The sequence below is a fragment of the Heterocephalus glaber genome, unplaced genomic scaffold (assembly GCF_053883595.1).
Source record: "Heterocephalus glaber isolate CG9 unplaced genomic scaffold, H.glaber_assembly_v1.0 deba00001553, whole genome shotgun sequence".
Classification (NCBI taxonomy): domain Eukaryota; kingdom Metazoa; phylum Chordata; class Mammalia; order Rodentia; family Bathyergidae; genus Heterocephalus; species Heterocephalus glaber.
This window is the reverse complement of record NW_028258344.1, coordinates 11,030,730-11,102,694: the sequence shown is the minus strand read 5'-3', so window position 1 is coordinate 11,102,694 and position 71,965 is coordinate 11,030,730. Positions and strand designations below refer to the sequence as shown.

Below are 71,965 nucleotides of genomic sequence, written 5' to 3'. Positions count from 1 at the left end.
TCAAATGAAGTTTCCAGGATTTGCTACTAAATTGAAAATAAGAACTCTTTGGGAATCTCAAAAGCCAACCAGGATTATCTGGATTTAATTTCAAGGCATCCAGATTGGTGAGGTTTTATCTAAGAAAGCCCAAAGCTAATCAATTACACTACATTGTGCTATTTCTAATTAATGAGCCTGAAACACATAACTAAATGGATGGATGTAAGGAAACACACTCAGAGAAAAATTTTCTTAAGATGTAATTTTTATCTGTTTGAGATATTTTTAAAACAATAAAAGTAATATATGGTTGTTAAAACAAATTTAAAAAATTATGGGAAGGTATGCAGAAAAAATGAAACTGAAGTTCCCCAATATAGTCTCACTTCCTGAAAGTGCAAATTGGTAGGTATATTTGTAGATTTTTATGCTTCTTCATAAATATATTTACGTATATGCATGTAGAATTTTTAAAAAACAGAAGTAGAATTATACTACATACACATGTGTGCAAACATTTATAGTTCTCATTCTTTTTTTTTTTTTTTGGTACTGGGGATTGAGCTCGGGCCCTTGCCCTTGCACAGCAGGCAGCAAAACACACTGAGCTAAATCCCCGGCCCTCATTCTTTAAATAGATAAGTAGACCTCTAAATTATAGGAATTTATGTACTCCTTTTTAATGTATCTATATCTTTTTTCTTTTTTTTTTTTTGGTACAGGGGATTGAACTCAGGACCTTGCGCTTGCAAGGCAGGCGCGGTGCCACTGAACTAAATCCCCAGCCCTTATTCCTATTTTTAAGAATCAGAAAATGCTGCAAAGTAAATTCTTGGATATGTGATTTTACACACATTGTCTAATATTTCTGCAGGCTATGTTACTAGCTGTGGGACTACAGGTCATAACATATGCATGTTTAAAATTCTGAGGGATTTTTCCAAATTGCCTTCCAAAAATTCTACCTGACTTAATACTTTCACCAACCGAATATGAGAGGCTTATTCCCCATGGCCTTGGTAATACTTGATATAAATCCATCTTATTTTTTTGCCAATATGATACTGTTTGGCTTTTGTGCTCAGAGTCTGGAATCTTTTTTAAAATTTTATTTTATTTTTTGGTACTGAGGATCGAACTCGAGTCCTTGAGCTTGCACAGCAGGCGGCAAAACTATTGAGCTAAATCCCTGGCCCTGGAATCTTGATTATGTTAGATAGTTTAGGTCCTCCTGGCCCTGATATTTTACAATCCATAGAGGGGGTGAATGATTGAGCCTTCATTTTGGAATAAACTGTAAAATACATATGTAATAGTAAGTATACACCACACCCATAAGAACTAGTGGCAACCCCTGTCTAGGATGAGGTTAAACATAAGGTCAAGTCTGTTCAGGTCTAGAATCCTCTTCTGCTAACTTCTGGAAATTCACTGCTGAGGGTTCCACACTGTGGCACGCAGGGACCAACTTACTGTTACATTTTTACATTTGGAGTCTATACTTAAAGGGCAGTCTGTTGATTTCAGTGGAAGACTTTCTCTTCTACAGATTGTGCAAAATCCACAAAATCCTTGCTATTTGAGAAGTAGTGAGTGATGTATTCTTTGTGTTTCTCTCTCCAACCAGAGATCTAGCTCACAAACGATGATAGAAAAACCCTTCTCTGGGGAAATTACATTTAGGCTGAGACCTAGGCTGTGCTCTAGTTTGTGAGGAGCTTTCTACAGTGAAGATTCTGGTTCCAATAGTCTCAGTTGGGGTGTTGCTTATCCCAGAGCATACTTTGGAGTTAGAGCAGAGTTCGTTTAAAGAAAGTAGAAGTTCTTGATGAAAATGCATTACAATTATGAGGAGCTCAGGTCTTTCCCTAGACTACTTATATCCAATTATAAAAATCAATCAATTAATCAGTCAATCAAATTATCTAGGGTCCAGGCATGGGTATTTAAAAACACTCTGGTAGTTAAAATATGCTAGGGTTGAGAGCCCTGGATGTGGCACAGTGGTTTTCAAATTGCCCCAGGCAGTAGCAGCAGCATCTCTGGGGAACCTTGTAAGACATGCAGATTTTCAGGCCACATCCTGCTGCCAAATCAGAAACTCTGGGGTGGAACCCAGCAATCCATTTGAATGAGTTTTCCAGGGGATTTTGGTCCCCATTGAAGTTTGAGAATCTCCAGTGAATGGAGGAAAGAAGAGAGTTCTTAATGGATCCCTCTACCAAGATTAGAATCTGTGGTTCATTTGTCCTTGGTAGCACATTGGAACCACTCAACATCTTGGTAAAACATCTGCATGCCTGGATATTCTTTCTGATTAAAAAATTCTGGAATTATTTCCACAAGTATGTGGCTTTAAAAGCACCCAGAAAGTGGTGATTTTGTCGCCTACCAGAGAGGTGGAAGATCTCAACTAGAATGGTTGCCTTCTGTCACTTTCTGGCTTGTGCTAGATAGAACTCATCCATTTTCCTTGCACGCATCAAACTGCACCCAGTGCCAGACACCATCCCAGTGGTTGAACACTGTTGAGCACCTGTAATGTGTTTGTAACATTTTAGACACAAGGTCTACAACCCTGCAAGGTGGGTCTACCATAGTTTTATTATAGAAAGTCCCTAACCTGGGTCAATCATGAATCCCAAGTTCTAGACTTCTGAACACCCTCATATACCATTTTTTGCAGACTTGGGGGACACCAGGCTGTGGGCTTCTGAAAGCTTATTTTGTGAAACTGGAGATATTTTTGTAATTTTAGCAGGTATGACATTTTCCTTTCAGTTCCTCTGAGGGAAAGAGAGATGGTTTTGATCTTTAACTTATGCAAAGTAATATTTTCTGAGTGTGAGGCCACTTTTGCTTAGAGGGCAGGTGCTTAGATAAAATATAAAATATAGAATATTGAGTTAAATTTTGCTTTATGAAAGATAGCATATAGGTTTTAAAAAGTTATAAGTATGTTCCAAATATTTCGTGGCTCATATTTACACTAAACATTGTTGTTTACTGAAATTTAAATCTCAGTGGGCATCCTGTATTGATATTTGCTAAATTAGGCAAGCTGATTGGAGTGGCTGCTCTGACCCTGGAGATGAACATGCCCAACTCTCCTTGTGGCCAGTGATGCTCATGTGTAAGAAGGTAGACAGGGCTTGAGGGCAAGCAGAAGAAAACTCACTAATTAGGATCTTAATAATTGAGATAATATAAAGAATTAATAATATTTAAAAAAATAACCACTATGCTATGAGCCTTTTGCTACCTATTTTGATTTTCACAACTCTATGAGTAAGCCAAGTAATGGCGTCACTATTTTGAGGTGGGAAAACTGAGGCCTGGAACAGCTTAGTGATGGGTCTGAGGCATGGTTTCTGAACTGCAGCACCATCAACATTGGGGGCTAATTCTTTGTTGTGGGGGCTGTCCTGAGTATTGGAGGATGTTTAGCAGCCTCCCTGGCCTTTACCTGTTAGCTGCAGGTAGAATTCTGTCAGTTGTAACAAGCAAAATCAGCACCAGATGTTACCAACTGTCCCCTGGGAGGCAAAGTTGTCCCTAGTTGAGAACAACTCATTTAAGATTGTAGGGTTAATGAAGATGTTGAGCTGGGTTGAAAACCTAAGCAGTCTGACCCAAAGCCTGTGCTCTTAAACATTCCAACAATTTCATCTGAGGAAAATTTTCAGAGGAATCTGTCACATGACATCTATTTGGAAAAAGTCTTCTGAAAATGACCTGCAGAGCTTTGGGAAGACCAGTTCTTGTAGTCACTGACTTGTAGTCTGGCTGGCACTGTAGGATGTTGCCAGAGCTCTCAGGGTTAACAGAGGACATGCCTGGGATGTCATAGGTGAGTTAAGGCATAAATGAAAGAACACCAGCTTTGCTAAGGGACTTGGTTCTCTCTGTCTTTTAAGGGTAATGTTTTTTTTCTTTGAAATGAGATCTCGATATATGCCCAAGCTTGTTTGAAACTCCTGGGCTCTAGAGATCCTTTTGTCTTAGCCTCTTGGAGTGCCTAGGACTGACTACAGGACACACCACTGTGCCTGGCTGAAGAGACTGGATTCTAACACAAATCTCAGGCTGTCACGCTGTGGCTTAGGTTAGGAACCCATAATTGTAAAGCGCTGACACAGCTGGACTTCATCTCTCTGTAACTGCTCATTCATTCATTTTTGTTTTTTTGCTTTATATTGTGATAAAATTCACAAAGCATAAAATCACTTTAATGTGTACATTTTAGTGGCATTTAGTACATTCAAAATATTGTACTACAGTCACCAGTATCTAGTTGTAAAGCATTTGTCACCCCAGTGGAAACCCATTAAGTTATCATGACCAATTCCCCTCTTCAACACCTGCTAATCTGTATTCTATAGCTAAGGATTTACTTATGTTGGATATTTCATGTAACTGGAATCATATGATAGTGATTTTTTTGTGTCTGGTTTGTTTTATTAATATAATGTTTTTGAGTTCATCCACATTCTATTCATTCATTTTTGTCAACAGGTATTTATTGAATACATACTGTGCTGAAAGAACTGGGGCTGATAAGATGTACATTCTGCTGAAAGAGACAGATGATAAAAAAACACATAAGTAAAACATGGAGCATATTAGATAGAGATAAAGTTAAAAAGCAGAAAAAGTAAAACAAAGAAAAGAAGATATGAGGGGTTAGGGTGGAGAGCTGAAATTTATAGAGTGGCCAGGGAAGACTCATTAAAAAAGGGATCTTGAGCCAGATTCAGTGCCTATAGTCTCAGTTATTTGGGAGGCTAAGGTAGGAGGATTGCCTGAGCCCATGGATTAGAAACCAGCTCAAGCAATGTAGTGAGACCTGCATAATATACAGACAGATAGACAGACAGACAGACAATCTTGAGTAAAGGTGTAATGGAAAGAGGGAGCCTACAGATATCGGGGGGAACAGCATTTCAAGCAGAGTAACAGCAGATGCAAATATGCTGAGGTAGGAATTTGTCTGCCTGTTTGAAGACTCTTCTGGAGTGCCTGGAATAGAGTGGGGAGAAGGTAAGTAGGAGATGAAGTCCAAGAGGTAGCAGGAAGCTACTTCATGTAGGGCCTTATATAGAAATGTTCCCCCAAAGGCCTATATACTCAAGGCTTGTTCACCAGTCTGTGGCACTTTTGGTAAGTGATGGAACCTTTAGGAGGTGTGACCTAGTGGAAGAAAGTTAGGGCAAAGGGCATGTGCCCTTGAAGAGGATATCAGGACCCTGGACCCTTCCTCTCTCTCTGTTTCCCAATCACCATGCCATTAGAAGTTCCACTCCATGCACTTCCTGACATAATGTACTGTGCTGCAATTGACTCAAAGCAATGTGGCAAGGGACAATGGATCGAAACTCCTGAAACTATGAGCCAAAATAAACTTTTCCTCTGTTGAAGTTGATTTTCTCAGGTATTTTGTTACAGTGACGGAAAGCTGACTAATGTAGTAACTGTATAGCTTATAACCCAAAGTGAGCTACTTTTAAGTAGAGTTCACTAATTAAAATTATGCTAGGACAACATATATGAACTAGGATTTCTCAGGCATGCTAGGTATTAGCAAGGATTTAGCTTTTTCTCTGGATGACATGGGAAGTCAGTGGTAATGGGCTTTGAGCAGAGCTGCTGTATGACCTGACTTGAGACCTTTATTCTGGTTGCTCTGTTAAGAGGGACTAAAGAGAAACTAGGAACAGAAGCAAGGAGAACAGCTGGGAGATATGTTAGCCAGCTTTCCCTTGCTGTGACAAAATACCTGCAAAAATCAACTTGAGGATTTATTTGGCTCACAGTTCCAGAGATTTTAGTCCATGGTTGGTTGGTTCACTGCTGTGGGCCTGAGGTGAGCAGAATGTCATGGTGGAAGAGTATGGTAAAGCAAAACTGCTGAGCTTGTGGCAGCCAGGAAGCAGAGACAGAGAAAAGGGCCAGAGAGGAGGGGCTGAGGACTGGAGATAGTTCTCAGGGTCACACCTCCATGATCTTCTCTCTGTAACAAGGCCTCACTTACTGTTTCCATCATGTCTCAATAATGCCAACAGATTATGATCTCTTATTGGGTTAATCCACTGATGAATCAAAGCCCTCATACCCAATCACCTTTCAAAAGTGCCACTTCTGAAAATTGCTGCACTGGGGATCAAGCCCTCAATACATAAGTCTTTGGAGGGCACTTCATATTTAAACTGTAGCAGGAGGTCCTCATGATACCCCAGGTGAGAGATGAGGATCTTGGATCTGGAAGGCAGTGAGGGATTGAGAGCTGGTTAAATTCTGGACATCACTTGAAAATAGAACTAATGGGATTTCTGACTGAAAGGCTGTGAGTGTGAAAGGAAAAAAGGAATTAAAGATCAAGTTTCCAGGAAACTATCTCTAAGATAAAATTAGTGTGCAGAAAGTTTGCTGGCCAGCCGTCTCACAATCATCTCCTGGGGAAGTGCTGCAAACAGTATCAGAGGAAGAAAGTTGCCGAGTGACCACTTGGTCCCAACAAGGGATGAAACCAACCCCATGGCAGAACTCTGTAGTGGGAGAGGCTCTTCAGAGTTAACTTAATTTGAAGCAAGGTAGTTGGGCCTCCTACTTGACCTAATCTACTGTCCCTGAGTGGAGGTGGCTCTGGAAAGGACTGGGACCTTGGACAAGGTGCTTCTTCCTAGTGGTGGGCAATCTGGGGCTTGGGGCTGGGCTGTGGGCTATTAGTCACCAGCACTCTCGGGAGCATGGGGAAGGAGTGCAGTGGTCCTGGAGAGGCTGGGTACTGACTACAGTATCCACTGTAGAGCAGGAGCTGTTTTAGACCTGTGAAGTTTGAGATGGCTACTAGGTATTCAGAGGAGGTCTTAAGTGACTCTTGTCTTTTTCCTGCTGACTTCAGGGCCAGCACAACCTCCGAGTTCCTTCAAGGCAGCTCCCAACTTACACTGTTTTGTAGCTCATGCAGAACCACTACAGCAGTGTGTTCTATAGAAATACAATGCTAGGGCCGGGGATTTAGCTCAGTGGTTCCGCCGCCTGCCTCGCAAGCACAAGGTCCCAAGTTTGATCCCCGGTTCCCAAAACAAAAACAAAAACAAAAAAAGAAATACCATGCTAGACACGAACCTAACTTAAAATTTATAATAGTCATGCTTAAAAAGTCCAAAGACTTTGGAAAGCTGAGGCAGGAGGATTGCAAGTTCAAGCCTAGTCTGGAAAATTTAGCAAGACCTTGTCTCAAAAAATAAAGAAAAGTTGGGATGCAGCTCAGTTTAAAGATCTTGAGTTCAACCTCCAGTATCCCTCTATGAAAGTTCAAAGAAACAGGTAAAATTAACTTTAATGATATTTTATGTGATTTAATAAATTTACTTTATTATTATGAATCAGTTTGTAGTGGATTTCTGTTACTTGTAGAAACAGGTAGAAGTAAATATACTTCTTTTTATTTTTTGCTAGATATTTTAATTGTTTTTTCCATTAAGTTTATTGGTACATTTCAGGTATACAATACAGTTACATTCATTATTGGGATCTTGTACCTTTACAAGATGTATTTTGGTTCGTATTTTTTCCCCATTCCCCTGCCCCTCCACCCTTCCCTATTTACAGAGACTTTGTTTCCATTTTTTCCTCTTCTCATATTTTTTCTTTTCCCTTCTTTCCTTTCCCCTGCCCCTCCTATACCCTTTATTTACTTGTTTTGAGATGGGGTCTCATGATGTTACTCTGGCTGGTCTCAAGCTTGCCGGCTCAAGTCATCCTCTCACCTCAGCCTCCTGAGTAGCCAGGGCTACAGGTTCACATCACCACACCTGGCTTCTCCCTCATTCGCTTTAATGGACTCCGTATGAACACATCACAATAATGCTTGATAGTTAGGATTATTCCAGTCATCTCCAGTACTACAATAAATATCCATAATATATGTCCTCACACACATGTTCAAAATCTATCAGTAGGATAAATTCTTAGAAGTCAAATTGGAGATCTGGGAATAAAATTTAGAGATATGTTTATTTTTATTTTGATAGACTATGCTGGGAAATACAAAGAATTTGAATTTCCTCCAGAGCAGGAAATTTGGTGATTGGTATTCTCTGTACATTCTTTAAAAAAATAAGTGTATAAATTTTTTCAAAGAAAGGGTTGACAGTAGACAAATATACAGTATGTAGAATTCAAAGCTCCATATATTAAATATAAAATTTTCTAAAATTATGTAAAGTGGGCTGGGGATATAGCTTAGTGGTAGAACACTTGCCTAACATGCTAAAGGCCCTGGGCTTTATTCCCAGCACTGAAAAATTTAAAAATTATGTACAGTACACAATAGGTGGGTTAAATAGTAAGACAGACATAGCCAACTATAAATTAAAAGGCTGGATGCTCAAGGCTGGGACGCAGCTCAGCAGTAGAGTGCTTGCCTAACGTGTGCAAGATCCTGGGTTTACGCTCTAGTTCTGCAAAAGAAAAAAAGGCTAAAAGTTCATGTGGAAGATCATATGTATTTTATTTATAATCAAATATAGCCAAAATATTATCATTTAAAATGCAGTCAATATGAAAAATAATTTTTAAAAGTTTTAATGAAAAGTTCATTTTGGCTTGTGGAATTTTCCTTTTTTAATGCCAAGTCTAGGAGATGTGGTGTGTATTTTTCACTGACAGCATATTTCAATTTGGACTAGTAACATTTCAACAACTCAATAGTTTTGCATGGCTTGTGACTATCATACTGGTGGAGTTCTAAAAGTTCTTCAGCTGGCCCAGTCTCTCCATTGGCTGCTGGACTTTTTCAGTGGTAGCATCACTTCCTAAGATAAGGGCAGACCTCATTATAACTCTCACACTGAATAGTGATTGCTTAACAATTTGTCATCTGCTTGGCAAAATGCTGTGTGCTCTGTTCAGTGTGGGACCCCTTAAGCCCTGCAGTGTTAGGCAGAGTAGGTATTTGGTGCTTTTACCTTAAGTAAATTATAGAATTGACACCATGTTTATATAATTTTGAGGGGTGGTGGAAGGTGGTCTCCTAGGGGCATAGATTTCTCTTTCTTCCTTTTAGGCTTTCAATCACTATCAGTATTAATGAAAGACATACCTAGAACTTCTTCTGGGGAATCCAGCTGAACCTGAAACAAGGTGCCCTGGTGGCATTCACAGGATTGACCTAGCAAAAGACAACTGAACAGGCCCTTGCACAAAACATTGCCACTTCCTTTTTGTGTTTTCCCTTTCCTTTGTTCTTTCATTTTGCATTTTTTAAAAAAATGTAGTCATGATTTACTTAGAGAGCTGTTCACTGAGCGCTTAGAATGTGCTGGCTCTGGGATCCAGAAGGCAAAAGAAATGATTGTCTCTTTCACCCAAGTCTGACGTCAGCCTGAAAAATAAGCAACTGCTTGAGGGTGGGGTGGGGTGGGGGGTGTCCAAGCCCCATCTGATCTGGCCATTTCCAGGAGGAATTGACGTCAGAGGCAATCAGGAGCCCAGACCCTATGGCACCAGAAGGGAGTCATTTTGCATTTTTTTGACAACCCATAAATTAAAACGCCTAGAAGAGCACCTGTGAAAAGGTGGAACAAAGTACAGAAGTGGTGACAGGATAACTTACCCCAGTGGTAAATAAAAAGGGGATGAAAAATTAAGAGTGTCTTTAGGCTTTTTGTGCAGGCTAATCTTCTGGCCTTAGGGCTGGGGCTGGGAATGATAAGTGGGTGCCCCCCAAATTGCAGCAGGCGTTACCTGATCATCTTCCTGTGAAATGCACTCCTGTTTGCTAATGATGGCTTCTTTGCATTGTTAGGTGTTTGAACTGTTATGTAAGCTGTGTTTTTCTTTTTCTTTCTTTCTTTTTTTTTGGGGGGGGTACTGGGGATTGAACTCGGGTCCTTGCACTTGCGCAGCAAGCGGTGAAACCACTGAGCTAAATCCCCGGCCCTCTTTTTCTTTGATAAAAGACAAAATTGGGCAAAAATGCTTATGTCAAACAATGGAAGCTCCCATTTTATAGTTTAAAATATTTTTATTTTCTACTCTTGCTAATGAAGAATTGTGAAGATATGCAAAAGTGGAGAATATGGTATAATGAACACGTATGTACCAACCATTTAACTGTAAGAATGATCAATTCATGACCAATCTTTTTTCATTTATCCATTCACCATTTTAATTTGAAACCAATTCCAGAAATCATTTAGTTTCATCTGCAGATATTTGAGTGTGCATATAAAAAAATTTTTAAACTTAGAATAATTTGGGGCTGCCTTTACTACCAGTGGTTTTTTGGTGAGATCAGAATTGCAAGTCAGGTCTTTAGGCTGTTATGGTAAATTCTTAGGTATTTAAATGGATGGCTTGTTAATGACATGAGCAACCAAAGTTGGTATTAGCTCTTGATTTATGAAGCCACATGTTCAGCTTGTATGACGGATGTCATTACCATCACGTGTGGCAGGCTCATTCATCTGTCTGTGCCCAGCGCTCTTCAGTCATGAATGCACTCAACAGATGGGGAACTTCATGGCCACAAATGGAATTGTTTATCCTCTCATTGTTCTTGTGTCAGCAATCAAACTAAATCCATTACCTCCTAATAAAAAGATCAGCCTGCTGACAGTTCGGCTGTGGAAGGAGCTGAAGCTATGTTGAAGGGATTTAGAGTTTTAGAAGGGATAAAAAAGTAATAAGAAGCCACATAAAAATTTAGATCCTAGAGTTTGAATCTCTTGTTCTGAAGCTGAAGGGCTTAAGGGATTTAAAAGGGAAGGCCTAGTAACTCAATATTTTCTTTAACATAAAATATACTCCAGATACCCGATTATAAATATTTCCAAGCTTTTACTTTGTATTGATGGCTTTATTATTTCATTTCAAAAAAAGTCACAAGCACTTAAATTGGGCTTTGAAGAAAGAAATGTCAGACTCATAATGGAAAAGCTGCTAAGATGTTAATGGTATTACTGATGGTAGGAAGACTTTTGTGTAGATAAATAGTTGTATGTTCTTTATAAAGTTGTTCCTAACTGACTCAGCTCTTGGGTTCGCTACAATGATCTGTAAAAGGAAACTCATAAATTCATGAATCTCCAGGCTGCCCACGTATTTTCAATGGACCATGGACCAGGACAGTAAAAAGTGAATTCTAAAACATTTCTTGCTTTTTTCCAGGTTGTTCTCATATCAGGATATTATAGGCAAGAAATATTGGTTCCTCCATTCATTCATTACAGTTGAGGATCTGGGACACACAGGCTTCACGTTTGAGTTTGGTCAATGAAAAACTGTCTGAGTGAGAAAAATGAGATGGATCGGTTCAGTCTCTCTTTTCCATTCTATTCTTCAAGTATCTATTGATGACTACTTCTATATATGCCAGCTATTATGTGAGATGATAAGGATCCGTGATCAAGACAACCTTTATTAACAGGTTAGAGCGGGGGAGGTACAGAAGAAAATAAATGATTGTGCAGTGTAAGTAGAGACACATGGAAGATGTTATGGGAGTTTAGAAGAGGCCTCAAATTAGAGTTCTTTGATTTTCCTATGGAGAAGGATGGTGGGGTTATGATAGGGCTGAGTGAAGATTGGGCAATAGTTTGTTTGTGGCTTGGAGGGATTCAGGGACAGGGAATAGCCTGTCCAAAGCTATGGAGACCTGAGACAGTTCCTGAGTATGTGTAAATTTGGGGAGATTAAGGTGACTGTGGTGAAGCCCTTATAGCAGACAGGAGGATAGACAGGAAGACAGGGACAAGGTCATGATGGACCTTCCTGTCTGCTATGAGGTGTGTGCCTTCTCTTGAAAGCTGTGAGAAGCCACTGAGAGATTTTAATTAAACGAAAGCTTTGGTTTGCAATTTGTATTTTATCGAAGCCATTATAGATGCAGGGTATTAAGAAATGGAAAGCTAAGCACGGTGGCACATGTAATCCTGACATTCTGGGATACTGAGGCAGGAGAATCACAAATTCAAATCCAGCCTGGGCACTTCAGCAACTTTGTAAGGGCCTATCCCAAAATAAAAAATAAAAAGGGCGGGGGATGTAAGTCAGTGTGAAGGTCCTGGGTTTAATCCCTGGTGCTATAAGAAGAGAGAGAGAGAGGAGAGAGAGGGAGAGAGACAGAGAGAGACAGAGAAAGAAAGAAAAAAGAGAGAAAGAAATGGAGCCAGAAAAAACATTAGGAAGGTGACTACAACAATCCGGGGGCAGGGGGATGTTTAAAAAAAGTGTGTGTGTGCTTGGGTGATGTAAAAAGTGTAATAAGCATACAGTTGTTGAAATGACAACATTGAAAGATATGTAAAGTGCTTAGAATAGAAACTGCATAATCTACACTTAATGTAAACACATATTTTTCTTTTTTTTCTCTTTGGGATTGTTGTATGCAGCTTGGACTGTGATAGCTAACTATCACAGCCTGGTGGATTAACATCCATTTCTTATAGTGGAGGCTGGGAAGTCCAAGATTCTAGCTGATTCAGTTCTCTCCCTTGTTGATAGGCGGCCAACTTACTATTGTGTGTTCATGTGTGAGAAATGGAGAACTCCGATCCCATCCTCTCCTTTTAAGGGCACTAATCCTATCATCAAGATCCTGATCTTTATGACTTCATCTAAGCCTAATAACCTCCCAAAAGATCCCCCTTCAAATACCAAAATATTGAGGATCAGGGCTTCAACGTATGAATTTGGGAGAGACATAAGCATACAATCCACAACAGGGACTAAGCAGTCATAGCAGGATGAAAGGCAGGAGAGAAGTGAAAGGAGAGGAATGGTTAGAGACTAGAGGGAAGAGGACCCAGTGGGGAGGGGAGAGCATCCTTCACAATGTCTCCTGGAGTCTCTGCCCTGCAGGAAGGCTTCCTGAGGATGAGATTCTTTGAAAAAAGGAAGTGAACTTGGTTATGGAGGTCTTGTGAGATGGTGGGAGTTTGGAGAGCAAGGAAGTCATAGGTACTGAGACAGCAATACTTGCTCTGGGCAGCAGCTGAGGCTGAGCCTGACTATTTACTCCATGCAGCTGTGGGGAAGCTGCTCTTCCTTTTGGATGCCAGTTTCTATTATCTTTTCTGTCTTAGTAGCTCATAATATGGCAGATCCCCTTTTTTTCTTTTTTCTTTTTTGGTACCGGGGATGGAACTCGAGTCCTTGCGCTTGCCCAGTGGGCGGCGAAACCACTGAGCTAAATCCCCAGCCAGATCCCTTCTTTACATTCAATAGTTTTCAGTTATTTTTGCCCAGCACAGCTGTACAAACTGTTTAGGATGATTGGAGGCCAGTGGATAATTAGGTTTAAGGAAGTCTTTCTGCTTCTAGAAAGTAGAAAGTATTTTCTACTACAAGGAACTCCCTACTACACAAGGCACAACAAATAGATTTGTCAAGGAAATCAGGATAATGGGTTCCTCCTTCCTCCCTTCTTTGCTTCCACTTAACCATCCAATCAACAACTGTCACTGAAGGCTTCTATATTGGTAAGGCAGCTTACCAATTGGGGCTGCTTCTTCTTCAGGAATCAAATTGTGGTCTGTGAGGATCTATTTCCTCTGATGGATTATGAGCCTTCTAAAGGGAAGGACTGTGTTTTATTCATCTTTGTAGTCCAGAACTCGGCACAGTAGTTGGCACTGGGTGATTGTCAAGACCAAGATCTGTATCTGGGATCAAGACAAGTCACTTGTTACCACTTGCTAGCAGTGTGGCCTTGGGCAAGTTATGTGACTTTTCTAAGGCTTGGTTTTATCACCTATAAAATGGGGATAATAGTAATATCTGCCTCATGATGAAAAAGTGATAAGTTGCTTCTCATCAAATTAGGAACTTTGTTCCCTGTAAGACCCTATAAGAGAGTGAAGAGATAAAGAACAGAGAGTAAATATTTTCAAGCCATGTGTCTGACGAAAGGCTTGTACCTAGAATCTATAAACTATTTTTAAAACTCAACAATAAAATCCATTTAGAAAGGGGGTAAAAGACATAACCAGAAAAGATATTCACAAGCCAGTACAGATATACAAATTGAACCCACAACAAGAGCTCACTATTAACCTGGTAGAGTGACAAAATAAAATGTAGATTTGCTTCCATCTTCCCCCTCATGTTCATTGCATGGTATAAAGCTCACATTGGTCTCCAGTAAATTTTACCAAAGCCACCATGGGCTCTTGTGCACAACTGCCAATCTTCCAGAAGTTTCTGATTAGAGGAGAAACAGACTCTTGGAAGAGGCCTGGGTGGGTCTCATTCACTTCTCTCATAGTGCAGCAATTCTTTCACTCATAGGGCTGGATAGTTTATAGAAAAGAATGGTTTTTTGGGAAAGGAACATGTGCAGTATATGCTGCTTTCTTGTTTTTTTTTTTCCCTTGGCCAGCAAAACTGAGGACCTTGATTGTAATAATACAGGGCTGTAGTCTTAGGGGTCCAGAGAAGGTCCAAAAAAGGGAAAAAAATGTAGAGGGGGGAAAAGTAGACTTAGTAGTTCTACTTAAGAGTCAAAAATATAATACTAAAGTAATTTGCCAAGTTTATTTTAAAATTTTAATCTCTTCATATGAGCTAAAATATATAGTCAGCTATCCACATCTGTGCATTCTGCTTCTGTGGATTTAGCCAACTATGGATTAAAAATATTCAAGGGAAAAATTACACTGAACACAAATACACATATGCTGCCTGTAGTGCCACGTGATGCCCTGTGCCCTCTGAGGACTCTGACAGCAAGAAGGCCATAAGCAGATGCAGTCCTAGCTAGTCCTTGTAACTCCAGATTCCCACTGCAGCCACCTCTAGCCTCAGTCACTCCAGCTTACTGAATGACAGCTAAAGAGCAGTGGGGTGGTAAGAAAGTTTTCTGTACTGTGGCTCATTCCAAGTTGACTGCCTGCAAATTGGCCAGTGGGAGAAGAAACCTTAACATTTCAGGGCTGGTATTATGACACTTCTTGAAGTAAGACATTGTCAGAAGTCCACTGAACTATTTTGCAAACGCCTCCTCCATTATCTAGCATGAGAATTTGTATAGAACTTTAACACTGATCTTCAAGCTTCTAGAGTGTAGCTACCAGTACTTTGCAGTGTTAAATTAAGCCAAATTGGCCTGAGAGGGCCTTTGTGTACACACACACACACACACACACACACACACACACACATTGTATCTGTATTGAATACGTACGGACTTTTTTCTTGTCATTATTCCCTAAACAATACAGTAGAACCACTATTTACATTGTATTAGGTATTATAGGTCATCTAGAGATTTAAAGTATATGACAGGATGTATATAGGATATTTACTATGCCATTTTTTTTTTTTTTTGATACCAGGGATCAAACTTGGGACCTTGTATTTGCGAGGCAGGTGGCGGCACCACTGAGATAAATCCCCAGTTCCTACTATGACATTTTAGATTTTTAAAGTTGAGTATCTTCAGATTTTGGTTTCCAAGGAGTGTCCTAGAACCAATACCCCACAGATGCCAAAGCCTGATTGTGCTAACATAGAGGAAATATTACAGTTGCCCTTTCTGGGTTTGCACACATAGGCTAACCCTGTCCATCATGTAAATGAACTTTGTTTCATTTCTTGTACTTTGTACTGGTACTTATTTTGAAGAGAAATAAGATTGAGGGAGAGGGGAAGTAACACTCAAAACAATGGTGAAATACCATATACAATTTGAAAATATGAATCAGGAGCTATAGAAATTAGAACAGGGAAAAGCCACAAATGCATTATTTATTTACTTATTGTTATGTTATAGATGGGTGTAAAAATTTGGAGGTAATCAATTGCCTATAATTAGAATAAATTATTAAAACACTATTCTATAAATTATTGTGTACTTTTAAAAATACAATAATGAGGGGCAACCCACTTTCCAGTCCCCCTTCTGTCTCTCTTAGGCAGAAGCTTTCTTTCTCTCAATAAATTTTTCCTACTCTTTGTCAGGTAAAAGGGCCAAAGACCAAGACCAGACCAGGCCACAGCAAGCCTTTATTAGGGGAATAGATCTGCCGGGCTGTCTCTGAACAAAGGAGAGACAAAAGCAATATGGCTGGGGCAGGGAGAGTCTTTTATAGAGACTGGGGTGGGGTTTGTAGGGGCTGAGGTGAGGTTGAGTGACTTAGTGACTAGGGAATGGAGGAGCCCATGATGTCACTAGGTGGTAGGAGGTGAGCGAGTATTAGGTTACTCTCTAGGCGGGAACAGGGGCATGCTGGGAAGAAGGGTTTATTCTTTGGTGGGAGCAACCATCTTGGCATGATGTCACACAGGGGAGGGGGCAAGGCATGATAGGAAGAGGGCAGCTACTATACGTAATAGCTGCTGAGGTGGTGGGAGACCTATCACTCTTAATCTCCATGGTTCCTAGAATTCATTCTTCAATTTTAGAGAACACGAACTCAGGTTTCGGATATCTAGTAGGTTTGGGAGTTACATCTCTTTCCCCCTATATCATTTTGGAGGTCTTCCACCGATATTACTGGTCAGAGGTACTTCCCTTTTCTGTGGCTGCTGGATTTCAAGACAAAGCTTCCAGAATGTTTGGAGACCAAAACTAAAAAGGTAACTGGGCTATGAGGACAGTCAATATTTTGGCCCTGGCCCCTCAAGGTCAACAAAGATCCAGGACACAAAGGAACCTTTCCTACAGGATCCTACATCTTTTGACTCAAAGCTATATGGCTTCATCGGGGCCTTTAGATAGACTCTGTAGAGTAACTCTTAACTGCTGATCACAACTACAACCCTCTTCAGCTGGAGGTAGCCAGAACTGTCTTTGCCCTTTCCCCCCTCACAGCAGTTAGGGGCACTTCTTCAGAGGGGGAAATATTATAGACAGGTAACTTAATTAGATATCTTGTAGGCAGGTAGACAGGGCCTTCCTTAAGTCACCAGCCCTCCAAGGAGCCAACACAACAAGGAACCAACATGGAAAACAATTGAGGCACATTCACTGGTTAGCATTATAAAAAGGAAAAGAAGTACTACTTCCCCTAGAGATAGATAGCAGTGATTGATATTCTAAATGGGAAATTCCTTGTATGTGACTTGTCTTCCCATTTGATCCCCATTTAATCAATATTACCTGGGTGACTGTACTTGTAATCTTATTGATTTGTCATGGTTTTGTCCCACCTCATAAATTTCCATTGATTCTTATAGTTTTGTCCCACTTTGTACCCGCCTCACCACATAGCTTTGCTGTATAAAAATCTTTAAAAAGTGGGGTGGGTGGGCAACCCAGTTTCTGGTCCCCCTTCTGTCTCTCTTAGGCAGAAGCTTTCTTTCTCCCAATAAATTTTCCTACTCAAAAAAAAAAAAAATACAATAATGATTATGAAGATTACTTAGCAACATGGAAAATACTTACAATGTCATGCCTTACAAGAAAAGAGCTAAACTAATAAATGTTGTGCTATTTAAAAAATAAAAAATAAATTAGAAAAAAAACCCCTAAGTCAAAATCTGTCAAAGCCAAAAAAAAAAAAAAAAGAAAAAGAAAGAAAATGGAAAAAAAAAAAAAGAGCTGAAGATTACCTGTCACCCAAATAGAAAAAAAAAAAAAAGAAAAAAAAGAAAAGAAAAGAAATATATCAAACGTTAACAGCTGTGTTTGGGTAACTGGAATGATTAGTAGGTTTTTTCTTCCTTTTTTCTCCTGATATTTTAATCGGTTTCCAAAAGCTAATTAAAAGGACCCAAATTAAAAAGTCAGTATTTAAAGACAGAAAGAATAAAATGGGGTTACTTTGAAGTTAGCTGTCATGCATGCACATAGCTTCATAAAGGATTTTACACAGGACAAAAATCTCAAATTATTGCAGTTTGTAGAAAGATTGCATTTCTCTGAGAGTGAGTGGAGTGGTTGGAAAACCAGTGGGATAATAGCAGGAGAAACTAGACCCTCCCATCCCCAGCTGCCAGTAATTCAACATAGGGCTTCAAGAAACAATTTCTGTTCATTCATTGTGGCTTGGCTCCGGAGTCGGTCTCCCCCGGGCTATTGTGATGATGATGGCCCGGTCCCCTAACGGCTCCCAGAGGACTGGGCGCTTAATGGCAGAGCCCTGGCAGCTGTCTGGCTTGGGGTTGCTGGTCATCAGAGACTTAAAGCCTGTGCAATGTTGACCCAGAGGTGAATAGTCCTTTCTCTCACCTACTCCCCAGATGCAACAAGGCCTCATTAGGATACAGTTTCTAATACAAACAACCATTAATCTTTCTCAGGGTTAAAAGGCCAGAAAAGCAATTTTTGTGTTTGCCCTCTCTCTATTTTGATACTGTACTTGTCGGTATTTTACAGACTTACTTCACTGACCACTTGAAAACATCCCACAGCTGTGTCTACAGCCATACAAACAATGCCAAGCCCAACACACAGTCCTTCTTGCACGCGGAGAAAGGACAGGAGCACAAAAACAAGTCAGCTATTGAGTGTGGCACTTGACAATAAATCATGGCCTACTTGGAGCAAATTAGTGTTTTATATTGTGAGATAAATTACAGATGTCTATGTATTTTAAGTGAAAATGCTGCTATAGATGGTAGTTTTATGAAAGTAGTCATATACAGATTTTTGAATGTCTTTCTTTTAATTTTCCTTGTTAGTGGTGCTGTGACTCTTAAGAATTTTTTTTTTAAAGGAAACCAATAGAAAACTAGGATGTGACATTAGAAAAATGTACTTAATTATTGTCTCTGCGGCATGAAAGTGTTTGGTTAATAGAAATGATCTAATTGCCTATCTCACAATTTAAAAATAGTAAGTCAGGAAATATCTTCACCATATTTTCAAAATGCAAGGACCAAAACGATGGTATCAAGATAAAAAACATTATGGCTTCCTAAATCTGTTTCTTCATGCTTGACCTTTAAATTCTTCCTCTATAAAGTCATCATCAATAGGAACACCAAACGCTTCTAGTGAGTCACATTAGACGTCTGGCTACTGCTAGGCAAGGAATCAGAGAGACAGATTTCATTTTTGTCTCTCAAATTATTTTACATTAATTTTCCCTGATTCAAAATCTCACATTAAGGGGAGGGTAAATACATCAGATCTAATCATGGCATTTTCAAGCTGGAAGTGGCCTTGGTTAAGTAAAGTAAGACTCAGATAAGACTGGAGCAAAACCCGGGGCCCTTGGTCCCTAGTCTAATGTGCTCCTAAGATGTCATATTATATTGCAGAATATAGAGCTAACTCTCAGTGTATGTGAGTTCCACATCTGTGATTCAACCAACTACAAATTGAAAATATTGGAGACAAAGATTTTTTAGAAAGTTCCAAGCAGTAAAATCGGAATTTGCCGTGCACTGTGCACTATTCCAGATCATGCAAATGAAGTGGTGTGTAGGCACACTTTACTGTAGCCTCCTACTATTTCATAGATCCTCATTTCTCTCCAACACTAGTTTTTGAGCACTTCTTGCTTTGAGTCTTGCTTGCATACTAGTATTTAGGCCTATAATGATTGCGTCTGTACTAAACACATATAGAAATTTTTCTTGTCATTATTCCAGAAAAATACAGCATAACGAATACTTACACAGTCTTTACATTTTGTTAGGTACTATAAGAAATCTAGACATGATTTAATTTATATGGGAGGGAGGATGTTTATAGATTATATAAGAGACTTGAGTGCATATATATATATTTGAACATATGGATATATATATATAAAAACTTCATATATATATATGTATATATATGAAGTTTTTGCTATGCCAGTGTCTTTTGGAATATTCATTAAAAACTTGTACTGAAATTTCCAGGATCTTAGACTGGCAAAGAGTTTTATTTTTCTTTCTTGTTTACACTTGGCTTCTGCATTCACATTCCATAATTGTCCTGAAAAGCTAGAAGGAATTTTAGCTGGATGTAGTCCGCAAGGTGTAGTTGAAATTCTGTTCATATGGTCTTAGGCTTGCCTTTTGGGCAATTTCAATTTCAATGCTGGCATACACAATTTCAATGCTTTGTAGGAATTATTATTTTTTATGGTACTGGGAATTGAATCCAGGGCCTAACACAAGTGTGCATTCTATAACTGATCTACATCCCTTCCCAGTCCAAGTTTTTTTGTTTTTCTTTTTTTACCCTGTAAGAATTTACCTTAACAATGCTGCCTCTAATAAAAAATGTATCCACATGTAGCTATCTATAAATACTTATGTATACAGAATTACTGAAAGAACATTTACAATATTTCACATTAGTTATCTTTCAGATGGTGCAAAAGAAACAATTATTTTGTCTTTATCATTGCACTCTATTAGTGTATTTTATATTTGTAATTTGAGAAGACCTCCAATAAACATTATTTTGAAATCTCAACAGAATTAAAAAAAAAAAAAAACAGAGAGGGCCTGGGCAGGTCAAATGGTACATTATCACTTGCCCTATCTTTTTTTTAAATCCTGATATAATTATACATACATTACCCATGTATAAGATTAAAATTTCAATTTTTTTTTTTTTTTGGTACCGGGGATCGAACTCAGGTTCTTGTGCTTGCACAGCAGGTGGCGAAACCACTGAGCTAAATCCCCAGCCCTAAAATTTCAATTAAATTAATACATGAGAAAATCTGCAGGAACACTGAGCTCTACACTGCAAAAGCTTAAGCTGGCGAACTTCAGTGTGGCAATCTTTCTGAGAAAAAATGAGCCATGAGATTTCTGTAGTCTGGGACTATTAGGGAGGAAGATTATCATGATACTTGGATCCTAATTGCAAGACTGAAATCTGTAAACTACAGGACTGCTTGCTTTTGAATCAACTTACTCTGAGCACTAGATACATTTTCCCAAAGAGATTTATTATGTAGGATGTTAATGTTTTTCTCAAATGAATAATTTATTCAGTATGGGACTGGTCTTCAATATTTTACCCTTCAGATTTGATTTTGCCTTCTGAATATTAGTTACCAGTATTTTTATAAAATTAGATGAATCTGACATGAAACATTAAAATGATCTTTTTCTTCTCCTTTTATTATTTTACTTTTTGTGGTGCTAAGATTGAACTCAGGGCCTTGGTTATACTAGGCAAATGCTCCACACCAAGCTATATCCCCAATCCCTCTGTCTTTTTAAAAATTAGCAAATCGCCAGGGATTTAGCTCAGTGGTTCCACCGCCTGCCTCACAAGCTAAGGACCTGAGTTTGATCCCCGGTACCCACAAAAAATAAATAAATAAATAAAAATAAAAATTAGCAAATAGCTTGTTTTAACCAATCCAAATGATATAGATATCTACAAAATATAAAGTAAAATACAAAGTGAACATAAAATATAAAATAAAATACAAAGTGAAAATTTTCTCTTAATTCTCCAAACTCCAAATTATATCTCTCCAGTGATAACTTTGAATATTTTGATGGGCATCTTTCTTTTCTATAGGTAGACATATATTTATATATAGTAGAAAAATAAAAGCGGGGCATGGTGGCACACAATTGTAACCCCAGCATTTGGGAGGCTAAGGCAGGAGGATTGCCAAGAGTTCTAGGCCAACCTGGGTTACATAGTGAGTTCAGGGCCAGCCTGAACTATAAAGTGAGACCCTGTCTCAACACGCCCTCCCTCAAAAAGTAAAAATCAGACCATGTTAACATACAATTTTTTGGCCAACATTCATTATATAGTTGACATATTTCCAACAGAGTTACTTCATCCTTATCAATGACATCATAGCAATCCACTGTTTAATATATTGATTTATTTTTCCAAATGCTATTATTGAATAAAGGTTGCTTCAATTTTTATTATTTGAAAAAGTACTTGTTATGTTTCTTTACATACTTATGCTAGTATTTCTATAAATTTCTAGATATGCATTTACTGGGTATAGAACATGAACATTTACGTATTTGATGGATACTAGGTTTTTGCCCATTTGATAGATGCAGAGCAGAGGCAGAGTATTCTGCGGGGTTCTGTGGAGGAACACTGACCCCTGACATCTGGCCCATGGGTCTGACATAGTGGGCATTTGTCTAGCCTGTTTTATGGAAATAGTTTGACTTCGAACATCAGGAAAACTCCTACAGGATAAATTTATATCTCATTCAAACTAGTAACAGGAAAGTTGTGTGTGAAGGTTTGAAAAGACAGAGCTGTAGCCAGATCAACTTTTTTTCTCAAAATTACAATGGTCCTTAATTCCTTAAGTTAAAATGGCAATTAATACAGTTTCATTGAAGCTTCAAACAGTGCAGACAGGTCCTCTTCTGACTGGGGGCGGGGTGCAAGCTTGGTGACCCGCTCCTGAAATGGTAAAAAAATGTCGTTACCCAGGGCTTGCAAAAACACTGTTCATAAAAGGTAGTGGGTTATGTAAATTAACTTGGTCATAAGAAACAATGACTTGATAATGGTCACATCTTTAATAATCATATTTTTTTTATGCTTTGTGCTACCTAATTCCCAACTCAAAGGTTTATCAAGTAAGATCTCTTTCCCATGAAGCTTTCAAAAGTCATTGCCCTTAGATCTCTGCACCAACAGTAGCCTTCTGGTCAGGATACAGAACCAATCAGCTGCTGGGAAAACACCTTCAACAACCTCTGTCAGTTCTCCGAGGGCAGAGAGCCTGTTCCAGGCACAGTTGGTACTGCCAAGGAAAACACAACTGACCGTACTTGACATCTAAGAGCACTTTTGCAACTAAAGGTATATTCAGAAGGACTTCTGTAGACATGAGCTTTCAGGCTACATGAAACAACTGCCCCTCTCCCATTAACTAAAGCTTTATTTCTACTTACTAATAGAAACTAAACTACTTCAGTGATTGGCTTAATTTCTTCGACAATTATTATGAGTCAAATCAGTGAAGACAGCCTGCACATCCTATGGCTATTTATCCAATGGTTCTCTTGTCTTCTGGGAACGAAAAGATATGGTGTCTGTCTTGTAGACTAATTAAGAAGCATGCTGGGCGGGGGATTTAGCTCAGTGGTTTCACCGCCTGCTGCGCAAGCGCAAGGACCCGAGTTTGATCCCCGGTACAAAAAAAAAAAAAAAAAAAAAAGAAGCATGCCACTTTGGGGGCTCCGCTTTCCAAGGTCTCTGGGTCTGCTCTCTGGTAGTAAGCGTATGTTTGCAGCGTGCCTGGTAAACAGGGAGACTCAGGAGGACAGAGGCTTGGACTGCTCTGGGTCCCTGTGTATTAGTGCTTCATACACCGTAAATATGTGCAGGACATTTAGTCGCTGAGTTAATGAACTGGGCATAGAGATATTGGTATCTCAAGGTCACATACACAAATGGGACTCTGACTCTGCCTGCTCCTCTCATTTTTATGTCAGAAACGACACCCAGTAGCTCAGACAAAAATCTAAGAGGCATTCTTGAGTTCCCATTGCCCTACTGTGCAAGTCCAACCCATCAGCAAGTCTGCCAGACACTCCCCCAAATGAATTTCTAATCTCGAGCTCTTCTCACCTCTGATTGTTCCACCACCCACCACTGGCTCCCTCAAGCCCCTGCTTCCCGCATTGGCTGTTTCCACTTTTGCTCCGCTATCGCCCTCTAGAGGTCGTTCTCTCCAAAGCGGCAGCAGTAACCCCCATTCCCCCGCATAAATCTGCCCTTTCTAGGCTTGGGCTTAACGATCTTGTATGAGTTCCTCGCTGCAATGAGAACAAAGTCAAGATCCCTGACGCTGCCCCGATCTGGCCCCACCTTCCACCCCAACTCTCTTCTCTCCCACTGGTTGGTCTCACTCAGTCCCACTGTCCCTGCTAAATTTTATGCCTTTCCCCTTTGTGCGCCCTGGAAAACTTCGCCCGGTCTTCGCAAGGCTAACATGTCCAGGCAGAAGACCTCTCATAAAAGAACTTTGTTGGAACTCTTTCCACGGTTGTCCCAAGATTATTCTCTATCTCATTACCCAGATTTTTTCTTCACACCATTAATCATTATCTGAAACGATTTCTTTCTTTCTTTTCCTTTCTTTGTTCATTGTTCATTGCCTGCCTCCCCTCACTTTAGAAAAGTTCCAACAGGAAGGAAAGGGATTTTTTTTCTCCTCACTACATCTCATACAATGGTGTATGGTAGATCTCAGTCAGAATCAGTAAGGTAAACCGGGTGTGGTGGGGCACACCTATAATCCAAACACTCCATAGGCTGAGGCAGGAGGACACCGTGAGTCGAGGCCAGCCTAAACTACATAGTGAGTTTAAGGCCAGCCTGAACTGCACAGCCAGACCCTGTCTCAAAAAACAACAACAACAACAAAGTAATAAAGTAAATAAATAAAATATTTTTAAAAATTTGTCCGGTAAAAGGAAGAATGAAAAGAAGGAAGGACACATAAAAACTAATTCAAAATAGGTGAAAATCTAACTGTAAGAGCATTAAATCCTAAAACTCTTAGATGAACACAAAGGGGAAAATCAATAATGACACCAAAAACACACGCAGCAAATGAAGAGATAACCTGGACTAGATCAAAATTAAAGAATTTTGTGCATCAAAAGACACTAGCAAGAGAATTGAAACAACTCATAAAATGGGATATAACATTTGCAAATCATATATCTGGTAGGGGATTAATGTCCATAATCTAAAAATTATTTCTACAATTTAACAACAACAACAATAACAACAAACTCCAAACAACACAGAGCAAAAGACTTGAATAGATATTTCTCTAAAGAAAATATATAAATAGCCAATAAACATATGACAAGATAGCTAACATTATTATTCATTAGGGAAATGCAAATCAAGGCCTCAACTAGGTATCACTTTATATCCCATTAGGATGGCTATTATTTAAAAAATGGAAAGTAACAAGTGTTGCTGAAGATGTGGGGAAATTGGAGCCTTGTGTATTAATGGAATTATAAAAATGGTGCAGTCATTTATGGAAAAAAGTCACTTATGGAAAAAAGTTTGTCAGCTCCTCAAAATATTAAAACATAGAATTGCTGTATGATCTAACATGTCTATTCCTAAGAATATACCCAAAGGGCCGGGGATTTAGCTCAGTGGTTCCGCCTCCTGCCTCGCAAGTGCAAGGACCTGAGTTCGATCCCTGGTGCCAAAAAAAAAAAAAGAGTATACCCAAAATAATTAAAAGCAGGGAATAATAAAATGCTTGTGTGCCTATGTTCATAGCACAATTATTCTTAATAGTCAAAAGGTAGAAACAACCCAAGTGGGTATTAGCATATGAATGGATCAACAAAATGTGGTGTGTCCATATAATGAAATATTATTCAGCCATAAACAGGAATGTGATTCTGACACATGCTAAAATATAGATGAACACTGAAGACATTATGGTAGGCAAAATAAACCAGTTACAAAAGGACAGATATTGTGATTCCACTTACATGAGGTACTTAGGATAGGCAAATTCAGAGACAGAAAGTAGAATAGAGGTTACTAGAGGCTACCAGGGGTTACCAAGAGAAGGGCAAATGGGGAGTTATTGTTTAATATGGAGTTGTTTGGGATGATTTTAGAAAGTTCTGGAAAAGGGTAGTGGAAATGGCTGTAAGACATTGTGAATATTCTTAATAACACTGTATTATACACATAAAAGTAGTTAAAGTGGCAAATTTTATATTGTATATATTTTACTACAATTAAAAAATTAACTCCATTAGATATGGTGGCACATGTGTGTAGTCCCAGTTACTCAGGAGGCTGAGGCAGAAGCATGGCTTCAGCCCAGAAGTTCAAGACCAGGCTGGGCAACACAGCAAGACTCTATATCTAAATAAGTAAATAAGTAAAATCACAAGTACGGATAGATGCACATTTAGGAGAAGGCAGGAGACTATACTAATGAATATGGTGAGACAAAGGTAAAAATTGACATCCCAGTAGATTCTTTACACCATCCCTGCAGAATTTTGCAAATTCATAGCAAGGCAGAGAGATTCATTCATGGTTACACATACAGAGACCCACACACATTTGTGTAAGGGTCAAGAGCTAAAGTTCAGTGTTTGCTATGGCCACAGATGATGATAATGATCTTTACATTATTCTGTTCTAATGAGAAAGAATCTTATCTTATTGGCTATTAAATATATTCACAATGTCATACAGCCATCACCACTGATCCTGTTTATCTTTGGTGAAGTAGTTCAGGACTCTCAGAAGTACCTGAGGCCAAACCTGAGCTGAATTTTTCTTTCACATTTCTAACCTCCAGTGGCTGGTTAAAGACGTTAAATTTGTGGCATTTCAATAGACATACATATCAGCTTTGTCATAGAAAAGTGAAACTCTAAGAATAAAGCTGTGCTAAGTAATGTGTTATTATTTATAGACATGTAAAACCCAAGAAAACTGATTAATATGGGCACTGAAATAAATTCAGACTTCTACTTTTAGCACATTCATAAAATAACATTTCAGCTGGCCTGTCTACGAGGGAGTGGAAGTGCTCATTTGGGTAGACACCTCTCCTCGTAACGAAATGTTTAGATTTGGAATGTTTTGATTTCCAGAGGTTTCCGAAATCCAGTTTGTGAGATTAATTTATTCTTGCCAATTCACCTTGCAGCCTGGCTATGGCAGTTGGGAGCCTCTGACACAGGAGTGCTATTTGCTGCCACTAGTATGGGCTGTGGGGTTTGGTCAAGAATACTGGCCTGGTTGTTCCTTCCAGAGAAATCCAATCCCTGATTGCTGCACATAAAGAACCTTTCTCAAGCATCAACTGTACGAAAAAAACCTTTCTAGCAATGTTCTCTGCAGGAACCAATATAACCTTTTTACTACTTTAAGTGCTATAATAGTAATAAGTGAAGATTAGCCAACTGTTTGTGTAAACTTCTGAAATTGCCATGGGATTCCTGTAAAATGTTCACTTCTGCCAAAAAACAAAACAAAAACCCCTATAGTAGTTCTTCTCTACAGAATAGAGAAGCTTATTTCTAAGATTCTCTGCCCCAAAGACCTAGGAGTCTGTGAATATATATATATCTCAATCATATCAACTCCAAAATGGAGTTAGTGCTGGTTAATAAAATTAACTATGTTTTTATTGATTATAAAAACATGGCCAAAGGGAAAAAGTGTATGCCTTAGGACAGCTTTACGAATATGGCCTGAGGAAAATGTGGGTTCCTACTTTAAAACATGACTTAATGTTCAAAACGTTGCATTTACCTCTCATCTTCTGTGAAACTAAGAAGTTTATTTTGTGTAATTAAGGTTTTGCTTCTGTGATTTCCCATTATGTCATGTACATGGAGGTATTCAGAATGATAGCTAATTAACTTGCTATTATAGCGGATGGTCTCACATATTAGTTTGGATCTCTTGCTGTATAGAATGGCATTGAAAGTGAAGGTCTGAGCACAGCAGAATTAGAATAGTAAACATTTGCCAGTGTGTGCTAATGGCTGGGTCATGCATGGCCATGTCAACAGCAATTAATTAAATGGCCAAGAATACCATGCAGTTTCATGTTAAAATCCTCAATGCTATTCTTGGAAGTTGACAAACATATACACCTGAACATGTCCCCCCAGATTTATAAGCAGAGTTTTTAGAGAGCTCCTTGCAGAATGGATAGTATCACTGAAACCATGCTATAAAGCCAGAAGCCAAATTAAAATTGTGTTGATCACAAAGTCTATGGTATCCTTGGTCAGGCTTTATGGCTCCTCCATCTCTGGCTAAGTTCTAGTTCGTCCAAGGAAACATCTCAAAAAATTTTCATCAACCAATCATTAGGCTCATGTGGACAGAGGATTTAGGAGGAGAGGGCTGCAAGTATGTGTTGATTTAACATACTTATTAGCCTGTACTGAATGCAAGACAGGATGGATGAACAAAGCAAAGTCTTGCTCTCATGGAACTTATATTCTAGTAGGTCTGAATAAAATAAATTATAGTCTTAGAAGGGTTTTTTTTCCATTTAGTCTCTTGGACTTACAGGTTAGAATAAAGGTTTGTGGCTTGTACAGCATAGCAGGGGCTATGCTGTACTTTGAGGCTCTTGTTTCTTATTCACTTGTTATTATTATTTTTTTTGGTACCAGGGATCAAACTCAGGACCTTGCACTTGCTAGGCAGGCGCGGTGCCACTGAGCTAAATCCCTAGCCCTTCAACTTAAATTCTTTAGGAACATTAAATAAATGAAATAAGCCCAAAGGGACACACACATATATACAATATACAATGACCTAAATTCATTCAAAAGCAATTTTAATAGTTTTAACTTAAAAACTATGCCTGTTCTTCACAAAATAGTAGGAATTTATAATTCTTTATAATGGAAAATAGTATTAATGGTCCTTTTGGAATAGTTTTGCAGGGTTTTATAGGGGATTTTTAAAAGAGTAGAAATGGGGAAAAGGGAAATTTGACATAGTTCAAGATCAACTTGGTTCTTTTTGCCTTTAATTTTCATAAAGAATCCTTTCAGTTCTGCCATAAAAGCTTCACTTCAACCACAGTCCTATAGAAAGACATAAAAGTGAAGGAACCTGGGCCCTTTTCTCCCACGAAGAGAACTGTTGTGTGGTGTGGAGAAGACCTGAGAACCACTAGAGGACCCTTGGGTTTCCATTCCCTCTAATGCTCACCAAATGGAAATTCTGTGCTTCTTATTCTTAGCAGGAGTGAGGGCTGCTCTACACCTCTTACCTGGGGTAGGGTTCCTTTCACTAATGCAGGGATATCTGCCTTGGAGTAGCCAATGGCAGCCAGGCCATTGTCAACATTTAGATCAAATAGGAATTTCCGGAGCGTATCTGCCAACACAGGTCCAGCATCTTGGATCTTGGCAGTGCGGGTGTCAGCTCCTAGAAAACATAAAGTACAGACTAGAGAGACAGAAAGAGAAGACACAGGCTCTGGGTGTTGTTTGGTTACAAGAGCAGCAGAGTACAGAATGTGTACTCACTGCCATCTCCAAACATTGAGTACAAGGACACCATTGTGCCTCCCCTAACAATAGCCTTTTAAAGGTCCATGGTCAACCCCATAGAAGACACTTCAGCAAGGTCAGACTGAGGAACCAAGAGCTTCCACAAGAGAAGTAGGCTAGGGCAGCTAACTTTTCCTACATTTCCTACATTTCTACTTCCTATCTGGTCACTCTGTGCGGAGGAGGAGGAGGAAGAGGAGGAGGAGGAGAAGGAAGAGGAAGAGGAGAGCCAGGAAAAGAAGCTCAGTCAGACAGGAGACCAGGAAAGAAGGCTGGTGTTGGGATGAGGAGGAAGGAGCTTCAGTAAGAGAAACGCAGCTATTTTATTTTCAAGCCTTGGAATTTGCTGACATCTAGAGGTGTGCATGTTCAACATCTTTTCTTATAGTAACATCTTAGAAAAAGAGAAGTCCTTTGTAAACACCTTGTGAGACAAAGTTAAAGAAGTACAAAAACTCCCACTTAAATCACCCAAAAGAAAGAAAATAAGTATGACAAAAAATGGACTATGTGTGATCAGAGAAGGAAATATTTCCTCACTCTAGCTATAAAACTTTATTTTGAACTCTATTGCCAACTGGCAGGGAAGGTTCCTCTCAATAAGTATTACAGTGCCAAGAGCACTAAGACTTTCAGCACACAGTGTTTCATGTGTAGATAATAACGATACAGGAGAAGAGACAAGGTTGCCAAGGTTTGGAGAGTTTTAAGGTAGCATTTTGATGTAGTAATTAATACATATAATCATAGAGATATCAATCTGGAAGAGATGTTGGGTTCTGTCTACAGGCAGAAAATGTTCAGAAGAAAGGAACTTATTTGTCAACTCCTAGCACCCACCCCATTCCCCATTTATATGAGTGAGACACCTTCATGCCAAGAAGCAAAGCACTCTGCAAATGGAATGCATTGTATGAGGTCTACTCAAAATGCCTCTGAAGGAGACCAGGGCCTCACAATTCCCCTCCATAGTGGAGCACTTGTTTAAATTGGTTTTGAGCTTTCTTTTCTATGACAGTGAGAACTGTTTCAGTAATCCAGGAAAAATGGTATAAATAGAACCAGATACAGGGCCAGTTGGAGAGCAGCTGGATGAAGGTAAACCTTGCCTGACAAGACAAGTCTGTGTTGCCCAGTGGCAGCAAAAACATGCATTAGATAGAAAGGTGACACACGATACAGGGTTTATGATGCTTTTATGTTCCTGGGATGGCTGCCACAAAACACACCATCAGAACCTCTAAGTTTTCCTATTAAGTATTTTTAGGGGGAAAAATGATAGGAAAGAGAATTGATTGGCCTAAAGCTAAAAAAAATCTAAGTTTATACATAGAATTAAAATACTGTATTTAATGACAAAATACGAGATAATATTAAAATTCCCTATGCAAGAAAAGAACTGGTTGGTTCTTCCAGCTTGAATTTTTGTCTAACAGAAGAACTGTTTTCTTAGTAATGTCGATGGCTGCCTGGCATGTAAACTTTATGTAAGTTATATAAGATTTTTTCCCATATACCATAAATGTAACCTAAAATTTTCCCCTTCCACCCCCATTTACATAGTTTGCCTATTTACAAAGGCAACTACATCCCAAAATATGACTGAAGGACGTCTCGCCTCCAAAAGGGACTCAAGATCTTGGTAAAGTTGCAGCAAACGCTGGGAAATCAAAAGGGGGTGGGGTGGGGTAGGTGTCGCTCGGTGCCAGGCCCCCCCCATTATCCGGGCACAGCGCCCAGAACTAGGCCCGCTGGTGCACAAATGGCGAGGGTGAGGGCAAAGCGGCGGGGAAGTCGCGCTCACAGAAGGTCTGCGGTCGGCCCTGCCTCCTTGGAAAACAGTCCCACAAACGGCTGGAGCTCCAAGAGCATAATGAAGTTTTCTTTTGAGCCGTTCCCTTCCTACCAAACACAGCTAGGGGAATGAGATGCTTCCCAAATTATATATCCAAGTCTACTCAAAAAAGTTCTCATTTCAGAAAAACACCAACATTTTACTTCCCACTACAGCTCCCTGGAATGTAATTTTATTTCTGGTAAGATTCAAACAGCACCGTATCTTAATATAGGCATTATTTATTTTACAGTATGGAAGACAGATTGCTCATTTGGGATTTTTTAAAAATAAAAATTCTTGTTTAGATTCTCTATGGCTGTGAATTTACTTTTTCTTCCTGAATTATTAGTTCAATGGAGCAAAGGTCAATTATAACATTAATTGGATACATGAAGTTATAATTTCTTTGGAGATACAAGCAGAGGAGAGAGTACCAAAAATTTAATAGAATCAATATTTGGTTCTGTTTCATTAACTGACTCTTTTTTTTTTTTTTTTTTTTTGGTACTGGGAATCAAACTCGGGTCCTTGCACTTGCGCAGCAGTCGGTGAAACCATTGAGCTAAATCCCCGGCCCAACTGACTCTTTAAAACATAAAATTACAGTGTTTTAGAGTTAGCTAGGGCTTTCAGGAATTCATTGACATGTTATTATTCAGCTACTTCAGAGCAACATTTTTTGATATTATCCCTTATGGTTACCTTCAGAAACAACCAACAACCTTAGGAAACATTCCACCTGTGTGAGTCACAGATTTCTGAGTAATGGTCCATACCCAATATTTCTGCTGTCTCCAGGTGCCGTTCTGGAAACATCTTTGCCGTGAACGTGAACACCGCTGGGGATGTGAGCACCACAGAAAGGCCATGGGGCTAGGGAGAGACAGATAGCAAAGCTGCTCTTCCTCCTGCTTAGTCTGTTATTACTTTACCTTGTAGTCAAGCAGTAAAAAAAAAAAAATTTTTTTTTTTGAGACAGGGTCTCCCTATGCAGTTCAGGCTGGCCTTGAATTTCCTATGTTGCCCAGGCTGGCCTTGAACTCACAGTGATCCTCCTGCCTCAGGCTTCCCAGTGCTGGGATTACAGGAATGAGCCACCATGCCAAGAGCAAAAATTAACAACTATAGGCTGGGGCTGTAACTCAGTGGTAACGCAGTTGCCTAATACATATAAAGCTATGGGTTTGATCCCCAGCACTGGGAGAAAAACAAATGGACTTAATGGAAATTATGAGGTATATAAAATTTAAGTAATATATTATTAATTATTTTTACCACTAGTGGGTGATCCACACTGTAGTCCTTTGCTTTATATGTTTTCACTAAACCTGAAATTGGGTAAGACATCCCATGGCTAGAAGAGAAAAAAAATATTTTTGGTTGACATACAGACATCAGAATTCAAATCAATAATGCAAAGATAGCATTATAGGAGAGCCCTCCACAGTCTCTGGACAGTACAATTGCCTCAAAGAATTATGGGTTCTGTTTTCTTGGATATAGGGATATATACTATGATGCACTCCATGTTGAGTGTATTCATTAATAAGACCTCTGAAATGTTCAAATTCAAATGATCTTAGAACTATATGTCATTTGGTGACATGTAAGCTGGACTTGTCAGTGATGTGTCCCACCAATAATTGATATACCTTTTCAAATGTTATATATATTAATGGTATTTGAAGCATAATAAATTATTCTACCCTGATGGGCTATATTAATCTATTCTAGTTTAACTGATTCCTCTTGCCTGAATTCTACCTTACGGCTTTATTTAGATTTAGTTGTCATCAAAAAAAGGCATCATGGTTTTTGTTTTTATTTTTTAATTAGTTACTTAATTAACAAATTTTTAAAATGAAACTTGAAAAATGTAGTTGAGTTTGGCCTTGGGCTCCTGGTGATCCTCCTGCCTTAGGCTCCCAAGTGCTGGGATTACAGGCATGTGCTACCACACCCAGCAGTTTTTGTTTTTATTGAAAAAATCTTTGTATCCCTTTGAATTCTTAGTGAACAAATAGGATAATATAATTTAATAGATGATTCAGAAGATACTGTGACAAGTTAATATATTTACAAGTAAGATAGTGGAAATGAAGTTTTTGCATGAGTAAAATGGTCAGTGGTTCTTGTAATATGTGTTATTGGAGCAAGAGTTACATTTCATGGAAAGAAGTATTTTGGTGAACTATATGAATATTTATTAAAAAAAGGATCCCTCAGCCCATCCTTGAAAAAACAAATGGAAAGCTATTGGTTCTATGAGTTGTTGGATTGTGCTTTACCCATCTTGGGCTCAGATAATTATTGTTTAGTGTGCTTTCATGATGTGATAGGATTCATGTGGCTTTCAAAGGTATTTTTCTAACTGTAGTTAAAATGTTAGGTTGATTGTTCTTATTTTAGCAGTTGTTTATGTTCTTTGTAGAAGATAAACATTACACATAATCCTATTTCCTTCTAGTCATTTAATGCACATATTTATCATTATATTGTATATATAGTATTTAGGATTATACTGTGTATATAGTCATACATTGCTTTTGTTACTTAATATCCTTTGTAAACATTTTTTTTTTTTGGTACGGGGGATCGAACTTAGGACCTTGCGCTTGCGCAGCAGGCGGCGAAACCACTGAGCTAAATCCCCAACACTGTAAACATTTTTTAATAAAAATTTGTTCTAAATCATCTTTAATGACCCTATTTTATTCTTTAAACATTGTAATTTAGTTAACCTTTAACTGTTGGAAATTTAGGTTGCATTCCAAATTTTCAATTATAAATAACACTTAGGTGAATATGAATATAAGGAAATTCATTGATCATATCATGAATTTTTTTTTCTTGCAGTACCCTTCACACTGAGCTACATTTCCAGTCCTTTTTTTTCTCTCTTTTTAAAATTTTGAGACAAGGTCTTGTTAAGTTGCTAACTTGCCTAGGCTGAGCTTGAACTTGTGATTCTCTTGCCTTAGTCTCCTAGTTTGCTGGAATTACAAGCATACCACAATGGCTGGTTCATAGATACTTCCTTAGGTTAGATTCCTAGAAGTGAATTAGTGGACCAAGCGGTATAAGTATTTTTCTGGTTCTGAGTACATTTTATTCACTCGCCTTTTGGAAAAGTGTACCAGTGTTTACTCTTATTAGTAGCAGAGTCTGAGGATTACCATTTCAGTGCATTCACCCCAGGAAAGGCCTATTCTTAGTTCTCAAAGTTCACTGGTTTTCAATTTTAATATAACATGCTAATAAAGTTCTTATCAAACAGATTAATTCTGGACTATTGACAAAGATTCTGATCCTTTCTCTTTTTGTGAGGGATTAGGGGGGGAAATCCTGCCTTTGAGGTTTTAAGACTCCATACCCAAGTGGTAAAGGCTGTGAAGACAGCAGACTGTCATCCACTGGTGGTGTGAATGTAAAATGGCACAGACACTGTGGGAAAGAGTCTGGTACACTCAAAAATTTAAACACATATAACCATATGATTAACAATTCCATGTCTATGAATAAAATAAGAGAATTTAAAACTGTGTGTACACAAAAAACTGGAATAGGGATTTTCATAGTAATATTATTTATATTGACCAAAATTATAACAATTCAAATGTCCATCAACTGATGAATGAAAAAGTAAAATTTGCTATATCTGTACAATAAAATGTTATTTGGCAAAAAAGAGGAAAAAAGTTCTAATGCATGGATGAACCTTGGAAACATCATGCTAGATAGAACAAGCCAGACACAAAAGACCACATATTATATGATTTCATTGATATGAAATGCTCAGGATGGGGAATCTGCAGGAATAGAGTAGATTAATAGTCACTGAGTACTGTGAGAGGTGGGAGGGTCGGTGGGTGGCAGATAAGGGGAATGGGATTTCTTTCGGGGTTAAAAAATGTTCTAAAATTGATGATTGTAGAATTATGTATTATTAAAAACCATTTAATTAGACATTTTAAATGAGTGAATTGGATAGTATATGAATTACAGTTTAAAAGGCTCTTATAAAAAAAAGTCCATGAGCCAATAAATTGCTCTCAAATTAAGGAAATTTTTAAGTACCTTAAATTAAATTTCTTCCTTCTATAACATATTTAAATTTTTACCATTTGTCCTAAATTATAAATTTTTAAAAAATATTAAAAGCAATAGCTTGAATAAAGAAATAAAATCTCATATGCACTCACCACAAATGAACACCAGCATTTCCAAAGCCAATGCCAGCAAAAGCACTTGCCAAGTGCATATTAGACCTTGCTTCAAGATCATCAGGATTTCTGACAGCCCTGTGAATTATATAAATACAGAACAATAACACATCAACATTGATATTTCCTATTGAATAAAAAGCTGCCTTAGGGAAAGATCTGGGGGAAAAAATGCCACTCAGTAGGAAGAAAATTAGGCAAGTTATTCAAACCATGCCTTGTCTTCTAAATGAAAACCGAAGGGAAACATATTTTCTCATCAGTGGTTTCACCAAAGGCATAATAAATACACTGTCAGCTGCTCATATGATATAAAAATGCCAGGGGAAGCAGAGGCCTGGTCCTTGGACTATGAGAGCTGTTCAAGGGCAATGCCCTAAGACTCATTCTTCATTTGTCAATGACCTTGATGGCAGCTATGAATGGACTTAGAAGAAACATATTCTCAGAGTTGCACCATGAACCCCTGTCATGTGGGGCCGACTGCCCAGCCATCTTTCTTCATGGGACACTGACCCAAATCAGACCCACCAGGGGCCTCTTGGTACCTGTGTAAACTGCACATCTATTCTCATACTGTTATTGGGGAAATGAGATGTTATTGTAGGACCAGCCTTTGTTTGCTCTGTGTGTCTCCAGTGACACTTCAGAAAGGCAAATTCTCAAAGGCCCCTTTGATATTTGGCTTAGCTTTTCTGCGTATGCTCCTTGGAAGCCTTGCCCTACTTTGTGTTTTGCAATTTTGCCTCAAGGAAGTGTTCCTGTTATACATAAAAGTGCTATAGCCTTCTTATTCCTTTCATTTGGGATGGTTAGGCATTTGTGCCTCCCTTCCAAAGTCCAATGTCAGTTCTTTATTTCCTGAATAAATAACATGGTGAAATAGCCAATGATGAAGCTTTCAGCCCTCCCTTTGTCCACCTCATCCCTCACCTTCACTGTGGCTTTGTTAACCCTCCTGTTCCTCTCAGATCAAGTGGCTTCCCTATGGGTCTCCCATGAGCCGGGAACAGCTCTGTGTCCCTTCCCTCTTCCCCCTGCTCCACTACAAAATGTAATTCCAAGGCCTCCTCTTCAGTGGAGGTGCTAGATCCAGGCCAGAGGAAGTACTGTATCTACGTCTAGGCCTAGCCTGTGGTGCCCTTTCTCTCTATAACAAATAAATACAAAAGCAAGTTGGGCTTTGCATATATTTTTATCTTCAATACCTAGCTCTCTGTATCCATTGGTTCTGTATCTACAAATTCAACCAACAGTGGATTGAAAATATTCAGAAAAAATTTGCATCTGAATGGAACATGTACAGACGTTTTCCTGTCATTATTCCCTCAACAATGTAGTACAATACTTACATAGCATCTGCATTGTATTAGGTATTATAAATAATAGAGAGAGAGTTAAAGTATATGAGAGGATATGTGTATATGATAAACACACACACACACATATATACACCTACATACATACATATAAACAGTACCTCAATTCATGAATTTAATTCTTTCCACGATTCTGGTCGCAAACCGAATCGGACAAGAACTGAATCAAATTTCCCCTGAAGGTCAACACCGAACCTAACCATTTCATTGAATTTGATTTGGTTCTCTTCTAATTCAGTTTGCAATGAGAACTCATTGCCTCACACATGTTAGTTAAGTACTCTATCATTGAGTAATGTCCTCAGCCCTAAGTTTTTAAAAATAATTAATGGGGTTATTATATTCCCCAGGCTGGCTTCAAACTCCTGGGGTCAAGAAACCTTCCTGGGATTATAGGCATGTGCCAGTGTGCCTATTTTTTTGAGACCAGGTCCTGTATTCTAGGCTGGTCTTGAACTCATTATGTAGCCCAAGCTGGCCTCAAACTCATAGCAATCTTCCTGCCTCAGTCTCCTGAATTGTACTTGTATCTTTAAATATTTCAAAACTTCTCTAGGGATCCATTTACATTTTTTGCCTCTTACATCTCCTAGGTCAGTAATCTGTACACATTTCTTTCTTAAATTTAGTTCGTGTGTGTTGCTCAGTGGTGGCTTCTCTGAATGGCTGCGGGAACTTAGAGGTTGGTTCTCATTTCTGTCCTGGGGAGCCCAATCTCAAAGGATGTCTCCCTTCATCCTAGCTTTGGTTTTGAGACTTTGATGAACAAACCTCCATTTACTTAATCTGCATCCTTCATAAATTAGGGCCTTCCATTTGTTCCTTGGCTAAAGGGGACTGAAGGATCTGGCTTTCCTATGCAGATTCAGGACCCAGTTTTCACCTGCCAGCCCCTGGATTCCTTCAGAGGTTGCTGGTGTCTGTTGCTTCATGTCCATGGGCTGATCTGGTGAACAGACCTGCTCAGGATGATTTTGGATCAGGCATGTCACGTGCCATGTGTCTGTCTGTCCTCTCGGGATGACATACCTCTTCAGATACTTAGCAACGATCCGCAGTGCTTGGACTGACCAAATGTCGCTGATTGGGTTGCTGCCCTGGTACGCTGGTCGAGAGATGGGGTTGGAAGGGCAGGGGCTCCGCATGTGGTAGGGCAAGGCAGTATATGACTCCAGGGCATGGCTAAAGTGAAATATTTAAAATACACAGAATGAAAACCTTGTCTTTCTCCTTTCCCTTATTCAACTACAAACTGGCACTCACTCCCTGTGGGTATGATATTTGGCATTGATGATTACAACACAGTGCACTAGTCAGCCTCTTGTCCATGATGGTAATTGCTTAGTATAGAAATTAATACTGTCAAGTTTACATCAGGAGCACTACAGTATTTTTGACCAGTATGTATAAGGTTGATCAATGGGTACTAAATTGCAGTCAGATGGGAGTGAGTTCTAGTGTGCTATTTTATAGTAGGGAGATTATAGATAGTGATTGTGTACTGCACATCTCAAAAATCTAGAGGAAAGGATTTGAATGTTTTTACCATAAAGAAGTGATACATGGGGCTGGGGATTTAGCTCAGTGGTTTCGCCGCCTGCTGCGCAAGCACAAGGACTCGAGTTTTATCCCCGGTACCAAAAAAAAAAAAAAAAGTGATATATGTTTGAGAAGACAGATATGTTTAACTGTATAACACAATGTGTACAGGTGTATTGTCTACTTGCCTGCTGCTGGGACAAAATACTTGACACCTGCAATTTAAAGGAGGAGAGATTTATTTTGGCTCATGGCTTCAGGACATGGTCAGCTGGTGCAAAAGCAGAATCAGGATGGCAGAGGGGCATGGAGGAGGAAAAGGTACTCAACCCATGGCAGGCAGCAAGTGAACTGAGAGAGAGTGAGAAAGGAGAAGTTGGGCACAAGAATACACTCTTCCAGGTCATGCCCTTAGTGAACGACCTCCAACCAGGCCCTACCTCCTAACAGTACTCTCAGCTACATTATTACTCGGACTCATTGATGAATCAACTGATGAGTGTAGTGCTCCCATGATCCAATCACCTTCCAAACACATGAGAATCTGGGGGGACATTTTAGATCTAAACCATAATAACATGTAACAAAATATTGCATGGTATCCTAAATTAAAGTGTATAATTTTTGTGTTTCACGTGTCAACTGAAAAATTAATTTTAAAAACTACATATGGCTCTTTCCCATTGTAAAAATCTTTATGATGCTGAGTTATTAAACATTTGAACTATGAAAAAAAGCACTGATTTAAAAAATGACTTCTTTGTAGAAGATATTTGCTATTTTATACCTAGCATTGATCAAATACCGTATTACTAAAGGAAGGTCATAGTTACACAGACTCCTATTCTACTGAGTATATCTGGGTCAGCAGCCCACCTGTAAATCCTGGCACTGGACCTTCCCACTGCAAGCCTGAGGTGAGGCGCTACCCTTCCTGTGGCTCAAAGACAAGGATAAATAATAGTAGGGCTGTATGATGCAGCTGGGAAAAGCTAAATGAGTTGACACATATAAAGTACTTAGAATAGTGCAGGCACATTGTAAAACTTAACAATTACTATTAATTCTTGTCTGGAAAAAAATCTGATTTTTTTTCTTATGTGTCCCAGTCTCAGGGTTAGCTATTTTAAGAACTAGGCTTAAGAGCTGCCCCCACTGACTGGCCTGCCAAGGGGTCTAGCTCCTCAACTGCAGATTAGACTGCACAAAAGCATACAGATCAGTGATGGACTGGGAGATAATGTAACATGAGCTATGTTTTGCATGAATTATAATTTTCAGTCTTAGAGTGGAGGAGCATATCAGAAGCAGGAAACTATCTTTTGAACAAAGCATTAGAAATTTTTTAAAAAGTCAGTTGGTAGATGGATGATATGGCTTTGTGTTCTACCTAGGAAACATGTGAGCAATGCAAGAATGAAGTATACACATAGGGAGGATGAGGAGGCAGTGATCCACATGGCTCAGAATCTTACCTCTGCTTTGCAGCATGTCTAGTTTCCAGTCTAAGAGCAGGCCTGTTTCTCAGAGACAGGCTCACTCATTGAGCTGAGCTCATAGAATCTATGTGTAAATCCTGGAAGTTAGATTATTGATATACAATGAGAAATGAAACTGGAGAGGTGGACAGACATCTAGTCTTCCAGCACCTTCCTTTCTACAGGTACCCTCTGTATGTCTAACTTATGATCAGAGGCCCATGGAGTCCTAACAAGAATTACCTGTAGGGTTTAATGCATGGCTATGTTCATCTTTAAAATAGGCCTAAAAATCCCAGGGACAGATTCCTTGGGCCAAGTTTTGTTGTTTGGACTGTCTTTGGAAGAGCAATGTTGTAGCTGGGATCTTGAATGTACCCCTGTCCCCCAAATCCTCTGTGCTGAAGGATGATCATCAGACCATGGCACTTAGGGGAGGTGGGAGAACCTTTAAGTAGGTGGGGCTGAGTGGAAGAAAGCTAGGTTATTGGCACATGTCTTTGAAGGGGATACTGAGACCCTGGCCTCTTCCTATCTCTCCTTGCTTTCTGGCCACCATGAGGTGAATGGTCCTTCTCGGCCACATGCTCCTGTCATGCATGACATACTGTGCTACCACATAGTACAACAGGGTCAAGTGAACATGGAAACCTCTGAAACTGTGAGCCAAAACAAACCTCTCTTTTGTGTTGATTGTTTTAGGTATTTTGTCACAGTGGCAGGAAGCTGAGTAACACTATCATTCTCTTTCTTTCTAGCCCACTTTCCTTTTGACTGACAGTGAAATCTCGGGGCCTGTGAGTCACTCCCTTAAAGATGATTGCTTTGAGCCATGATATATTTATTATGCACTTTAAAGTTAAGAAGAGTTGGGAGGGAGCTTATTAAAATTGTAACAATAATGGCCAGAATAGAATTGGACACAATTTTTTAGTGTCTTGGCAGGCAGTAGAACACACTGAGAAAAGCAGGGATATGAATAGACCTAGCTGTAGATTCTAACTCTGTACATTCCTCCCCATATGAATGTCATTCAACAGCAATTAATTCAGTCAGTACCTGTGATGTGACATTCACTATGCCAGGGTCAGAGCTAGAGAGGAGATCAAATGGCCCTGTCCTCATCGAGCTCACAGTGCATTGGGCAGATGTAAGTGAGGGAGGTTCTCAGAAGCAATGAGCAGGCCACTCATGGGGTACAGCAAAGGATGAGTGGCTGGTTGTATCTGAGGAAAAGGGAGGAGGGCAAGGTTCAGCAAGGGCTTCATCAGAGGGTGAATATCCCCATGGAATTGAAAATGTCTCCTCAAAACAGATAAAGAGTTGAGCTCTAGGGATATGCTAGGACCTACAGAGTGTGGCTTTCAGGTAATAGGTATGGAAAGATGTGTGAGGTGGACAAGTGTATGCACATAAATGTGCATGTTCCTATGTGTGTGATGGACATATTACAATCTGGAAGCTTGTTGAAGCCATGATAGAGGACAGAAGAAAGGACTTGGGATGGAGTCAGGGAAGCCAATGAGCTGACTACTGGAATGGTCCAGGCAAGAGCTGGGGCACACTTGAACCAAGGTAGAAACAATAAAGCTTGAGAAGATGGAGAAGACACATAAGAGAGTCAGTGTCAAAATGAAACAAGCTGTTCTGTATAATGTGCACTAATGAGAGAGAGAGAAGAGAGAGAGAAGCAGGATAAGAGACAGGATACTGAGTCCCACTACCTGCTGAGCTAGTGGACTCAGGAGAAGTGGGATTAACAAGAGAATTACCACATTTTATCAAATTTAAGATGTCATGCATTATAAGATACATCATTTTTAAATTGTACTGTTGAGGATAAAAAAAATACTATCATCCATAGATTTTAAGCTATGTCCTGACTTCAGAGATGGAACAATGTGACAAAATGTGCACATGCAAATGGATGAACTAGAGTGGCCTGGGACTTGCTAAGTCTGAAGTACCCATGGGTCTTGCTCAAGGCCGCTGGAACTAATGGACTGGAGGTCAGAAGTGAGGTCTGGCATAGAAATACTGTTGGGAGCCACTGGCACATTGCAACCAAAGCCAAGGGAACTTAGAGTGAGACTGAGTTAAGTCGCCAAACATCTGAACTCTAGTTTTATTTTTATATCTATGAAACCATCGCATTGCACAGTGCTTTAGGGAAGTGATGATGTGTGTCAAGTACTGACATAGTACCTACATCTAGGGTGAGATTTTGGAAATACCAGCTCCCTTCCCTGCCCTTTTCTGAGGTACAGGCCTAGGCCTTCCCTAGTTTGTGTGGCAATAAAGACAGATGGTGTGGTCACCTTAAACTGCTCCTTTATCAGTGACCCTGTAGCCATGGCCAAGGCTAGGGCGGTCCATTTCAAACAGCTGGTTTGTTTGTAGCTCATACCAGGCTGTACCCAGCCACCAGCCTTTACAGTTGTAATGCTGTCATCTAGGAAAGAGGGTGATCAGAGCCAGTGCAAAACATGCTGTGGAGCATTAATCAGTGGCTTATCATTGTCACTGGGAACTTGGGAAATCAAATACTTTCCATAGACCTGGTACTGAAAAAGTCCCTCCAGGAGGCACAGGTACTTACCAAAGCACATCAAAACCACTGTTGGCAACCACCTGGCCAGGCATGTGGAGGGTGTGCAGAGGATCAACTAGTCCCAGTGTGGGTTTGATGGCTCGAGAGGCAATGCCTAAAACATAAGAATTTTTCAGTAGATGTTAATGTGATGGGCACCATTAAAAAAAATTAAATAATTTACCCTAAAAAAAGCACAAGAAAGGATTCATTCTCATGTAGGAAGGCAGCAGGGAGCAGTGAAAAGAGATGTGGAGTCAGAACTCTGGGCTTTTCAGTGGTGTGCTGGAGCTGCTCCTACCAGATCCCAAGAGCCAAGTGCACACATCTCTTCCCAACTCCTGGAAGAGTGACACCACAGGTCAAGATGGAAGCATTTACATCAGAGACACTGGCACACACTACAAATCAGGGCTTAGCTGTTTTTTATTATTAAATTCCACTGGTCCTTGCTCTGCAACTTATTTTGTGTTTTTGGAGTAGTCAATTAGTTTAAGTTCTCTGTAAAATAATAAGATGGGGCTCCATCCCTCCGAGAGTTGTTGTATGGATCAAATGAGATACTATTATCTAAGTCTTTTAAATAAAATTTAAGTATTGATTACTATTATCTTTAACAATGCCAAAAATAAAATAATTTTAAAAAAGTTAGCCTTAGTTTGCAATTGAATATCAGTTTATTCTGCTGCAAAGGGCTGGAACTCTGGAAGCAAGATCTAGGACATTCCTACCACATTAGCCAAGAGTCAGTCAGTGGCAGATACAGAAAACTGATTTAAAAGACTAAGAAAGCAGAACAGAACAGAGGTGACCTGGGAACTGGGCTGGAAGGATTGGCTAACATGGAGCATGATGCAACTATCTGGAGTGATGGAAAAGTTTAATATCTTGATTGGGGCGGTGGTAACATGGGCATATATATTTGTCAAAACTTATCAAGTCAGACTCTTAAATGTGTGCATTTTACTGTATAAGAAGCACATCTCAATAAAATTGATTTAAAATATAAAGAAGATGTCAAAGAAAGGGAGCACCCATTTATCATTGATATATAGTCACTAACATGGGCAGATGAATGGTTAATTAAAATTCATGATATTTCAATATAATTTCTTAGGTAATTCTCAGAAGTTTATTAGACTATTTTATATGAAAATGTGTACGTACATATACATATATATGTGTACATACATATATGTGTTCATTAACCCTACAACTCCTTGATTTCTAAGTAATAGGGTTAAAGAAAAAGGGTTGAAAGGTAAGAGAGAGACTATTTTAAAAATTAAGAGCAAAGTTCTTACCAGTTTTGACTTTCAAGTGTTCATAGTCAAAAATGGCAACCCCAGTAGTTTCACTCCCAGTTCCTGAGGTAGTTGGGACTTGAATAAAATAATAATAATTTTAATAAGACATCTAAATAAAGGTCAGTGCATATATTTAGTTCAACCTTAGAGATAAGAATCAGAGAAGGAAGCTTTGCTAACCCTATTGTTTGCCTGATACCTGTATCAAGAAAACATGCATGTAGGCCTAACCTGCATTTTATCTGTTTGCATTAGTATGCACGATGCCTGAACAAGCATTAACAGGTAAGTATGAGGCATGTATCTGTATTACCGTGTATATATGTTTAACATGCTTGTTGGTGTATTCATTAATACACATGCATGTTTAAATGTATCATGCCTGTATCTGCTGCATGAATATATATGCCATTAATAAGTATAGTGTCTGTTTCTATATTAACATGCATGTATATATGTACCATGCTTGTGTGGCTTCTGTAATCTGTGTTAACAGGTGTGTATGATGTCTATATCTGCATTAAAGTGCATGCATAATATGTTTAATATGTATGCTGTCTGTATCTGCGTAGTGTATACTTAATACATGTTTTCTGAGTTTGCAATGACATGGATGTGTGTTGAATATGTTACCTCTGCATCTGTACTAACATACATGCGTGATGTCTGTGGCTATTAACAGGCATGTGTGTTAATCACATGTGTGTGATGTCTCTGTCTGTACTAACAGCAATGAGCTCTGGAAACCTCAGACTCCTTTAGCTCCAGGGCTCATGCAGCTGCAGCTATGTATTCAAATGCAGCAGCTCAGCACCTCGGTAAGAACACTCATATTTGCTGTCTTTAAAAGACATCTTTATTCTCTCTTGGCAGCAAGCATAGGAATGCTCTGCCTTTGCTGGGCTGTGGTTTTGTAGTTCTGTCGTTTCTAAATTTTACTAATCATCCCTCTGTGTGATAGTGACATAGTTTCACCAGAGGGTTCCATTTGCCAGACCCCAATTATGCTGCTCCCTGCTTAATCTTCATTCACATCAAAGCAGTTCATCTGTCACCAACTAACTTGTGTCCCATTACAGGGACCATGCACAATAGGAGCAGAAGAGAGGGAGAACAGAGGACAAAACTTATACTGAGGATATTTCTCAGGTACTAGTTAATATATTTTAGCTACAAAACATTAAATAGCAATATGCTAGCAGCCGTTAAAATGGAAGAGAAAAAAAGACTGGAAAACCCCAGGGTCCCCTATGGAACATATAAACTATTTTGATATGGATTTGTGTGTCTGTGTCCTGGGCAGCCATGGAGCAGATGTCATCTAGAATGATGTGGCCGTTGGCCACGTGTCCCAGGGAGAAGACAAAGCCTGGGGTCAGCTGAAGAGCCATTATGTGGGAGAAAGGGTTGAGTCATTGAAAAATAACAGCAAATGTTCTCCTTAAACTGCACGGTGGCTGGCAAAATGGGACAAAACAGATGGGTTTGGAGGACTGGCCTGCCCATAGAGGGATCTACTCAAATGTCAGCCGGGACCTTCCCCTCCTCCACACAGTGACTCCACAGCCTAAATCAGCAAACTTCCTCCCACTGACTCAAATTGTCTCTCTCTGTGCAATAATGAAGATCAGAATTTTAAAATGAATGAATTGTTATCTATTTTGGTCTCAAACACAGCATTGATTTGAAATGAACAAATCAGAAAGTTTCAGAAACATATACTCTACAATTAAGAGCTGGTATCTTTTGTAATTTTTACCAGTTACAAAATGAAACAAAACAAGAATTGTTACCTGCGATCAAAGGCTTAAGTGGTGAACACACAGGCTTTCCCTTCCCAATGGGGGCATTAACATAATCGAGGAACTCAGACTGAGGGCTGGATGCATACAGATTAGCAGCTTTACAGGTGTCCATGGTGGAGCCACCACCCACGGCAACATAGGCATCAAAAGCTCCCTTTTTGGCAAACTCAATGGCATCCATGAAGCTTGGAGAAGAGAAAATAAAAACCATTATGTTATATGTGTCATAAATAAATTTTCATACCATTAAATAAGGCTTAGGGCAAGTTTTCAACAAGCAATATATGTTGGCTTCTGCTTAAAGTAAATAACAATACAAAAGTACCTTGTGTCTGTTGGTTCCACCCTCACATTATCATAAACTTGAAAATTGATGCCATTCTTCACAAGGGAATCCATAACTATTTTTACGGGAGGGAGCTGGGAGAGGTTCTTGTCTGTCATCAAGCAAACATTTTTAGCCCCCATGTTTTGTAGATCCTAAAAAAATCCATAAATTGGGTTTGACTGAACTAGAATTGTGATAGACCTCATGGGCAAACTTAACATTGTACATCTTTAAAATAAGACTTGGTTGTCGTCTACTACCACTTGTTTCACAGGACATGCAACAGTTATAGGAGGCTGTAGACATCTCAAATACTTGCCATGCCTACTTCGTTTGTAACTCCTGCTCCATACCTAATATTTGAGACAGCCATCTGAAAAAAAGGGAAAAAAACTTAGGCATGAGACATATTAGAGAACTGGCTGCACATTTCCATTTGTCTGAAATGGTCCCTCACTGTTGAGAGAATAGGTCTTCAAGGTCAACCACCATCTGGTCTCACAATTTAAGTCAACCTTGCTCCAGTCCATTGGAAGTATGTATTTATCATTTCCCCAAAACATAAATTCTCAGTTGTTCTTTCAGCTTCATATGCCTGCCTTGTCCCACCTCCACACCTAAATTAACTTTCAATTACTTTCCAATTTAAATGTTACTATCTCCTCCATGTATTTTTTCCATTCTATTCATCCGTCCATCCATCCGTCCATCCATCTATCCATCCATCCATCCACCTTTGCATGCATGCTCGCATCCATTTATACTCATCTATCCTCCCACTCATCCACTGCTACCAAGTGTTGGCTATGTTCCAGGCACTGTGCCAGGATCTGGTAGCACAACTATGAATAAGAGAAACATGGTTTCTAAATTTTACACATGAAAGAAGAGTTTTCATACTGGTGGGTGATGGGTCATTTTTGGTGTGAAGACATATCTGTTTGATCCATGTTTAAATTTTTTCTCCTTTTTTAAAAAAAATTGACTAATAACTCCTAAAATTATGGTTAGAAAGGGATTGGGGATTTAGCTTAGTGGTTTTGCTGCCTGCTGTGTAAGCGCAAGGACCTGAGTTTGATCCCCAGTACCAAAAAAAAAAAAAAATTATGGTTAGAAAAATCCAATCAGACCACTTGGATTGCATCTTTCTTAAATAACCTGGCAGTACTGGGACTGCATTTCCATGTGGTAGCAATCATTGTGGGGCTGAGTGAAGGCTCCTCCCTAACATGGGGCCTTGCTCAGTGAGCCCTTGGGACAGACATTTCAATTTATGACATTTGGGTTAAAAGGAGGCAGGAATTTAAATGAATAATTACAAGCAATTATATAATTACAGTGTGATAAAAATACACCAGAATTAATAATTCTTTTACTCTTGTTTCAGTAGGTTACTTAGACTTCTTTTGGCATTGATATCTACAAAAGTTTAAACATAGAGGGGCAGGAATGTTGGCACATGCCTGTAATCCCAGCACTGGGGGCTGAGGCAAGAGGACTGCCGAGAGTTTGAGGCCAGCCTGAACTCTATATAGCAAGACCCTGGCTCAAAAAACCAAAAAACAAACAAATAAAAAAAGCAAAAACAACAAAAAAGACATCATAGAATACATAATTTGGAGAATGTATAAAATTGGGAATTTGTCCTATTTTAATGGCTGTATAGATGAGAGCCATGAAACATTTCTTTGCTCAGAAGATTCATATTCCATTATCCTTACAAGACACTTTGGTAAATAGGACCTAATCATATGAAGATTATGAAATATTAAATAATAACAGATTTCAAAAGAAGTTTTTTCCCCCGGGCCATTAATAAAAGATACAACAGACTGATAAAAATCTACCTCAAAGGCATAATCTGTTGTTTTCCCAGAAGATGGAAGTCCAGGAGCTGGAAATGTAGAAATTAGCATCAGAGTAGGCCTCAAAAATAAAGCATCAAAAAACAAAAAGCATCAATATTATTCTTTCAATAGTAAAACCTAGCAGTGAACATAAGCATTGCCCTTATCTAAAAATATTTTTTAAGCTTCATGATTGCACATAAAATTAAAATCAATAATTGCATTTTGAAATAAAATGTAATGCTAACTTGCTTCTGACTTTGTGAAAGTAGAGTAATTTGAAATATTTCTTCCATTAAGATTACAAAACAGGGCTGGGATGTAGCTCAGTAGTAGAGCACTTGTATGACTTGTGCATACAAGTCTAGTGGGTTCTTGACTTGTGGGTTCATGACTTGTGGGTTCTATCTCCTATACAGCCAAAAACATTTTTAAAAAAACTATAATGTTAAAAAAAAATTCTCTAGAGTCTAGAGTTGAAGGCACAACTACTAGCAAATTCTTTAGAGTCCTGCTTATACTTTTAATAGCACCTGTGTAATTTGTTTGAACTAAGATTTTTTTCTACAGAGGTAACTTATCACAGTAAGATCTTTACATTTTGTAAGCTTATACATATAAAGAAAATCAGGCCTCTACCTTGTTGATGGTGGTTAGTGACTAGGAGGCTTGTCCTGAGGGATGAGCCACTCCTTGGGCAGGAAAAGGCCTGGGTTAGTACTATCTTTGTTCTACACTTCACCAGGCTTCTCTGTAGGCTTCTGCTTAGCATCCTGCATGGTCAGCCCACTCCCCTTTGTCTCTGTAAGATTTGACCTTTCCTTCTGTGAGGCAAAATCAGTTTTTGTATCAGTAATTCATGTGACACTCTGAGGACATGCTAAAGCTACAATGAGCTTCCTGCTGTTCTGTGGACAATGGTGTTTGGTAACGATTTTAAGACACTGGTGAGAGCTGAAATCTTTTGTCATTATTTTTAATTGCTGAGTCATAAAATGTTATTTTAAAAATGGATACAAACAAATGTTTCCTTCTGAGAACAATGAACAAATTTTTCCTTCTAGGAACCACCTTATTCTTTAACCTTTTGCTTTTAGCGATGTCTGAGAACCTTCCATCGACTCCACCTTGATTAGTTCTGTTTGATAAACCTAGGAACTCCTAAAATCCTGTCAGTGCATCTTTAGCTTTGGCAAATATTCTATTTAAAACAGAAAAGCATATAAATAGTATTAAATATATATCTGATCCAAACACAAAATCAATACCATATAATCAGCATTCACTTTGGATAGCCGGAGTTATACACAACCAATTTCATAGTGAAAAGGTAGCTGTTGTCATCAACTTTCACAGGCCTTCATTCTCTTGCTTTACACTTTGCCCAAATATATTATAAATGTCAAATGTAGAAACCAAAATGGTGGCTAGTGTAAAAACACAACATGTATTACCTTGGGAGTAGGTGTGAGAATGAGTAGGGCACTGGCATCTAGTGAAAAGAAAAAAGGAAAATGTTAAGTACAAATGGAAACTAAAAAATGCTAAGTCTTAAAGTAATTCACACCGCATTCCAGTCTCAGACTATCAAACTGTATAGTTATGTTGGCAGACACTTTACAATAGAAAAATCCTCTTTAGTCACAAAATTCAAGGGTCCATCCTACTCTCTCCAAAGTCTTTCCAGCCCTACAGGATCATTCTTTGATCGATTCGTTTATTCTAGCAGCGCCTCTGCAGGCAGCTGAGATAAGTACTCTGGGGGTACACACAGGTTTCAGAACATCAGTCCAGCCCACTCCTGACCAAGCCACGTCAGCCGCCTGTACACACAGGTTTCAGATGGGGTCCTTGGTTTCCTTGGGGACCCAGCTCTTACAAGTTTAGGAGCTTTGACCAAATCATGTCCCTACTCCTGAGCCGCAGGGTTGCAGCTCCAGGCTCTGCACTACTCAAGCCCCAGGGAAACCCCAGGGGCCTCACACACCGGGCACACCCTGGTCCTGGAAGCCCATCATCTCTGCTCACTTCTCAGTCGGCTTTCTCACAGATTTTCCACATCCTCAGTTTGGGAAACTTTCCCTCCCTTCTTTGCTCTGGTCGTCTCCTATTTCTTGGACAGTCCTTCCACTGGCTTCTTTTTCTTCCTGCTCAGTTTTGTTTCTTTTTATAGCCGGTAGGACCTTGTCATACTGAGGTCTCAGTAGATTCTTGAATGCATGACCTCTTTCCCCCATTCTGCCGAAATTAAAATTTGGAATTAAAACATCGGAGGTGGTGGATGGGAAAAGATGGATTCTAGGGGCCCTCAAGATCTCAAAACTTCCGGAGAATTGGGAGTCAAAACACGTGGGAAGCGAGGAGTGAGATACCACAAGTCAAGTCTGCCACCTAGCGGTCTCAGCTGACCGCGGGCGCTCGCAGGGGACAGCAAGTAGGCCAAGGCGGATAGTTTGGTCCCTCGCGGGTGGGCTTTACTTTCCAGGACTTGCACTGAGTGAAGCCCTGCAAGGACAAGCAAAGCAAGGGGAAGAAAAACATCTAGGCACAAAGCTTTCCAACGCGAAGCTCCTAGGGGCACATGCTTCCTTCTCCTACCCCCTTCTTTTATTTCAAGCTCTGAGACTACCTCAGTTCACATTGTAAAAAACTTTTTGAATTTTTATTAGTACATATTTACAGTACATAATGATTACATTCATCGTGGGGAGCTGGCACATGTACATAACACATCTTAATTCTTTTTACATCTCCTCCCTCCTTTCCCTCTGCCTCAGTTCACCATTTTCTTTACCTGAGGCTCCTATTCTGTGCTTGCCTTCTCAGCACTCCATCTGTATTGCATTTTCTAGAACTCTCCATTACTTAATCCTTCTCATCATATTTAAGAATTTTCATGCCTGAAATTCTCAGGATCACTTATTGTCTGGTTCTCCCCTACTGGCCTACAAATGCTGGCTCCTTTTTCTCACCTCCAGGATATTTCTTGGTCCATCAAACCAGGCTGCTGCCTCTACAAGTCTCAGTGTTCAGGCTGGCTCCTCAATTCTCAGACCTCTGAGCTCCTCCCTGGCAGCACTGATCCCCGTGAGCTACCCCTTGCTTGGTGGGGGAACTCTTTTCCTTCGGTTCCAGGTCGCCCTGCCTGTCTGGGTTTCCTCTCATTTTTTTCTCTAACTTCACCCCTCTACCCATTCCTTAAATGTCAGGTTCTGACTGGTGCTGCCTTCAGCTGTTCTGATCCTCCCTTTTCCCTTGCCCTTTATCATGCATCAAAGCTCCAAATATTTCTCCACTCTCTGACTGCCCTGTTCTCTCATCCATATTTCTACTAACTTTGAAACTGGCTTCTTGTGGCTCCACATTTGCCACCTCTATTCCTCACATTATGGTCAGAAGCCTATGTCCAGTGATATTTAAAGTTGCTTCTATGGCAGTTAAATAAAGTTCAAGGCTGGCCTGGCTGATCTCTCCAGCTTAGCCCTTCATCTTGCTCCATCCGTGGGTTCTGACTTCTGGAAAATTCCTTTTTTTTTTTCTTGAATGAGCCACAATCTTTCTCTTCCTCCTCTCTCCAAAATGTTGCCCTTATTATGTCCCTCCCTCTTCAGGATAACCTTTGTTCTTTTCCATCAGCCCTCCTGGCAGTCTTTAATGAGGCCTAAGGTCTAACCCTGGGATCTGCAGTACTGTGCCTCCCTCCCCAAACCACACCTGTGGCGTTTCCTCTCCACTCCATACTGTCGCTATAAGGTGTTGACATCATTCTACTCATGCCACACTCCCGGCCCATGCAACTGGTCCAAAAACATTCTGGGTAACACTGGTTCCAAGGGAAATGAGTTGCATGATAAACAGTTGTATGAAGACACAGGGTTTAGAACAAAGAAATTAAACACAGCTAATGAACTTCCCCTTCTTCAGGCCTTCTCAGAGCCCCTTTATGTATTAATGTATATCCTGATTTTCCAAGAGGGCAATTCAGGGGAAAGTGGTTTCCCAAATTGACTTGGCCATGGAATTCCTTTATTATGGGGTATCTCGAGGTATAAACATTTCAGGGTGAGAAGTACTGCTTAATAGTGAACACAATTTAAACTCCTTAGCAGAGGCCTGAGAATGGCGGCTGTGAAGGCAAAACATCTAGGTTCAAATTATGGCTGGGTCATTTGCTTAGCTACGTGACACTAGACAAATTATTTTTCTCCATGCCTTTCTTTATCTACAACAGAGGCTAAGAATACAGTATGCCACAGGCTTGTTATAAGGTTAGTGCTTTTGTTGCTGAGTTAGTGCTAACAGCACATATAAAGTGTGTGGGTAGTACCCGCCACATGAGAGGTGTTCCATAAGGGTCAGATATTTTATTCACGGGCTTTCACCACTGTCTTCTCTATCCTTACCTCCCTCTATGAGTGGGGCTCAGGCTTTACTTTTGGATCCTGGAACTGTATCTCTTTCTGTATCTGTTTTCAGTCTGCTTGAAATTCCTTTCTAATCCTTCTTTCTTCCCCCTATCTATCTCTACCATTAACCCCAAACTTTCCCATCTCTTTCTAGGCTGATTTGTGCACCTGGAATTCAACAATTACATATTTGTCGGGCAACTACTATTTCTGTACTGGCATTTCTGGAGGCAGTCAGACAGGTCCTGACATTTAATACTCAGACTCCCCGTACATGTCAAGGAGTGTAACTCCTTGATTTTTTCCCTATCTCTGCTGGGATCTGCAACAGGCCAGGTTAGGTTTGCCCCCAACTCGGATGCCCCACTAAACTTGGAGTCTTTCTTCCTTGTATACTCAGAATTTATACAGAAGTTTTGGGCACATAACACCCAGTAAATGTGTCATTGGATGCATCAGTCTGTCTTGGCCACCGCACCAAGTTCTATACCACCTGCCAGCGTGGACCTGGCCCTGTTTTGTTTTGACTGAGCCTATTTCCTTAGCATAGTTAAGCATGGCAAAACCTGTTATACCGCACCACTCGACAGCACCGCATTTTGTGACAACGCTGTTGCACCCGAGGGCGTGGTCCAGCACATACTTGGGCACCTATTTCCCTAAATTCTTGAAAGCAACCGGGTAAGAGTGGCCCGGACTCTCCGACCCCTTCCCCCCGCCGGCCTGCACTCACGCTGCACGCTGCAGTTGCCTCAGCAAATGAGCGACCCGGGCCCGGGCTGCCGCGGCCATGGCTGCACAGGGTCCTTCTGGCCACCCGCTCCGCCCCGGCTGCCGACCAATCCCGGCAGCTGCACTCCGCCCGCCCCCTCGGCTGCAAGGTCGCCGGGCCTAGCTTTAGGAAGCTGCGGTTCTGAACCCTAAGACCATTCTCCCACGAGGAGTCAGACAAAACCAGGGCCACCACTGCCCGCTGCCAAGCACCGCATCCAGCTCTGAAACTGCCACAGAAGGCAACTGCACCTCAGGGTCCTGGATGCCGCCTTACATGTTTGTACATGAAAGCTTCTGTTCTTTACAGGTTAGGGATTTGGAAAAGGGAGAGCCAGGCACGCTTCCTCCTCTTTGAATTCATTAAAATACTACTCTGACTTCTGAAGCTATTTTTAGAATAAATTATCAAGGGCCTGCATTTAAATCTTCAACGGTAAACCAGGAATCTTAAAAAAAAAAAAAAAGTCCTAGACTCCTTGTATGTTTTTGTAACAGGTTCAGTGTTGTATCCACTGCTGAATCAAGAAAGCCTAAAAACAAACTGGCAACCACAAAACGTCAGAATTTCAAAGTTGTGTTTTGTAAAGCTGTTCCAGTGCCATTAATGGTTTTGTGGATAATCAGAATTTGCTATGATTACACTACTATGCTGTAGGATGGCTTGGCAGTGTTCAATATTCACATTAATAATGTTATAACATAGGAACTATCTTTTCATTGCAATTTCCAAAAGACCTTATACTGTACAAATGGGACAGCACTTTAAAAAGGGGATGACAAAGCTACTTTCCGATTTTAATTTCCTATCAACTGTCAGACCAAAAAGAATAGGCTGACTTTCACTCTAGAGCAGTGGAAAAGCCTCCCAGATTCTGGATCTACCATGAATCATTTCCCAGACATACTTTATTGTACAGAGATGAGATTACTAAAGTCAAAACAAGAGATTCATACAGAAGATGACCCAAGGCAGCCACAGACATTTCATCTCCTAATTACACCGACATAGGTCAATTTAACAAATTAATCAAAAGATAGTGACATTCCAATTAAGATTTTCTGGATCTCTTTCTCTTCTCAAAACAGATGGGTTATAAATATTGAGAAATCATTAAGTACTGTCTAGAAAAATAAGTTCCCATTATTTTTAGTGTAGCCCAAATGTATCACTTATGCCAGTGTGTACAGTGCTGGCAGTCGTTTTTTATACACATCAGTTATACTAGGCTTTTAATTTTATATTTAATACCAAAGGAAGCTGGGGTTTTCTAATAAAAATGATCTCAGTGAAAGCATTATAATTTAACTACTTTCTGTTTTTAAGGAACAAAAATAATCTGTAATGGATATCCGGGTCAGTGGCTTCATGTACATTCTACCAATAGCCAAAAAGTTAGCACTAAATAGACACATTTCTATTAAATAATATTTATAACATTTATTTGTAAATCCACTTAGAAAATAATTTTTCCTCTTCCTCTTTGCTTTGATAATTATACAAACTTGTTATAAAAATAATGCAGGAACGTGTAAATCAACCTACTCTTAACTTTCTGAAATATGACCAACTCTTAAACCCATATCCAAAATAAAAATGAAAGATGATGACTTTTATAGAATCCATTCCTGGTTTCAACCAAATTATTTCCCTAATTCTTATGTCCTCAAATACACCCTTATCTCAGCTAAGTTCTCGGTTAATTAGTACAACAGTGGGAAAAACAATTTGTACAGTCCAGTTGTGAAGGCAATTTTGTCCAACACCAAGTTCAATGAAGGCAACAGTCACCTCATTCTGCACCCCCAGAACTCAACATTTTATATGTACACAGCACAGTTCTTCCTTTACAGAACATAGCTGAGGATGAAAAGTATCACTTCCTCCTCTTTCCTCCTTGGTGCTGCCCTGCTTTCCTCTTGCTACCCAAACCAGGCGGCCTGGATTGCTTCTTGCCCCCTAAACCTCCTTTTCTCTTCCCTCCCTGGCTGGGCGGGCCACCTTTCCTCTTGCCTCCAGTACCCTGCCAGCCCCCCCTTCTCTTGCCCTTCTGGCTCATTTTCCTCTTCTTGGCGGCCTCCTCTTGATCCTCCTCTCTCATTTGCTTATTGGTGGCCCTTGTCACGTCCAGCTTAGACTTCTTGCTGTTCATGATACGAAGTAGCTCCAACTGGTTCTTTTTCTCAGCTGCAAAGTCCCCGAAAAGGGGCTGGAACTTCCTCTTCTTACCCGAGCCCCGGGGTGCCTTCTCCTTGGGGAGGCGCTCCTGGAAGCGCCCCACAGAGGCGGTGGAGACCTTGGCCACCTGCATGGCGCGACCCAGCTCCTCCTTACTCTGGTGTCCGGTGGGGTGCATGCCAGCTGTACTGGGCAGCTGGGTCTTATGCGCCCGGGCCAGGTTACGCAGTCGGTTCAGCTCGTTCTTGGCCACGCGCTCCTTCTTGGCCTGGATCCTCTTGGCAAACTGGTCTTCCAGGGGGTCGGCACCATCGGGCACTTCGATCAGCCATTCCGTAGTGTCATCCCGGGCGCGCTTGTAGCCCCAGCGCCGCCGCCACTGCCCGCTAACCTCGTCCCACACCAGGTTAGTCTTTTTCTTAGGATGGATGCCCTTGAGGCGCGCGAACTGCTGCCAGCGTGTAAGAGGCCGCGGTTTGGGCACTGGTTTCTCACGTGGCAGGCGGGTAGTGGGCTCCGGCAGACGCGCCACCAGCGCCTCTTCCACGCGCTCCGTGGGCAGCTGCCACAGCTGGTTGATGAGCAGCTGCGTGTTGTCGCGCGCCAGGGCCCGCAGCTCGGCCTCTGGCACGGGTCCCGCCTGCCGCAGCGCTGTTGGGGGATTCCGGTCTGAAGCCAGCAGGTTTCCCAGGTCAAACTCCAGCTCTAGCTCCTTGCTCACCGTGATGCGCTGTAGCTTCTCTGCCTCGTCCTGCTCCGCCTTTGCCAGTAGCTCTTCCACACTGGGGCCCTCCATGGCTCCAGCTCAGCTCCCTCGCTGTAGTGCAGCCGTTGAAGTTACTTTTCCGAGAGCAGTGGACTGGGTACCGGCAATGCAACCACGTGCAGAGACACAGACGCTCGACCGGAAGAGAAGAGTTAACTTCCGGGGCACCCGGAAGTTGCTCCGGACTCGGGCGAGCAAAGGAAAGGCCGGCAGAGGGCGGTATTGGAGAGCTGATGGCGTTAGAGGCGGAAGCCCGGATGTAGGCGGTATTATGTGTTTCAGGACTTGCTTGGGACTTCGATTCCCAGAATGCAGCGGGCTGGAGGCCGCCGGGATTGGCCACGGGGTGTTCGAGTTTCTGGGCTGCATTTGGCGTGGGTTCCAGGTCAAGTGAGCGTCCAATCTAAGTGTAAAGTAGTTTAAGTAACCAGCCCTTCTTGGGGGGAGACAAATTATTTTAAGAGTCTTGGCCCACGTGTGAACGGAGAGACACAGATCTACAGAAAGGTAGGTGTAGTGCTCAGGTATGCGGTACCCCAGCGGACTGACCTCACTCTTGGGTTGCATCCTCTCGAGACAAGAGCCTGCTCGCCTCTTCAGTTATACCGCTTTTGCCTTTAAAATCATGCAGTTGGCTCAGTTATATTTTCCATTGTCACTGAAGCAAGTTGCAATGCGTGACTCGTATCATTTATGCTTGTTTTAAAAATATTTCTAACCCCCTCTTTTTCATCTAGGTATCTCTCCAGAGCTTTAAAAACATTCCTCAGTGGGCTGGGGATTTAGCTCAGTGGTTTCGCCGCTTGCCGCGCAAGCGCAAGGACCCGAGTTCGATCCCCAGCACCAAAAACAAAACAAAACCAAAAACATTCCACATATGGAGGGTTGGAGATTAGCTCAGTGGCACCGCCTGCCTCGCAAGTGCAAGGTCCTGAGTTCGATCCCCAGTAAGCCCTCCAACCCCCAAAACAAAAACATTCCTCATAAAGGCAACAAAATGAGATGCGGGCAGAAAAAGCAGCAATTGTATTTTTGTAGCAACTGTTGTGAAATCTCTAACAAAAGTGAACTTGTAGGGAGAGATTTTTTTTCCCCAAATAGTGATAAGAAGGTAAAAGACATGAAAGTTTTCCTCAATACGTAGCTACTTTGGTCAATAAAAATTGCTTTTTATTTTATTTTTAGTTTTTTGTTGTTGCTGTTATTTGTTTTTGAGACAGGGTCTCGCTCTGTAGTTCAGGCTGGCCTTGAACTCACAGCGATCCTCCTGCCTCAGCCTCCCGAGTGCTGGAATTATGAGCGTGTGCTACCATGCCTGGTAAAGTTTGCTTTTTTAAAAAACAATTTCTTGATGAGAAATGGAAAAAATGGAAATAAAGTCTTTGTAAATAGGGAAGGGTGGAGGGCGTGAAGGGAGGGCTAGGAATGGGGAAAAAATGAGAACCAAGATGCATTATATAAAGGTACAATTCCCAATGAGAAATGTAATTGTGTTGTATACCTACAATGTACCAAGAAAAGAATTTAATAAAAAAACAAAACAAAACAATTTCTTAGTTCTTTGGATACCGAATTGTGGGGAAAGATGGGCCCCTAGACATGGGCCTTTTAAAAAGTAGGAAAAAAATACCCACTCTGTACTGAGACCTTGAGCAGCAGGTAGTTTTGTGGTTTTACCCCTGAAGCAGGCAGTCTGGTTTTACTTTTGCCTTTATTCCGGCAACACTCTACCCTGGTTCCACCTTGTTCAAGTGGCCGTGCCTACCCAAGTTTTCCTGTTAGCCCAGAAAACCCAAACTCTAAGCAACAAGCTGACCACCCAATCAAGTGCAGCTACCCTCAGAAAAAAGGGGTCCCCAGACTCCTACCCTGTAAAACAAGGCCGCTGACCCATAGTCAATGGTTACCCAGCTCTGAGGCCTCCACTTCTTGGAGTGGCTTTGTACTGCTTCCTTCTGCAAATAAACTTTACCTTTTCTTCACACCGTTTTCTGACTCCTCTTTGTCTTTCTACATTGGAGAGAGAAAAGCCCAGGAAAGTTCAAGGGTGGGCTCTTGACCCCAGACCCACAGGATGTGACATTTTTGGGGACTCATCCAGTATTACGAGCAGACCATAAAGACCACCGGTCATGATTAGTATAACCTATCCTAAGTAGGAGTCAACACAGGATACTCCATTGAGAATGGAGAACATTCAATTCTCTTCTCATCTCACTTTCTGGAGATCTCCTTGAGGACCTCAGCACCTTACATGGCTTTCTGGCAGTCTGCAAGGAACAAACAGAAGTCTGTAACTCATGGCCAAGTGGTGATTTGTGTTAAGGATCCTGGCAGATGAAAGTCTGGCTTGCTCTTCCTCAGGCAGCCGTATTAGGGGATTATACTGACACGCCTATGCCAAGAGGACTGACACCCTCTTTTGCAATGTAGTCTGTGCCTGTACTGGGGTTCATACAGACCTGTCTATTGCTAAGAGACCAGGGCCCTACTCCATGAAGGGCTTAAACTGACCTGCCTATTGCCAAGAGGGGACTTTCCTTGGTTTGGTTAGTGGCAAGACCCTGTCCGGTTTGGAGGTGGGGGGAAGATCTATCAGTCAAAATGACGCCCCAACCCAGTCATCTCCTGGCATCAGACGCAAGTGAGACTTGTATTTGATACTTATATCCCCAGGGAGATGCCCAGTTCGTCACTTGAAAGGCATTACAGAGTTCAGTAACCCTTTTGTGCTGGGAGGTCTTACAGAGGTGTCCCCTGTTCAGAGCAATGTCCTTTCTGTTTTTGCTTCTGGAATTGAGTAGAACAAGTCCATCACATTGAGTGGACACAATATTACCATTTCACGTGCCACTTTGCACTCTACCCCGCCCCCCCAGTAAGAAACATTTCTAGGTGAGGAGCAAGATGGGAAGGGGTTACGGTGTCCATTGCCTACCACCTGAAGTGGATATATGGGAGACTGCCACTGAGCTCCAGGTTCCACCTAAATGGAGATTTTCTGTTCAAAGGTAGTGCAGGAGAGGTAGGAAAAGATATACAATAGATGATGCTACAGGGCCCCAAGCTGCTGAAGTCCTCACATTACAAACTGAGGCACTCCAGGTAATTAAACCCCTTTTTGGTGGTCAGGTACACCATCCTGGCCTGCCATAATTGGCAAGTTCCAAAGCAGAAGGCCTATCTCCATTGCTCCTATTGGGGCCCCAGACCCTGTCCTCCAGACTAATGGGCCCAATCCCCCCCGAATTAAGAATGAATCCTTGGCTTAAGACACTCCCTGAACATCACCTCAAAGAGGGGGCAGACAACTCCCCTTGGGGTGAGCAATAGGGAACTGGCAAATCTTTTAGGCATTTTGGGTGGCCCCAGGTCATGCACAGGTGTAGTATGGACAAATTCCTAACGGGGGGATGGGCCACTTACAGAGGTCTCTAGGCCATAATATAACCCCTTTAACAGAATACTTTCTGAGAGGGGTATCCCCCATTCTGGGAGACTTTGTTACATTGCCCTTTCTCTTTCCCCAGATAGGACCTAGATCTTTAGCTGTTCCATCTTGCTCACCCTTGGAATGCCTCCTAAGACGTTAGAAGGAATTAGACTCCAAAATGCTAAAGAAAAAGGCTTTAATTTTTTATTGTACTGATGTTTGGATTAGATATCTGCTGGGGGACCAGGAGAGATGGCCAGAGGGAAGGACCCTAAGCTGTAATACCATTCTCCAGTAAGACCTGTTCTGCAAGAAGGAGGATAAATGGAACAAGGTACCCTATGTGCAGCTGTTTTTTGTCCTTAGGGATCACCCTGAGTGGGGATCACCCTGAGTGGGCATCTCAGTGTTCCAGTGACGCCCCCCCCCACCCCGGCTGCTATGGAACCACGATTCATATGAGGCCAGGAGCCAAAATGACAAGAGGGGCACCCTGCAGGCAGGGGGGTGCCAGGGCCTGGCTCCTCCTTACTCTGAGACAACCCCCTCAGCTCTTCCTGCTGGATTATTGCCCCTTAGAAACAATTTGAGAGAGAAACTAGACCAGGTCCCCTTCACTTACTTGGAGCCAAGGTAGATCAGGTGAGACATGGGGGAAGTTTTACTGATGACCATAATGGATACATTAGGGCCTTTGAGACAGTGAACTCACCATTGAGACTTATCTGGGAGGATGTGATATTCCTCCTGAGTGCCACCTTAAACCCAGGAGAAAAAGGAAGGGTCTTAGGAGCTTCAGTGAGGGCTGGAAACTCATGTTTTGAAATCCATAGGGGAAATGTGTTCATAGTGCTGAATGGAAAAGACCTCCCATATGACCCCATAGGGGGAGAAGCACGCCCATTCTCCAGGCCCCCATGGTAATATCAGACTGCAAGAGGGGAAGAGGGTTGACTCCATTTCCTATATTGCATCAAAGAAGGACTAAAGACAGCTAGAGTTAAACCAGTAAATGATGCCTTTAGGACAGATTTACCCAGAGGAAAAAAAGAGCCTCTGTCAGTGTTATTACAAAGACTTAAGGATGCTATGGCAGAGCATACTCTCATAGATCCTGAGAGTCGTGAGGGAGAGGTCCTCATGAAAGATAAATTCCTGATCCAATCAGCCCCTGGCATTTTCCATAAGCTCCTAAAGTTGGCAGGGGACTCAGAATTTTGCTAACACTGGATGACTGTCTCAAAGAGGCCACTAAAGTCTTTTACAACCAGGACAAGGAGATCCAATAGGAGAAAAGAGGGATCAGAAACTAATGGCTGTCCTTTGAGGGCATTTCAAGGGTATAACATTGGAGGGTGAATGACCCTCTAGTCACCAGTGTAAGAAGCCAGGGTGTTTCAGACAAGACTGTCCTCAGTGACAAGGGGGCCCACACAAGCCTCCTTGACCTTGTCTCATCTGCCTGGGAAACCATTGGAAAAAAAATTAATTGCCCTTACCGAGGCCTTCAGGCTGGCCAAGGGCTGGAGAGTAAACATTTATACTGACTCCAAGAATGCCTTTCATGTTGTCTATTCCCGTTCTGCTATTTGGAGGGAACTTCAAGGAGGTCTCCTATTAAATATGCTTCAGAGATCTTACAACTGATTGAGGCCGTACACCTGTCTCGTGAAGTAGCAGTTGTACATTGACTAGGACTCCAAAGGGGACAAGATCCTGTTACCATGGGCAATAAAAGAGCTAATAAGGCAGCAAGGTGGCTGCTTCCTGACATTTAGAATGTTCTTTTCCATGGTCAGCCAGTCTGTTCCCCACTAGCCCATCTGTGTACTCTGATCAAGAAGCCTTACAAGCCCAGGATCAGGGATGAACCCTTAACTCTGACAGGTAGTGGGTTTCCCCTACTGGGTGCCTCTTTGTACCTGACTGCCTGGCCTAGGAGATAATGAAGGGCATCCATGACACTTGCCAACTCAGGTAGAAAAAATACTCTCACCCTAGTTATTAAGGTTCGACAGGGAAATATGTTAAAAACCATAGTATAGCAAGTAGTCAAGGGCTGTGAGATATTCTTTAGAATAAACCTACAAAATGCGTGATTAACCACTGGGAGAATAGTAACAAGATGCTTATCCTGGAGAGGACTGACAGCTTGATTTTATTCATACACCAGAAGAATGAGACAGCCAGTTTCTCCTGCTTCTGGTAGACACACACACAGGGTGGGTCGAGGCCTACCTTACCAGATCAGAACAGGCAAGAGAGGTGGCCAGAGTTCTTGTCATTTGGGGTCCCTCGTAGCCTCCAAAGCAACAATGGCCTTTTGCTTTATGGTTGCTCAAGGCATCTCCAAGGCCCTCTGTGTTGATTACCATCTGTGTGGCATCTGGTGACCACAGTCATCAGGACAGGCAGAACAGGCTATTGGGATACTCAAAAGGCACTTGCTTAAGCTGGCACAGGAATGTAAGACCCCTTGGAAACAGCTCCTACCTGTGGCCCTTTAAGGTCAGATATACATCCAAGTTTCAGGGGCTGTCTCCCTGTGAATTCCTGTAGGGGAGATCTTCCTCAGGAATGACATCCTAGTCTTTGAGGAAACTGAGGGAGCCTTGAGGCAAATGAGGTCCTTAGCCTAGTTCCAGCAAATCCTGTCAGCCTTGAGGCAAACAAACTCCAGCCTCATTCCACCTAGTGAGCTTTTTTTCTGCCCAGAAACTCTGGTACTACAGTCAAAGCTTTAGACACAGGACATAAACACACAGGACCCATGAGAGTCCCTACATGGTGATTCTTTCTACTCCTACTTTAGTTAAGGTGACAGGATACAACCATTTCCAGGTGAAATTGTGGACTGCTTCTGGGGACTTGGAGAGTGACTCCCCTCCGGTACAACTGAGGCAACACCTGAGTCCACTTACACCTGTGAGCTCATGGAAGATCTCAAATTTCTCTTCAGAGGACCATAAGATAAATAGAATCAAAGCTGTAAAAATGCAAATGTTCCTCCACATGGAGGCAACCATGGAGTTTCTTTCTTCTTTGTACTGTGCCCCATTAGCTAGATTGAACTCCTGATGGACATCATCCATTGCCCCAGTCGACCCCCCACCCCCTTCAGCTGGAAGTAGCCAGAGCAGTTGTCCTCTTGATTCCAGAGGAGGAATTGTAGGGAAATATCAAATGCCTAGGTAGGATTAGAATAGGGACCTAAACCCTTTAAACAATAGGAGAAAAATAGCCTCTGAACTGACACTGTGAGTAGCAGGTAGTTTTGTGGTTTTACTCATGAAGTCTGTGGTTTTAGTTTTGCCTCTGTGAAGGCAACACTCTATCCTGGTTCCTCCATGTGCAGGTGGCTGTGTCTACCCAAATTTTCCTGTTAGCCAACAAAATCCAAACTCCTAGCAACAAGCTGACCACCCAGTTAAGTGCAGCTACTTTTGGAGGGAAGGGGTCCCCAGACCCCTACCCCGCAAAACAGGACCGCTGCCCCATATTCAGTGGTTACTCAGCTCTGAGGCCCCTACTACTTGGAGTGGCTTTGTACTGCTCCCTTCTCAAAATAAACTTTTGCTTTACACCATCTTCTGACCCCTCTTCATCTTTCTACGGAGAAAGAGATAAGCCCAGGAAAGTTTGACAGTGGACTGGTAACCCCAGACCCATAGGATGTGACAACATTAACTTACGTTTACTTTTCTAAATGTTTCTCAGTTGCCTCTTTTTTTTGGTACCGGGGATCAAACTTGGGACCTTGCGCTTGAGAGGCAGGCGCCGGAACCACTGAGCTAAATCCCTGGCCCCTGGTTGCCTCTTTATGACAGGGGAAATCATTAAGGATGATTCATTTCTTTAATTATACAGTGAACATAGTTTTTTTTTTTTTGAGTGTTTTTTATCTAAGGGATTCAATGTGCTACTAATTTGATAAAATAGCAGAAAAGGCCTCTTGAAACACATTATTTCAACAATGGATCATCTTTACTGATTTCTAATTTTATTTTGGAAGTACTTCAGTGAAAAATTGTAATTTTGAAATTTTTGTAATCATAGGCAATTTTTGTGTCCAAGTGCTTCATTTCAGTTAGAAATCTATACTAAAAATCCATTATTTTATTTTTAAAATGAAGAAGATGTAGAGTTAAAATTTTGTGTAGTGTAGAAACAATAAACTACCAAACATTGTACATTTGCCAATGAAGAACTTTGGAATTTAGCATAGTAAAAACTATGTTAGTCTTTTAGAATTGATTCAAGTTGTATTGCTCTCTGTAAATTGTGTTGCTCTCTCTATGTCTTTTACAGAGATCATAGCACCTTATTTTTTTAAAAAATGATAAATAAAGTTTCTGCATTTGCACAATCTTACCACCTATAATAGGTAAGCATCACTGCCTGATGGCTTTTATTACTCATTTCTGTGTCCCAAGAGAATGAAATTGGTCAATTCATGGATGAAAGTTTTATGTAAACAGGCAAACTGGAGTTGGAGAATTTTAGGGGTATTTACATCCAAATTATTTCATTCATTTAATCATTATTTTAATTACATTTTAATTTATGAATGTAAAGTTCTAGTAAGAAGTACTTTTATGTAAAGTATGAGCAATTTTTGTAAATTAGTTTAGAGAAGATTTGTCTAATATACAATTAAGTCCTGAATAATTTTCTCTTAAGGAAAGCAGACTCATTGCTACACAGACTTCAGTTTATCTTTGCAGTCATCGACCATGTATGCACAGATATTAATCTTTTCCATATGAAATACCCGATTTTTCTTCTAAATTTCCCACATAAACAACATTAAGGCTGGGGATTTACCTCAGTGGCACTGTGACTGCCTTGCAAGAGCAAGGTCCTGAGTTTGATCCCTGGTACCAAACACACACACAAAAAGAATATACAGAGAAGTTATGTCTATACCCCATTGTAGTGGATTAACCAATAGTTAACTTGGAACACCCAGCTGAACTGAGTCAGTGTGGTTCTGGGCATGGATGACCAACCTGAGGATTGTTGCCAATGGCATAAAAAGAGAACTGGAGGGGAAAATTGTATGCTGTTGATTTTCTTGGAGAAGCTTCCCTTGGATGGTTTTCCTGATACAAAAACTTGGCTGTTCTCATTGTCAGAGGAGCTTGTGTCCTCATCGTTGCTGGGGATGACTGCTGTTCTCAGAGGAGCTCTTGTCTTTGCCTTGAGTGTCATTTCCTGGCTCCAGTGCAGATCTCTTAGCTTGGTGGCACAAATCCTTCACCCACTGGCACAGACTTTCTAGCTTCCACCACTGGCCTTTAGGCCTTTCCAGTGCAGATCCTTGATACCAGCTTGCATGAGACATTGCCGTGGGCTCTAGTATATGGCTAAACTCATGGAGGACATTGGGTCGGTCTCTTGTCCTTTAGGTGGACTTGTGCAGGACATTTCCGTGAGATCCAAGCCCTTAGCTGGATTCTTTAGGTCTCTAATATGTGGACAGATCTCTTGCACTCCTTTGCATTTCACTTTTTGGGTGAACATTATAAAATAATCCCATAAATTATGTGTCCTATTAAATCTATTCCCTTGTAAAACCCTGACTACAACACCAATAAATATTAATTCTTAGCTCCTCTTAACTACAAATTGTTTCTAAAGATTATTCACCCATTTTATTTTGAAGAACACATTTATGAAAAATGAAAATAATGGATAGAAAAACTTAAACCATGACCACATATGTATATAGTAAATTCTGTAGCATATGCTTTTCTTTTTCTAGGTGTTTTGCTTGATAAAGGATGAAAGCAAAGAAAGGACCTCTTAGTGGCAGGTAGGTGTCACTGTATCCTTGTCAGTATCTCCGAGTGCACTGCAGTCTCATTCAGCTCCCTGACCAGTGTGGGGATGTGAAAGACCTGGTGGCTCACAGTGTATATATTTACCCCAAGGCCTGCACGGGACTTATTACTTAGAGTGTATAAATAATGATCCTGACCTTTCCCAATATTTATTTCCCTTGTCTTATTGTATGAGATAGTGTGAATTTTCAGCATGGGAAGCTGACTTATGGTGGGGCTTAGATTCCCTTCCCTGGAAAGAAAAGATTTGAGTGGAAACACAGCTTAGGTCTCAGGCTTCAGCTTATTCATCTGAAAAGTGTAGGTTCATTTTTTTTTCCTAGTTGACTTTTACAGTTCATTTGACCTACATTGTTCAGGTGCATTTATTTATTTATTTAATTAATTTATTTTTTGTATTAAATTCTTTTATTGGTACATTGTAGGTATACAACACAATTACATTTCTCATTGGGAATTGTACCTTTACATAATGAATCTTGGTTCTTATTTTTTCCCCATTCTTAGCCCTCCCTTCCCTATTTACAAAGACTTTATTTCCATTTTTTCCATTTCTCAGCATTTTTCCTTTCCCTTCTTTCCTTTTCCCTGCCCCTCCCACTACCTCTACCCCTTTCGACCTTTTCTTCCTATTTTACATTATCGATTATTCATTCTAATCATTGGTACATTTGAGGTATACAATATAATGACATTCATCATTGGAAATTTGCACCTTTACATAGTCTCTCTTGGTTCTTATTTTTCACCCTTGCCCAGCCCTCCCTTCAACCCCTCCAGTCCTCCCTATTTACAAAGATTTTGTTCCTATTTTTCCATTTTCTCATATTAGTCCCATTCCCTTCTATCCTTTCCCCTAGCCCTCCCACTTCCTTCCCCTTTGCCCCTTTTTTTCCTATTTCACATTACCTATTATACATTTAGTCCTTATTTACACTTTCAGTTTCTCACACCAGAGAAACTATTCAGTATTTACACATGTGTGTCCTATTTATTTCACTTAAGAGTATCACCTCAATGTGCATCCACTTAGCTATAAATGTCTCTAATTTCTCATTTTTTATGGCTGAGTAGTACTCCATTTTATAAAAAACCCACATTTTCTTTATCCAGTCTCCAGTTGATGGGCATTTGGGCTGTTTCCAAGTTTTAGCTATCACAAACTGTGCTGCTATGAACATGGGTGCACATATATCACTGTGGTATGATTCTTTTAATTCTTTGGGGAAGATCCCCAGCAGTGGAATAGCGGGGTCAAATGGGACTTCCAGTCCTAGTTCTTTGAGGTATCTCCATACTGATTTCCACAGTGGTTGCACCAGTCTACACTCCCACCAGCAGTGGAGCAGGGTTCCTCTTTCCCCACAGCCCCACCAGCATTTGTTATTGGTTGATTTCATGATAGCAGCCATTCTTTCTGGAGTGAAGTGGAATCTCAGCGTTGTTTTCATTTGCACCTCTTGAATGACCAGTGATGTTGAACATTTTTTCATGTATTTATTTGCTATTTCTACTTCTTTGTCTGAGAAATGTCTGTTCATTTCAGATGCCCATTTTTGGATTGGGTCTTTAAATTTGGGAGGCCTGATCTTTTTAAGTTCTTTATAGATTTGAGATAGTAGACTTTTGTCTGAGGAAGAGCAGGTGAAGATTCTTTTCCCACATTGTGGGTTGTCTCTTCACACTGCTGGTGGTTTCTCTTGCTTTGCAGAAGCCTTTTAATAAGAAGAGATCCCACTTGTTGATTGTTTGTGCTAGTTCATGGGGAACTGAGGTTTTGTTCATAAAATCTTTTCCTACACCGATGTCTTCAGGGGTTCTACCTAACCTCTGTTCCAACTGGTCCAGAGTTTCTATTTTAATATTTAGATCTTTAATCCATTTTGATTTTAGTTTAGTGCCTGGTGAGAGATACAGGTCTAGTTTTAATCTTTGGCAAGTTGAAGCCCAATTTTTCCAGCACCATTTATTAAAGAGGCTATGTTTTCTCCAGTGAGGGTGTTTGGCTCCTTTGTCAAAGATGAGATGGCTGAGTGTATCTGGCGTTGTTTCTGCATCTTGTAATCTGTTCCACTGTTCCTCAGGTCTGTTTCTTTGCCAGTACCATGCTGTTTTTATCACAGTAGCTTTGTAGTAGAGTTGTAGGTTGGGGATTGTGATACCCCCTGCCATGTCTCTGTTACCTAGAATTACTTTTGCTATTCTGGGTCTCATCTTGTTCCAAATGAATTTTTGAATTATTTTCTCGAGGTTTATGAAGTATGCTGCTGGGATCTCAATTGGAATTGCATTAAATCTATATAGCAGTTTTGGAAGTATGACCATTTTCACTATATTAATCCTTCCTACCCAGGAGCAGGGGATGTCTGTCCATTTTCTGATATCATCTTCAATCTCTCTTTTCAGAGTGCCATAGTTTTCAGAGAAGAGGTCTTTGATTTCTTTCGTTAGGATGATTCCTAGGTATTTCAGTTTTTTGGATGCTATTGGGAAAGGAATAATTTGCCCTATTTCTCTCTCAGTGAGTCTGTCATTGGTGTAGAGGAAAGCTATTGATTTTTGTGTGTTGACCTTGTAACCAGCTACTTGACTGAATTTGGTTATTAAGTCTAGAAGACTTTTGGTGGAGTTCTTGGGGTCTTCTATATAGGGTGTCATGTCATCTGCAAAGAATGACAATTTGACTTCTTCATTTCCTATCTTTATTCCTTTTATTTCTTTCTCTTGTCTAATTGGCGTGGCTAATGTTTCCAGAACTATATTGAACAAGAGTGGTGATAGTGGACATCCTTGTCTTGTTCCTGATTTTAGTGTGAAGGATTTCAGTTTTTGACCATTTAGTATGATATTGGCTCTTGCTTTTTCATAGATGGCTTTTATCAGTTTGAGGGAGAGACCATCTATTCCAATTTTTTGAGCGGTTTTTATCATAAATTCATGTTGGATTTTGTCAAATGCTTTTTCTGCATCTATGGAGATAATCATATGGTTTTTGTCCTTGGCTCTACTGATATAGTGTATTACATTGATTGATTTTCGTATATTGAACCATCCCTGCATCCCTGGGATGAATCCCACTTGATCAGAGTGTATGATCTTCTTGATGATCTTCTGCATTCTGTTTGCCAGTATCTTATTAAGGATTTTTGCATCTATGTTCATTAGTGAGATTGGCCTATAATTCTCTTTTTCAGTTGGGTCATTCTCTGCTTTGGGGATCAAGGTGATGCTTGCTTCCAGGAATGAATTTGGGAGTATTGCTTCCCTTTCAATTTCATTGAAGAGTTTAAACAGCAGTGGCGGCAGTTCCTCTCTAAATGTCTTGTAGAATTCAGCAGTGAAGCCATCAGGGCCTGGGCTTTTCTTAGTTGATAAGTTTTTAATTACATTTTCAATTTCATTGGTTGATATTGGGTTGTTCAGAATTTTTAGGTCTTCTTCGTTCAACTTTGGTAATTCATATGTATCTAGGAATCTGTCCATTTCTTCTGTGTTGTCCATCTTATTGGTGTATAATTTCTGGAAGTAGGTATTGATGATCCTCTGGATTTCTGCTGAGTCTGTTGTAATTTCACCCTTTTCATTCCTAATTGCATGGATTTGGGCCTTTTCTTTCCTTTTGCTGACAAGGTTGGCTAAAAGTTTGTCAATTTTGTTGATTCTTTCAAAGAACCAACTCTTGGCTTCATTGATTTTTTTGTATCGTTCTCTTAGTCTCCATTGCATTGATATCTCCTCTGATCTTTATAATTTCCTCCCTTGTATGAGCTTTGGGGTTGTTCTGTTCTTCTTTTTCTAGAAGCTTGAGGTTCAGCATCAGGTTGTTTAATTGGGCTTGTTCTGTTTTCCTAATATGCATATTCACTGCTATGAATTTCCCTCATAAGACTGCTTTCATTGTGTCCCATAGATTCCGATGTTGTATTGTCATTGTCATTTAATTGAAGGAACTATCTGATTTCTTCTTTAATTTTCTCTGTGACCCTTTGGTTATTCAGAAGTGTGTTGTTCAATTTCCACATGTTTATGAAGTTTTTTGAGTTTCTTTTGCTATGGATCTCCAATTTCATCACACTACGGTCTGATAATATACAGGGGATAACTTCAGTTCCTTTGCTCTTACTTAAACATGTTCTATGTGTGAGCATGTGTCTTTTGGAGAATGATGCATGTGCAGGTGAGAAGAATGTGTATTCTGATTTTGTGGGGTGGAAGACTCTGTAAACATCTGTTAAGTTCATTTGTTCAAGAGTTCGATTGAGTTCTAGCATTTCATTACTTATTTTTTGTAGTTGATCTATCTATTCGTGACAGTGGGATGTTGAGGTCCCCCACTACAGTTGTATTAGTGCATATATGACTTTTCATGTCCGTTAGTATTTGTTTTATATAGTTGGGTGCACTAGTGTTTGGTGCATATTTATGATTGTCAACTCTTCCTCTTGGATTGTTCCCTTTACAAGGATGTAGTGTCCTTCTTCATCTCTCTTAATCAGTGTTGGTTTGAAATCTACTTGATCTGCAAAGAGGATAGCTACTTCTGCTTTTTTTGGGGTTCCCATCACATGAAGTATTGTTTTCTATCCTTTAACTTTCAGTGTATGAGTTTCCTTTTGAATTAAGTGTGTTTCTTGTATGCAGCATATTGTTGGATTTTGCTTCTTGACCCATTCTGCCAGTCTATTTCTTTTGATTGGTGAATTGAGACCATTAACGTTGATGGTTATAACTGAAACGTATTGACTTGTCATTGCCATGACTTTTTCTTTTTGTTGGGTTCTCCCCCTTTCCATTTAATTCCTTGTCATGCCAGATGGGTTCATTCTGCTTTGCTTCCTGGGGTTGTGATCCTCAATGTCTGTTCCTAGGATATTGTGTAAAATTCTTTGGAGTGCTGGTTTGTTATTCACAAAGTTCCTAAGTTGCTCTTTGTCATGAAAGTATCTTATTTCTCCATCCATTTTGAAAGATAGTTTTACAGGGTACATCAATCTGGGTTGGAGGCTGTTTTCTTTTAGGGCTTGGAATATGTCACTCCAAGCTCTTCTTGCCTTGATGGTTTGTGTTGAGAAGTCTTCTGTGATTCTGATGGGCTTTCCTTTGTATGTGATTTGTTTCTTTTCTCTGACTGCTTGGAGAACTTTGTTCTTCTGTTGTGTTTCTGGAATCTTAACAATTATATGCCTATGTGCAGATTTTTTTTTGATCAAGACTATTTGGAGTCCTATATGCCTCACTTATCTGTATTTCAAGCTCTTTTCCCCTGCTTGGCAAGTTTTCTGCCATTATTTCTATGAAGAGATTTTTTATGTCATCTCTACTCTCTCCTGTTTCTTCTTTGAGCCCAATGAGTCTTATGTTATTCTTCTTTGCATCATCTAGCTGCTGCTGGATTGATTTCTCATGTTCCCTTATAATTTTGAAGTGATTTTTCTTTTCCTGGTCACTAATTGCAATTTTATCTTCTATATCTGAAATTCTGTCCTCACATTGGCTCATTCTGCTGTGTAGACTTTCAATGGAGTTTTTCATGCCCTAGAAATCTATTTGCATCTGTTCTATGGATTCCATTTGTTTCTTATGTTGGGATTCCATCATGTTCCTGAGCTCCTCTCTAGATTTATTAATCATGTCTTGTACTAGGGGCACAATTTCTCCTGTTATCTGAGAAATTATTTCTAATTTCATTTTTTCCAGGTCCCCTTTTGTTGCTAGTTCAGTGGGTCCAGGTGGTTGAGTATCAGAGTATTCCATCTCATTTCCCTTTGGGTTTGCTGTAGGTGATCTGGAAGTCTGGTTTTGAGACTTATTTACGTGTTTTCTCATTTCGACTGGGTTGGGGGGCTGTTAGCACCTGCACGGATTACCTCCTCTGAGCTGGGTGAGGTGGGACAGGGGATGGGACAGCGGTAGGGATGGTGACCCAAAAGCCCTTTCCTGTGGGCTGGGAGCAGCGGGAGGGATGGTGGCCGGGAAACCCTTTCCTCTGGACCAGGAGCAGTGGGATGATGGCTCAGAAGCCCCTCCCTCTAGGCCAGGAGCGGTGGGAGGGATGGTGGCCCGGAAGCCCCTTCCTCTGGGCCAGGAGCAGCGGGACAGAAGGTGGCCCAAAAGCCCTTTCCTCTGGCTGGGAGCAGCGGGAGGGATGGTGACCATGAAGCCCTTTCCTCTGGACCAGGAGCAGTGGGACGACGGCTCAGAAGCTCCTACCTCTGGGCCGGGAACAGTGGGACTCTGTACCTTGGTCTGCTGGTCTGGTGTCCTCTGCGTCTTTGTAATGTGGAACCAGGTGGCTGCCTGTCTGCAGCGGGGTGATTCGGTGTCTTCCGCGTGACTCAGGACCTCGGTAGGGCATGCACAGACCTGCCTATCTGTAGCAGGCTGATTCAGCGTGTTCTGTGCGACTCAGGACCTCGGTAGGGCATGGGCAGACCTGCCTGTCTGCAGTGGGGTGATTCGGTGTCTTCCTCATGACTCCGGTGCATTTATTTATTTAAAGAAGGTACTTTCTTTCCTTGTTCTTCATTAACGTTTTTGAGCAATAGGTTGAAGGCAGAGCAGTGGGTTGAGGGAGGGCAGGAGAATGGGGAAAAAAATAAGAACCAAGATATACAACATAAGGGTACAATCTCCCAATGATGAATGTCACCATATTTTATACCTAAAATGTACCAATAAACTTAATAAAAAAAAGTTTTTGAGCAATATACCTCATTTCACAAACCTCTCCTCCCTTAAGTCTTAATAATATAAACTTTCCTCCTGCTGTGTGAGGTGATCTGTGAATCTCACTTTAAAAATCTCACTTCTTTCTTTGGGGGTGAGAGTGCTTGTCTCATGGGAAAGAACAACTTAAAGAACTTCCCTGAATATCTCAGTCCTTTTATGAGTTTTTTCATTACCTACAAACTTAAAATTATTAATTAAGCCTGACACTGCATAAGATCCCTGATTTATGCTAATCATTTGAAAATCTGTTCCTCTGTAATAGCTCACCATGTAAAGAAGCCAACTATCACTACTATCATAGCATTTATTATGGTCTGTCCTTTCTCACTTTCCTATAGTACCAGGGACTATAGAATAGGAACTTTGTCATGTTCACTGCAGTAGCTGTAGTGCCTTGAACATTCTAGGATAGTGCCAGAAATATTTGACCAATGGTCAATAAATGCCTATTGAATGAATATGAAAGGCCTTCCTCTTTACTTATCAAATATGTATTTTTCTGGCAGGAAAATGATGAAGCGTCAAGCCACCATAAAGCAGTAGAGTGGTTCTGAGTTTAGGTTCTGAAGTCACAGTCCTAGGTTCAAG

At 40.5% G+C, this 71,965-nt stretch overlaps 2 protein-coding genes across 15 annotated transcripts; both read right to left on the bottom strand.

Annotated features, from left to right (window-relative positions):
- Positions 1-21,711: 21,711 nt before the first annotated feature.
- Adhfe1 (alcohol dehydrogenase iron containing 1) lies at positions 21,712-52,510 on the bottom strand. 14 transcript variants are annotated; one of them, XM_087190413.1, is made up of 15 exons: positions 52,390-52,510; positions 48,705-48,742; positions 47,890-47,942; positions 47,251-47,297; positions 45,723-45,776; positions 45,401-45,555; positions 45,064-45,260; positions 43,268-43,345; positions 41,973-42,078; positions 37,386-37,538; positions 34,957-35,055; positions 32,030-32,108; positions 31,531-31,627; positions 28,635-28,813; positions 21,712-22,279 (listed from the first exon to the last, which is right to left on the bottom strand). In XM_087190413.1, the coding sequence occupies exons 2-15, from the start codon at positions 48,740-48,742 to the stop codon at positions 22,196-22,198; spliced, it is 1,419 nt and encodes a 472-aa protein (XP_087046539.1). In that variant the 5' UTR covers positions 52,390-52,510; the 3' UTR covers positions 21,712-22,195. The 14 variants fall into 14 exon arrangements, 11 of the variants coding, with proteins under 11 accessions (XP_087046539.1, XP_087046537.1, XP_004842164.2 ...); XM_087190411.1 differs by having other exon boundaries at positions 47,890-48,074; positions 52,390-52,478; XM_004842107.3 differs by having other exon boundaries at positions 28,635-28,792; positions 47,890-48,074; positions 52,390-52,469.
- Positions 52,511-53,318: 808 nt separating this feature from the next.
- Rrs1 (regulator of ribosome synthesis 1) lies at positions 53,319-55,532 on the bottom strand. Its single transcript, XM_004842115.3, has one exon. The coding sequence runs from the start codon at positions 55,400-55,402 to the stop codon at positions 54,305-54,307; it is 1,098 nt and encodes a 365-aa protein (XP_004842172.1). The 5' UTR covers positions 55,403-55,532; the 3' UTR covers positions 53,319-54,304.
- Positions 55,533-71,965: the final 16,433 nt, after the last annotated feature.

What these genes read in the sequence shown, in the direction of transcription:
- Rrs1 (XM_004842115.3), bottom strand. Translation starts at nt 55,402, where the DNA reads ATGGAGGGCCCCAGTGTGGAAGAGCTACTGGCAAAGGCGGAGCAGGAC.
- Adhfe1 (XM_087190411.1), bottom strand. Translation starts at nt 48,022, where the DNA reads ATGCTAAGCAGAAGCCTACAGAGAAGCCTGGTGAAGTGTAGAACAAAG. An exon ending in CAACAGATTATGCCTTTGAG is followed by an intron (nt 45,777 to 47,250) that starts GTAGATTTTTAT and finishes CCTTTTTTTCAG; the next exon opens with ATGGCTGTCTCAAATATTAG. An exon ending in ACTTAAGCCTTTGATCGCAG is followed by an intron (nt 43,346 to 45,063) that starts GTAACAATTCTT and finishes ATTTTATTCAAG; the next exon opens with TCCCAACTACCTCAGGAACT.